Genomic DNA, 72089 nt, shown 5'->3' on the forward strand with positions numbered 1-72089 from the left:
TGACAGGTGCAAACAGGATAAAGTCTTCTAAAATAAAATATTAGTGATGTGGAACTACAGTTGATTAACAGCTGGACTGGGAAAGCTCAGTCTTTATATCCTAGGACTCCTGGACATCTGGTTTTCAACTCAAGGAAAGATTAAAGTAGTGGGATTTATGATGTGATGTTTGAGTCTTAAACCTCCCTGGTGACCCACGGGATCAATTTCTTTACAGCTGATTTGCAGCAGGTCCAACCCATTTGACAAGTGTGGCTTCATTATTTAAAGGGATTCCAAGAGGTTTTTTTGAGGAGCACTCCTTAAAAACATTTTTTGGCTAGACTAACCAAACAAAAAATAAAATAAGGTATGACTAATCTCAAGCGAAAAATAGATCCAAAGAATCATATCTCTTTCATTTTTTCAGACTTACTTTCCCTGAGTCTAGCATACCACAAGTATGCAGACTTACCTGTCAGATACTTATCGGTCAGTCTCAGCTGAAAGTCCTAGAAAATGAGCCTGATCAATCTGGCTCATAATGGAAACATTGTTATGGGTGGGGCCTGAAATTCTGTGACTGGCCTAACTGGGTAATATTGTCAAGGATAAAGAGCATTGTGATCAATAGTCTCTACCAGAATCCCATGATTTAAATGAGCAGAGAAGTATCTCTCCAAATGAAATGGTGCAAAGAGGATTCTGAGTGATAAAAGTCAATGACATTCTCTTCTATTGGTAACTTTCCTACAAATATCTCACTTTGGAAAATGTAGATCAAGCTGATACCTTCTCAAGTGTCTTTCTGTCTACAATTATTTAACAGAAATAATTAGTTTAAATTTCTTGATTCCACTTTTACAAAACTTTTTACTCTAAGGCATATTTCCCTGTCTTTTCATATACTGTTTGTGAAGCCAAATGATGTAGCGGAGGGAATGTATTTGGACTTTTATTGAAACTATTATTTTTCATAAAATCTCCCCAAATTGCTGCCACAGAAAGTGTTATTTTCCTCCAATATCCACTATACAAAATGCTGCCTGCTCAAGGATACAATGCCCCTTAATGAAGCAATTTTCCTGCCAAGGAGTTCCAAATATGGATCAGTAAGAGGGTCATTTAGTCCCTGTTAGGCAGTGAGACATAATTCCAGCTTGAAATAAGCTGAAGAGAGATGTGTTATTTCCTGGCACTAGGAATATCCTGTGTATAATAATTTGATACAGTTCTGGAAATGCTAATTCAGGAACACTTCTGTTTAATCACTTTATCTGCAAATTTGTGTGGACATCAGCGTAACATGAGTCTTTCTGACACCAGAGAAATCAAATACGTGGGGCTAAGGTTAATTCCCTCTCTAAGTATCTAGGAATAACGCTGTTCAAAAGGCTGCTTTTTCAAAATTGCTCCAAGCTTCTTCCCAGTCACACCACACAATAGATTAGGCCCCTGGCCATTCTATGTTGCTGTGATGAAGCAAAGCAGCATGATCCTACCACTACAAAGTGAGAAGTCCACCTAGGGCCACTTTTTTGGTTCAAGTCTTTTCAGTTACACAACGTAAAGCATTAGTCATTTCAGCCATTATATAGAGCTAGAAGCATCAAGCCTATCACCAAGGATAAACATTTGGAAAACAAATATATACCCTCCCCTGTGATTAAAAAGGGAATTTTTCTTTAAAAGTTACTAAAATACACTCCCCCCAAAATATATGAATCTATTAATGTTTGAAATACTTTACAAGAGTGCCTTTATATTTTACTTTTGAAACTTGTAAAAAGATAAACCATCTTGACAAAGAAAAATAAAGTAGAAAGAATCACTCTGATAGTAAGGTTTACTATATAGGTAAAACAATCAAGACAGTACACCAGAGCAGAGGATAGATTCATGTCAGCAGATCAGAATAGAGAACCCCAAAACAGAAAATTTCTGGAGGCTAGGACTAGGCAAAGTGTTCTTAGAACCGACACTGAAAACACATTCCAATGCAGGAAAATTGAAAAATTAGAGTTTCTCAAAATTAAAAGCTTTTGCATTGCAAAGACCCTGGCAAGAGGATAAAAAGATAAGCTATAGATTGTGAGACCTGCAAACACGTATCCAACAAGGAACTAATATCTAGAATATATAAAGAATTCTCAAAGTCATTTGTGAAAAAACAAACAGTACAATTACCAAATGAGCTAAAGACATAAAAAGTCATTTCACTGAAGAGGATATACAGATAACAAATAAACACACAAAAAGATGTTAATATTATTAGCCACAAGGAAATATAAATCAAAACCACAGAATGATCTCACTAAATACCTGACAGAATGGTTTTAAAAAATAGTGAAAACATCAAATCATGGAGAAACTGGATCACTCACACACTGCAGGTGAGGATGTATAATGGCAAAATGGCAAAGCCATTTTTGAAAATAATTTGTAATTGTTGTTAATAAGAAATATGCAACTGCCGTAAGACCCAGTGATTGCACTCCTCGGTATTTATCTGAGAAAAGTGAAGACTTACAGTCATACAAAAATGTATGCATAAATGTCTCTAGGTTTATCTATAATAGCCAAAAGCTAGAAACAACCCATATGCCCTCCAATAGAAGAATGGTTAAACAAAATAGTACTTTAATAACAATGGAGCTTGGACATCATTACCCTCATTCTCGCAACAAGGAAAGAAACAAATTGAACAAGGTGAAAATCAACAGCTCTTCTTAGTTCCATTTGGGGGTTCAGGTCATGGTGAAAACTGCTAGCTGTCCCCCAAGCTGAAGAGACAAACAGGCAGATACAAAGAATCATAAAGAACCCTTTCCTAAAATTCTACCTTACCAAAGTGTACAAAGAAACATGGGGAACTTCAAGTGTTAATAAACAAAGAGGATAACTGAAATTTCTTGACAATTGTAACAAAATCATTAGGTCTATAGATGACAGGTTATATTCCTAGAATAATGAATGTCTTCATCAGTTAAAAGAGATGGAAAAGCTCTGCAACTCCAAGATCACAAAGCTTTGACAGTGAAAAGGGCAGGCAAAGAATTCATGGTGCCCTCCTAGCAATGGTATATCTGCCACTGCAATAATTGAAAGGAAGAGGAGCATCCAGATTTTCCACCACCTTTGAAAGACTTAAATTAGTCAATAAGCAAGTTCAATGGCAGTTTTAGAAAATGATATCTTGGGACACTCTAAATAAATTATGTAGAATAATGATATCATTGCACTCTGTCAGTTCAGTTCAGTCACTCAGTGGTGTCTGACTCTTTGTGACCCCATGGACTGCAGCACACCAAGTCTCCCTGTCCATCATTAACTGCCAGAGTCCACCCAAACCCATGTCCATTGAGTTGGTGATGCCATCCAACCATCTCATCCTCGGTCGTCACCTTTTCCTTCTGCTCTCAATCTTTCCCAGCATCAGAGTCTTCAGATTAGTCAGATCTTCATATCAGGTGGCCAAAGTATTGGAGTTTCAGCTTCAACATCAGCCCTTCCAATGAACACCCAGGACTGATCTCCTTTAGGATGGACTGGTTGGATCACTTTGCAGTCCAAGGGACTCTCAAGAGTCTTCTCCAACACCACAGTTCAAAAGCATCAATTCTTCGATGCTCAGCTTTCTTTATAGTCCAACTCTCATATCCATACATGACTACTGAAAAAACCATAACCTCGACTAGATGGACCTTTGTTAGCAAAGTAATGTCTCTGCTTTTTAATATGCTGTCTAAGTTGGTCATAACTTTCCTTCCTAGGAGTAAGTGTCTTTTAATTTCATGGCTGCATCACCATCTGCAGGGATTTTGGAGCCCAGAAAATAAAGTCAGCCACTGTCTCCACCCTTTCCCCATCTCAAAAGTGGGTTAAATCATAATCCTAAAGATAATTTATAAAGCAGTGGTATATAATCAGGAAGAACAAAGTATTGGGTTGGCAAAAAAAGTTCATTTGGGTTTTTCATAGCAACTTACCGGAAAACCTGAACAATTTTTCTGGCCAAACTAAAAGCAAGAATCTTGTAAAAAGATCAGTCCAGTTCAATCATTCCAAAGCTGGAAAAGAGAGAACTATAATTTGGCTAAAATAATCCAAGCTTTAGGGCCTAAGAGATAAAAAAGAATTGAGAAAACGAAGCAAACATAAAAAGGAAGCCAAAAATCTTGTCTTGGGTTACTGAATCCTAGGGCACTGAGGGAAAGTATCAGGGAACTCACGTTTACCGAGGAATTAATATATGTCTACCATCATGTATAAACTGTCTTACAAATATCTAGAATACCTTAATGTATGAGACGAGCAATTTTTATTTCCGTTTCGCAGATAATGAATTTGATAGGATAACTAATGGTCAGAGTTATAAGTTATGTTTCAAAGTGGGAATTCAGCTAGTTCTCATTGTTCACTATAACAGCAAGGTGCTAATGCAAATGAGTTATATATCAATATTGCTTACATTTATAGAGTGGCTTACAAAAACTTATATTAACTATCTCATTCCTTCTTTAAGATAAAGCTGCGGGCTATGTAGATTTGATGCTACTATTTCCTCTTGTCAGACGGGAAGCCTAGGCCTCAGAGCAGCCCATGGCACCCTGAAGGCACAGCGGGGAGGATTTATTCTTTCCATTTAGGTCTGTCGGATTCCAAGTCACATGCTCTTCCTATTGCACACAGCACAGCTGTTGCTGTAGCTCCATCAGGACTGACTGTGGAAGCAGGACTGGAACGGATGATGGCAGAGCTGGCATTACAGTGCCTGGGAATTATAAAATAGGGCTAAACAGCATGGGCTCTGCAGCCACATTCCTGAGTTTGTAAAGCAGCGCTGCTTCTACTGGCAGTAAGCTCTGGTCAAGCCACATAATCTCCTCTGTTTTTCATTTTCCTCATATGAAAAGGGAGGAAATAATAGTATCTCAAGACATACCTGCTAAAGTTTCTGTAAATATGCCCTAGGATGTAAGTGTACAATAATAATAATGTGTATATATATATATATATATATATATATATATATAATTATTTGAAGTACCAAAGAACTGAACTTTTTAAAAGTGCATTTAAACTGTGGTGCTAAGAGAAGACTCCTTAGAGTCCCTTGGACAGCAAGGAGATCAAACCAGTCAAGCTTGAGGGAGATAAACCACGAATACTTGTGGAAGGACTGATGCTAAAGATGAAACTCCAGTATTTTGGTCATCGAATGTGAACAGTTGACTCATTGGAAAAGTCCCTGATGCTGAGAGAGATTGAGAGCGGGGGGAAAAGAGGGCGTCAGAGGATGAAATGGCTGGACAGCATCACTGATGCAATGGACATGAACTTGGGCAAACTTTGGGAGTTGCTGAGGGACTGAAAGGCCTGGAGTGCTACAGTCCATGGGGTTGCAAAGAGTCGGACATGACTGGGTGACTGAACAACAATAATGTATACATATATTATCAGTAGCAGTATATAAATATATGCATGAGTGCTAAGTTACTTCAGCCATGTCCAACTCTGTGTGACCCTATGGACTGTAGTCTACCAGGTCCCTCTAAATTAGTCACAGTAGTAATACCAATACTACTAGTAATAGTAATTATTTATGGATAGTAATTAGGAACACCCAAGAAGAGACAAATAAATTTAAAATGAGGTAGACAGTCAAACTTTAACCTGTTTGTTTTAAGATGTTCTTCCTGAATTAATTAACAAAGAAAAGGAAAACGCCTTTCACAATAATGATATGATATGTATTAATCTATCAATCTGTTATATATTGACAATAAAATTAAGGCAGAAATCGATATTTACATTAAAACTACAAGTGCTCCAAAAATTATGTATTAATTTGTATTTTGTTCTTTCTTAGAGCTCAAATATTTTTCAGATCCAACAATAAATATTCACCTTTAAATAACTGACTTAAGAGTTATTCTATTAAGTCAAAAATGGAACTTCAGATCATGGTTTTATTATGTAGTTGGATGGTATACTATCATTTATATTCAATTTTATAATTACAGTAGCCTGAAAAGAAAGAAACATTGTAACTATACATCATTTAAATATTCCAGTAGTCACAAAATTTCTATTTGATGCTATTTCAATCCCATTGATATTCATACTTGCTCTCTTACTTATATTCCACCAGGTGCAAAGTAACCATTCATATTTCCATATTCTCCTTGCCTTCTTTGTGTCATAATTTTCTGGGAAATTCCTACTTTTTTGTTGGCTATTAATTTATTAAGCAAAAACCTACTGAACTCAATATGTTGGAGAGTCCGTCATGGCTCTGAGAAAAGATAGCCCCTGCCCTAATAGGTTTATAGTCTAGTGAGAAAGACAACACTACAGAGATCACTATAAATAGTTAACTTAGAGTTAGAATTTCCATTCTATGCTGTAAAATACAGAATGCAATACAGAGCGCAATACAGGGCATATGATTGTTTACCTATTCTATTTCAGTAATCAATAAACAACTTTCATGAGAATCCCCCTGGAGAAGGGAACAGCCATCCACTCCAGTATTCTGGCCTGGATAATTTCACAGACTGTATAGTCTATTGGGTTGCAAAGAGTAGGTCACGTCTGAGTGACTTTCTCTCTCACTTCATGAGAATTAGCTATTAACTGAGAACTAAAATCTGAAAGAATAATAGATATTATCCAAGTGAATAGGTTCAAATGGAGAAGCTTGAGATTGTTTCAGAGAAAAGGAATAGGATGCATAAAAATTCTGAGTTGGTAAAAATATATAGCATGCTGAAGAATTCTGAAACTACTGCTAATTCTTAAAGAACAAGCTGGTGGATAGTGAGTAAGAAAGGGAAGTACAAGGATCCAATTGTACACCAATTTTTAGACAGATTAAAAGTTTGGATTTTTTCCTGTAGATAACTACAAATACTGAAAGTATTTTTAAGTGATATGGTAACATTAATAGCTATGCATTTTAAAGGATCATTGGAGCTGTATACAATACAGAAGTGAGGAGAGAATGCCACTGGAGTAATCAGGAGAGAGAGAAGGCAGAAACAGAACAGTAACAATGAGAGTTTGGAGAAGTACAAGGTCAGTTGGATGTGTAGGGGTGAAGAGCATAAGGAAAAAGAAGATGAAATCCACTTCTATCTCTTATCTTTCTAATTGAAGCAACTGAGTACACCATAAGATTAAATAAAAGGCAGCATACTGATGGAGTAGTTATGATATGGGGGAGGGGGGGACTGAACCAAGCAGGCTCTGCTCTTTTTTCAAAACTCAATCAGATAACTTCTTCTTTAATCAGAGAGTGATTGAGAGGTTAGAGAGGGGACAAGACTGCTATTCTAGAAGAAATTCACACATCTGGCACCTTGTGGGGAATGGATAGTTGGTCCAGATGGACAGATATTTTGCTTTTGAGTTTAAATTGTGGTCTAGAGAGATGACAGATGATAGAAAAAGGAATAGATAGATAGATAAACAGATACTTAATAAATATGTACACATATTTAAAGCTCAAAAAAAGGTATTAGAAATACATATTTATAGGCTTTGGTGAGCTCTGGTAATATATAAGAGGAAGAGTAAATTGAAAATTGAATTGAGGAAGAGGAAAGTCATGAGGAAATTCAATATTCAAAGATGGTACAGACCACTGGAAAGAATTGAGAAAGTAGGAAAAATACCTGGAGAAAGTAAAATAAAATTTGAAGAGAAGATAGTGTTTAAAAAGAGAGTGTTACTAATTCAGAAGGGTAGTGAGACGTTAAGCAAGAAGACTAAGGCATTGCCCCTGACTGCAGTGTCTTGGAAATCACTGATGCCATTTGCCAAGGTGGTTTCACATAAACTCTTAGGTGTACTGCATTTCGGACTCTTTTGTTGACCATGATGGCTACTCCATTTCTTCTAAGGGATTCCTGCCCACAGTAGCAGACATAATGGTCATCTGTGTTAAATTCACCCATTCCTGTCCATTTTAGTTCACTGGAGAACAAGGTTGATGTTCACTCTTGCCATCTCCTGTTTGACCACCTCCAATTTGCCTTAATTCATGGACATAATATTCCAGGTTCCTATGCCATATTGCACTTTACAGCATTGGACTTTACTTCCATCACCAGTCACATCCACAACTGGGTGTTGTTTTTGCTTTGGCTCCATGCCTTCATTCTTTCTGGAGTTATTTCTCCACTGATCTCCAGTAGCATTCTGGGCAAGAGTACCTTGGACAGCAAGGAGATCCAGCCAGTCCATCTTAAAGAAAATTGGTCCTGAATATTCATTGGAAAGACTGATGCTGAAGCTGAAACTCCAATACTTTGGCCACCTGATGCAAAGAACTGAAGCGTTTGAAAAGACCCTGATGTTGGGAAAGCTTGAAGGTAGGAAGAGAAGGGGATGACAGAGGACGAGACGGCTGGATGGCATCACCGACTTGATGGACATGAGATTGAGTGAACTCCGGGAGTTGGTGATGGACAGGGAGGCCTGGTGTGCTGCAGTCCATGGGGACGCAAAGAGTCGAACATGACTGAGCAACTGAACTAAACCCTTAGGTGTACGAATGAGAGACGATGAAATAGGAACAAAGATTTTAAAAACTTGTTTACAGAGTTAGACTGCAAAATGCAAAAACCAGAATTATAGCTAATTCTTTAAATGTCCCTTAAAAGGGGCATTTTCTGTTCATACGGGAGTGTTTCTAATGTGTGTAAATACATATGGACAAAGAAAACGCAGTTGAAAATCTGAAGATACTGACTCTAATGGGAAATAGAACAAAATTGTGTAAAGGCCAACTTTAAGATTGATTTAAGAAGGGAAGGATGACAACTGCAGGACTGTGGCAGAAAGAATAGGGAAAGGGTGGGAATTTATACTAGTTTGTAGTTTGGTGGTTAAGGGCTTCCCAGGTGACTCAGCAGCAAAGAACTCACTTGACAGTGCAGGAGACCTAAGAGACATAGTTGAATCCCTGTTTCGGGAAGATCCCCTGGAGGAGGACATGGCAACCCACACCAGTATTCTTGCTGGAGAATTCCATGGACAGAGGAGCCAGGCAGGCTAAAGTCCATGAGGTCATAAGCAGTTAGACACAACTGAAGCAACCTAGCATGCACACACAGATTAGTAGTTGGAATTTGAGATATTGATCAATTATTTTCTGTCTGAACAGAAAATTTAAATTTCTGCTGATGGGAGAAATGGGAAGTTTCATAAAGCTGAAAAATATTGGCATAAGTAATTGATTGCCCAAGCTGTCAAAAGCATCACTGATGCACAGAACTATAAATGATTAGTATTGTCACTGTCTAGTACTGAGGTGCCAATCCAAGGCTCAGCAACCCAAGAGCAGGCATGAAGAAAGCCACCATTACATTTTTCCAGGTTTTTGGTTTCACTGGAGAATTTAGGCCTGTAAATGGGAGGGATAGAATTCCCAGTGAGATACTGTGTTAGAAACCAAAATATACAGAGAACAGTTGCTGGAGTAATAAATGAGAAGGAAAATGAAAAACTGGAGGTTGCGTTGAGATGTTTGTTATGTTTTGGGGGTAGGGCAGTATCCAAAATTGGAGTTTTATGGTATGACTTTGGCCATAGGAAAAGTTGATGAAACTTAAAGCTATCAGAATAAAATTTCCCAGAGAATTAAAAGGCCAGGATTTTGAGCAATGTCTTTCATAGGGAATAGATTATGAACAAACTTGGGGTATAGAGGAAATGTATCACAGATAATTTATATAATAACCATGACCCAGTGTGGAAGCTTAGTGTAATTATTTCTAGTTAATACCACTAAGCTCCATCTCTCATTGAGAAAGCAAGGGAATTGTCAAAAAGCCTTTAGTTTTGCTTTGTTGACTACCCTAAAGCCTTTGACCGTGTGAATCACAGCAAACAAAAATTCTTAAAGACATGTGAGCACCAGACCACCTTACCTGTCTCCTGAGAAACTTGTGAGCAGGTCAGAAAGGAACAGTTAGAACTAGACGTGAAGCAACTGACTAGTTCAAAACTGGGAAAGGCTGTATATTGTCACCCTGCTTATTTAACTTATATGCAGAGTACATCATGTGAAATGCTGGGCTGGATGAATCACAACCTGGAATCAAGATTTCAGGGGGAAATATCAACGACCTCAGATATGCAGATGATACCACTCTGATGGCAAAAAAGGAAGAGTAACTAAAGAGCCTCTTGATGAGGGTAAAAGAGAAGAATGAAAAAGCTGGCTTGAAACCCAACATTACAAATCTAAGATCAGGGCATCTGGCCCCAACAGTTCACAGCACATAGAAGGGGAAAAAGTGGAAATGATGACAGATTTTATTGTCTTGGGCTCCCAAATCACTGCAGACAGTGACTACAGCCGTGAAATTAAAAGACACTTGGTCATTGGAAGGAAAGCCATGATAAACCATATTAAAAAGCAGAGACTTCACTTTGTTTACAAAGATCTGTATAGTCAATGCTATGTTTTTTTCAGTAGTCATGTATGGATGTGAGAGTTGCCCCATGAAAAAGGTGAGTGCCAATAGATGCTTCTGAACTGTGGTATTTGAGAGACTCTTGAGAGTCCCTTGGACAGCAAGATCAAACCAGTCAATTCTAAAGGAAATCAACCCTGAATATTCATTGAAAGGACTGATGCTGAACCTGAAGCTCCTATAATTCTTTGGTAGCCTGATGAGAATAGCCATACCGTTGGAAAAGACCCTGATGCTGGGAAAGACTGAAGGGAAAAGGAGAAGAAAGTGGCAGAGGATGGGATGGCTGGATAGCATCACCAACTCTATCAACATGAGCTTGAGCAAACTCTGGGAGATAGCAGAGGACACAGAGTCTGGCATGTTGCAGTCCCTGGGGTCACAAAGATTCAGACACTAGTTGTCCAGATTTAGCAACTGAACAACAGCAACAAGCTCCATTTTAACCTTCTGCCAGTGATCACCTGTTTAACCTAAATGAATTCTTTCTCATCTGACCAAAATTGCTTTTATGTAACTTCTAATTAACTGTATATGTGAAACAAAAAGCTAGACTGTTAGAAATTTAAAGCTGAAAATCTTTGAGACAATTCAGTCCAACAATTCATTGTATCAAAGAAAGAGACCAGAAATGTTTAAATGATTATTAAATTTCCAAGAAGAGTAATGGTTAGGGTAGGCTAGTTTTTTGTTTTGTTCTTTTTTTTTTTTTACTGTGCCTGTTGAGTTTCCATCCCAAAGGATTTAGCAAGAGAAAAAAAAAATTATTTAACAGAAAAAAAATATTGCTTCTAAATGAAGTAATGCAATATCTATAAAAAGGTACAATTTCTGCATAAGCATCTTTAGAAATTTGGCATGTGATTAATTGTAGTGCTCTATTATCAATCTCTAAAATTAAGATCAGTATTTGTTCTTAAGTAAATAACATCAGAGAAAGGTAAGTCAGAAACCAAGTGCTCAAAAAGCCTGCAAATAGACTTAATGACCTTAGATATCTGACCGTAAAAATAGTCATATAAGAGCCTTCCCTGGTGACTCCATGCTTGCAAAACAGGGTACGTGAGTTTGATCCCTGGTCAGGGAAATAATATCTCTTATGCTGCATGGTGTGGCCAAAAGATTTAAAAAATAGAAATAATCATATAAAAATTGTACCACTTAAAGGTCTATAGATGTCTGCCTGTTACTGATATTTAGTAAGTACAATTTATGGGAGCTAATGGGAGTCACAGATGAGAAAACAGATGTGAAATAACACGCATTTCAAAAGGCTGATGGAGGTGCCATATTTTTGTGTACTTATACCAAAAATGTTTTTGTGTACTTAAATTTAAGGAATATTATGTGCAAATTTCTGTTAAAATTTGTACTAATAAAAGATATCTTAGATATTTTTTCTTTTCAGGTTATTTTTCCTTATCTACCTTTTCTATGATCATCTTTGGGAAACAAAAAAGGAATATGGGGAAAATTGCTTATAAAATCAGCATCAAGAAAAATAGCTGAATTTTGACTGTATAATAATAAATATTTTCAGATAATATCATGAAAATATATAAAAATCAATTATTTATTTTCCATGTACTTTAAAATATTTTTAAAATTATACAATGATTGTAAGATTTAAAACAAAAATATCCAAATCATTGTTATAGATAGAATTGGAGGTAGGAAGTAGTAGAGAAGATTGTATTTTATAAAAGGGACAATTTTATCTCAAATTAGTTCTAATGGGTATTCTATACTTAAAAATTGGTAGTATTGATCCTCATGACTTCATAGTTTTTACTTAAGCTCAATAATTTAGATCAGATATTGAAAATTGAAAAATACTATTGCTTTCCTCTATGGCCAGTGACTACCTAATCAAAATGAATTCATCTACAAGACTGAGGTATATTTGTTTTAAGCAATATATAAAGTCCTGAATTTAATGTTGACAAAGTTTCAGAGAGAAATATTTTCAAATTTTGTATTAAAAGGAATAACAGCCAAGTGAAATGCTATATGGTAAAGAAAAAAAATTGACTGGCACAATTCTAGCTATAAAATATTTATTACTTAGTGTGATGTTATGTTAAATTCACAGCAAACTGTTTCCAACATACTATTAAAACTACTTTAAATGATCTTGTCGATTGCAAATACTACTTATTGAACAGTTTCTATCTTTTACTCTCCTTGGTGCTGAGGGAACAAAATGAAGTAAACATTTTTTGAGTAACATTCTTTGAAAGTCCTCAATTCATTATTTTTTTCTAATAAGATAACCACAACATTTAAAAGAAAGCAATACACTAGATAATGATGACATCTAAACTCACATTAACTTATTCATGTTTTAATAATTTCAATTTAATTAGAAAAGTTATTAATATCATAAAAATCAGAGTCATACAATAAACTTATTCTTCAAGATTCATAAATGTTACTCAAAATACAACTACTTTAGTCTTGATTGAGAGAAAATACATCCAGTTAACACATATAAACTAAGTTTTAACCTAGGATTTAAATAGAGTACAAGGTACATAGGATAATATTGCAGAAAGAGAAAAAAAATAGCATTGGAGAAATAGCCTTTACAGCCATCTCATTACAGAGGTGACTTCAAAAATATGGAATAAAGAAAATGGGAGAAACCAAATGACTTTGTTGCAATTTTTCTGCTTGCTAGGAGCAAGTAATGATGACTCCCACCAGGGAAAGCTAAATTGAGAGTTGAGAAATAGCAACAAATAGACATAAAAATGGAAGATACTGTGTTTTTAAACAAGGAAAAGTGCTTCCATTAGGCCATTTTATATAAAACATTTTCTATTTGTCCATTATATGCACCTCAATCATTATTACAGAAAAGGAAACTAAGACTTATATCTATCATATAGTTACTGAAATGGAAAAAACAATACAAAAATTTAATGCTGTGAAAGGAGTAATTTTCCAGTTATACTAGACCTGAAATGAATCAATAAAAGAAAAGAAGTAGCAGTTTGTGAACACGGGAGGAAAAGTTATGAATAAACACATTAGCCCAGAAAAATAATAAGAAGTGGATGGAATGGGAATTATACTATTAGACTCAGAGAGGATTCCTTTTTTTTTTTTTTTTTAATCTTATGGCCAGTTGATGTCCCAAAGCAATTAGAGAAATCTATAAAAGTATTAGCTGACCAGTCCTATCACAGTGCAGAGATGAGAGGTCTATTATTTACATTTGTCAAGAAAGCCCTAAAATAATGGTTCTGAGCAAATATAAAATAATATATTAAACAAATCACTGATCATGACCTTTCAATGCACCTGTAGCTTGAACTCCCTACCAAGACAGTATACGAACAGAGAAAAGATTGATTATACACTAGCTGAGATCAAATGGAAGACAGACTCCGTGTGAAAATTAATTGCAAAGTAAACTTGCAAGGAGAGTGCCTGTATATGAAATTTTCTATTTCTAGTTTGCTGAAAACAGGACTGTAAATGTCTATTTCCTTATGAAATATAGCTTTTTCCAATATGATTTTTAAATAGAGGTTCTTAATTGATTTAATTTTTGCCTGGCTAATGTTGAAGACGGAAAGACAAGCTTCCAATCAACATGGGATGAGAAGGACTGACATTCAGAGTATTGAGAAGAGTTCCCTGTGGAAGATAGTAGGTCCTTGTTGGTAACCTATTTTAAATATAGCATGTGTACAACCTAAATAGGAAAAGAATTTGAAAAACAGTAGATACATGTATATGTATAACAGAATCACTTTGCTAGACACTTAAAACTAACATGACATTAATAATCAACTATACTTCAATATGATATTTTTTTAATAAATAAGATTTTTTAAATGGAGGGACTGAATTTAACTTCCTATTATAAACAGAAAAAAAGACAAAATGTATAAGACATCTTTTGGTTACAACTGGCAGTGCAAGACCACGATCACTAGAAGAGAAGAAATAAGTGAAGTGGATCTGACAATTGCCTCAGAATTCTGTCTGGACAAGCCAGTGAGTAAGGAGAGGCTAAGCAGAGCATACTATCTTGTTTAATAGAGGAAACAGAGGCTGATTTCATGGATGCTGAATCAGCTAGAGGTTGTAGCACAGAATTCCAGAGAGAAAAGAATTGCAAAGAAAAAAGTTTCAGAAATTCCCATATGCCAGCCCCTTTAACATTTATTTATAGGTTATTCTATCAGTCAGATGTGTCCAGAAAATCAGAAACAATAGGAAATAGATGGTAGGTAGAAGGATGATAGATAGATAGATGATAGATAGATAGATGACATTTTTAAGGAATTAACAAATTGGCTTATGTGGTTCTGGGGGGAGGCAAGTCTGAAACTGTCGGCAGTCTGGTAGGCTGGAAACCAAAGCAGGAGTTGATGCTACAACTTTTAAGCAGAATTTATTTATCTCCAGAAAAACTATTTTTGCTCTTACGACTTCCAGTTAATAGGATGAGGCCCACCTACATTATCAATCTCTTTTACCTAAAGTCAACTAACTGTAAACATTAGCTGTGTGTGCTGTGTCTGCTTAGTCGCTCAACTGTGTCCGACTCTTGTGACCCCATGGACTGTAGCCTGCAGGCTTCCCTGTCCATGGGATTCTCCAGGCAAGAACGCTGGAGCGGGTTGCCACTTCCTACTCCAGGGGATTAGAGGAGGACTACAGTCCACAGGGTGGCACAGAGCTGGGCAGAACTGAAGCGACTTTAGCAACCACCCACACACAGCTTAACCAAGTTGACATAAAATTAACCATCACACCTACTAACACACACATGCATTGGGTGAACGTCTACAAGGTGAAGCAGCCAGAAGTGATGTGAGTTGATCTGGAGAGCACACAAGAAAACACTAACATTACAGTCTACCAGAGACAGAGACAGGTGTCCCTACTAACCATACGTATTCAGTAGAGACCACAGGAAAACCACCTAAGTAGTGGGACTAAATTGCTTACATAATAAAGGCTACCTGAGATTTACCAAATAAACATTAACAGTAAATCTCAAAAGAAATAAACAGTACCACTAGTAATTTAACTGCCTACTGTTAAAATTCAAAACCCAGAAACAGAGTTATACTGTTAAAATTGGAAAGAATGCTAGCTTGGGACTTCCCTGGCATTCCATTGGTTAAGACCTTGTCTTCCAGGGCAGAGGATGTGGTTTAGATCCCATGGGCCTTGCAGCCAAAAAACTAAAACATAAAAAGAAACAGAAGCAACAGTCTAACAAATTCAATAAAGACTTTAAAAATGGCCCATATCAAAACATCTTTTTTTTTTTTTAAATAAGGCAATGCTAAACCTAGCAAGAAGCAAGAAAATGATATGACAAGGAAAACCTGTCAATAAAACAGACCTAGAAAGAAGAGGGATAATAGCATTGACAGGCAAGAGCATTAAAATATCTGTGTAAAAGTATTTAAAAGAAAACATGAATATACTACCGAAAAGGAAAATGGAAGGTATAAAAGGACTAAATGCACTTTCTAGATATGGAAATGACAATATCAGAAGTGAAAATTCACTGAGTGAGCTTCAGGGCAGATTAGATAATGCAGAATGGAAGCGCTGTACATTAAGATATAGAAATAGAAAATACCCATGATGAAGCAGAGTGGGGAAAAGATGAACAAGGTCTCAGTAACCACCATAACAGTAATGTGTATTTCCTAGAAGAAATGTTAGCATACTAAAATATTAGAAGGCAAGAAGAGGTATAATCGTATTTTAAGTTTTCAAATCTCTTCGTTTTACACTGAATAAGCACATAGAAAATCAGCAAAACTGTAGAATATTTAAAGGACATTAAAATGATAATCAACCAAACTAATATTTCCAGAACATGTCACCCGGTAACAGCTGAACACAGCTGTTTCAAATGTTCAATTAAAAAACAAAAAAACTCAAATTATTCAAAGCATGTTCTTTGACTACAAAATTTAAACTAGAAAACAATACCTAAAAGTTATCCAGAAGTTACCAAACATATAGAAATTAAGTAAACATTCTATATAAAATTCTGAGATATTGTTAATTAATTCCAAGTAAAAGGAACAAAGATATACATATGAAACAAAAACTAAATAAACAGGAAAGTGGTAGATTAAATCTCAATCACATCAGTAATTATTTTAAATATAAATAGAGCTAACTGCTATAATTAAAGGACAAAAAGTGTCAAGTGTCAGACTCATTAAAAAAAACAAGTTTCAAACATATACTGTCAACTTTGTGTGCTTTAAATATAAAAACACAGGTAGGTTAAAAGTGAAATGTTGAAAAAGATATACCTAGTGATATACCTGATTACTAGGAACATAAAAATATATCTTATCCCTTCCTCCTCCTATTAATTGCTTCTATTTGCAAAATCTGAGCAGAATCTCCTTGCAATGGAAAGAAATGTTCATAATGGTGGAGCAAAGAACCACCTGAGTCACAACAAAGAACCAGAATTCCTCCATATTGTAAAATGAATGACATGGCAAAGTTTGAGTGTAGAGAATTAGAAGCAGCAAAGGACAGCAGTAAGGATGCTAATTTCCTCATTTTGTGAAGCAAAGATGAGAAAAAAAATTATATTTAAATTGTAGAATTAAAATATATGATAACGATTTGGAATAAAAATAGAGATTTAAGAATAAACAGAGGTTGGGATTGAAGATTGTTGTTAAGTGGCTAAATCTTGTCTGACTCTTTGTGACCCTGTGGACTGTAATCTTCCAGGCTCCTCCGTCCATGAGATTTCCCAGGCAGGAATACTGGAGTGAGTTGCCATTTCCTTCTCGAGGGTATATTCCCAACCCAGGGATCGAACCCACATCTCCTCCCACAGCAGGAGGTTATTTATGACAGAGCCACAAAGGCATTATGTTAAATGTCAGACACAGAAAGACAAGTACTGTATGGTATCACTTTCTATGTGGAATCTAAAAATACAGCAAACCAGAGAATATGACAAGAAAGAAGAAGACTCATTGATACAGAGAACAAATTAGTGGTTACCAGTAGGGAGAGGGGAGGTGGCAGGAGCAATACAGGGGTAGTGGTTAAAAGGTACAAACTGTAAAGTATAAAATAAGCCACAGCATATATTGTACAACACAGGTAATATAGCCAGCATTTTATAATACTATAAATGGATACAACCTTCCAAATTTGTGAATCATTATATTATATAGCTATAACATTTAAAATAAATAAATAGAGATAAACACTAGAGAAAGTTTTGAATTTAGTATCACCAGAAATAAAAACTTTGGGAAGTATATAGATGTACAATCTCCTATAGGGAAACGATTTTCCAAATCATAGAGACTGATGACCTAAAATACAGGTAAATGCATTTTAATTAGATTTGCTGCAACAGTCATAGAAACTAAAAACAAACAAAACATTAAAGGAGATGATTTCTGAAGATTAGGACTTAAAGTGGAGGAGGGGTAATGAGAAATACTAAAAGTCATCTGGCAACTTTATTTGCCTTGTGCTTTCACCATGGACCTTCTGCCAAAGGTATTACTGAAAGTGTATGGGGCGAACTACTATGTCCAGGAAGCCAAACTGGCTAAGATTCTAGGAGAAAGACATGGCTAACTACAGACTTCCCTGTGGAGCCTGTGGTGACAGAATCCCTAAGAAGCCCTGACAAAAATCAGGAAGACTAAGGAAACCTAAGGCTTCCCTGGTGGCTCAGCCGGTAAAGAATCTGCCTGCAATGTGGAAGATGTGGGCTTGATCCCTGGGTTGGAAGGATCCCCTGGAGGAGGGCACGGCAACCCACTCCATATTCTTGCCTGGAAAATCCCCATGGACAGAGGAGCCTGGGGGGTTACAGTCCATAGGCTCACAAAGTCTAGTACAACTGAGGCAACATAGTACACACACACTCGTAAGAGAGCCTACGTGGGAAAGCCACTCTCCATACACACACATGAAGTTAAAATGACCAAATCCTCAATTACCATCTCCAGGAAAAACAGAATGTAGTTCTTAAAAAGCACCTAGGAAACTATTGCATCAATTTTACAGATCTGGAAAATGAGACCCTAACCTAAAAAGTTAACTAAATAGTCAATTGGTTATTCTGAAACTTCAGTCAAAAATCCATAGGCTTCACAGACTTATTCTGCTTTCATCCTTCCGTGGTATATAGTACAGCCTCTAAAGCACTGCAGTATCTCTTTTCATTAAATATGCCCAACAAATGACTAAGCAGAAGGTAAAGTCAATAAATACAGCAACATAAATAACTTGGATTCAAAATTGTAAGATCTATTCTTGGCTTCTTTATCTTCATGTTTGATGTTCATTGGTAAGTCACTTAACCTCCTTGTACTTCAGTAAAAGTGAAGACAAAAAGCAAATCCACAGAGATATTGTGAGAGTCTATGACTAACAGTGCTAATTTTCTCAGAATGAATCAATATCCATGTGCAACTACCAAATAATGGCATTATAAGAGAGTCCTCACACAAAATATCCTTCATATACTAACAATTTGAAATGATTCTCATTAGGTGTTTAAATATTAATATGTAGGTTTTCTCTTTCCAGTAAAGTGTATCCAGACACAAGCTAGCCTGTTGCCAAGTAATTTTCAACAGAGTTGCAAGCTGTAAAATTTCTCCTATTGGGCATATATATAGAGTCCTTGAGGGTGCCTCCATGCATATAAAAATGCCTCTTCTTCTACCTTGCTTAATGTTCTCAGTGACTAAATGGAGTTACCAATTGAATGATAATTATTTAGGACTTCTGAAAGAAAATTTCATTTTATGTCAGTGGCTGAAGAAATTCATCAGTTATGAGTCCACAGACTATGTCCAACTCTGCTTTAAAATCTTATTATCATGATGATGATTATTATTATATCATGCCCTGGGGTGACCCTTAAATAATGGGATATGAAAATCAGAGGGTTAAAGTGGGATAAGATCAGTGACTAAAAAGTTTCGGACAGATTCTATATTATTTTGTGGAGAGCATGTCCTCAATAATGCAAACTTTATTGGCTTTTTCTTTTTCCTATATCCATCTCATGACTTATTTCTGCTTACAGGAAACATCTTCTAAATGAACTATACAAAACCAAGGTTTTCACTCATGCTACAGTTTAGGAGAAATTAAATTAAAAGAGCTATAACCATTGAATAGCTGCCTCTCATCTACCTTAGGATTTCACTCTGACTATTCTGCATTCCTACCCTTTTAGATCCTCAAAATTTTTTTCTCATTGATTTCTGAAAAATTATCATATATAAATACTGTAATATCTCCTATCATAGCAATGAACTTTCTTTTGATACATTTTTTCTCCAACTAATATGATCTTTTCCTCTATTCCGCTTCTCTACAAAACCACTAAAATGATTTACCTTGCTCTGTATTACCACAGCTTAATTTCCACTCTCAGTCTATGGTAAATAGGTTTTCTTCTCCACTACTCTATCCAAATTTCCTTCTACCACCAAAGAGCTCTCCAATGGTCAACAGTTATTCATTATCTCATGGGACCAGCATTTGAAAGAACTGATCAATCCTCTTTGAAATATTTCTTCCTCTTGACCTCTGGGACAACACATATTTTTGTTTTTTTTTCCCCTTCATTTTCTCCTCTTTTTGAGCTTTCTTCCTAGATGGCTATTTATATATATATATATATATATATAAATTTGTAATTAATTTATTTTAATTGGAGGCTAATTACTTTACAATATTGTAGTGTTTTTTGCCATATATTGACATGAATCAGCCATGGGTATACATGTGTCCCCCATCCTGAACCCCCCTCCCACCTCCCTCTCCATCCTATCCCTCTGGGTCATCCCAGTGCACCAGCCCTGAGCACCCTGTCTCATGCATCAAACCTGGACTGGTGATCTGTTTCACATATGATAATATACATGCTTCAATGCTATTCTTTAAAATCATCCCACCCTTGCCTTCTCCCACAGAGTCCAAAAATCTGTTCTTTATATCTGTGTCTCTTTTTCTGTCTCACATATAGGGTCATCATTATCATCTTTCTAAATTCCATATGTATGCGTTAATATACTGTATTGGTATTTTTCTTTCTGACTTACTTCACTCTGTATAATAGGCTCCAGTTTCATCCACCTCATTAGAACTGATTCAAATGAAATCTTTTTAATGGCTGAGTAATATTTCATTGTGTATATGTACCACAGCTTTCTCATCCATTCATCTGCTGATGGACATCTAGCTTGCTTCCATGTCCTGGCTATTGTAAACAGTGCTGCAATGAACATTGGGGTACACGTGCCTCTTTCATTTCTGCTTTCCTCGGTGTGTATGCCCAGCAGTGGAATTACTGGGTTATATGGCAGTTCTATTTCCAGTTTTTTAAGGAATCTGCATAGTGTTGTCCATATTAGCTGTACTAGTTTGTATTCCCACCAACAATGTAAGAGTGTTCCCTTTTCTCCACACCCTCTCCAGCATTTATTGTTTGTAGACTTTTTGATAGCAGCCATTCTGATATAATTTTTTACTTTTGAAGTTTGGAGAGCTCCAAAGGTCAATCTTTAGACCTCATCATTTGTAATTGTCATATTCTATTGGTGACTTAATCCTGTTCTATGCCTTTATCTATCAGTTGATGTCTTGCAATATTTTACCAGCCCCAGCGGTCCTCTAAACTAATACTATCACTTGGTTTTTGAATAAGCATTAATCCTGGGTGTCTGAACTCCAGCCACACTGACTTCTCTACAAGTGTCAGCTCTGCGCATATGTATTTCTTCTCTCTGCCTGGAATGCTCTCCTCCTACCCTCCTTATATCCTGGGAAGTTTTGCTTACCTTGCTTAGATTGCTTACTTCGCTTAGACTTTTGTGAGTAAAAAGAGCACTGGCTTTGGAATCATATAATCCTTAATCTTTGACCTACAGCTTATCTGATATGCTATCTTACACAAGATCCTTTGTTCTATCTCAAATTTAAAATGAAGATGGCAATATGTTGTCTGTTCAAACAGTGTTTAGACTGATATTTCAGTCTTTATAGAAAGTACCAAAAAAGTAAAAAATCCAAATAATCTAATTAGATTTTTGGAAAGTACATTTATAACTTAACAATATGATTATTCAATATCTTATGCCATACATAAAAATTAGAGCCAAATCATGTAATTAGAATTATTTTAGTAAACTTATATCTTCCTGCAATGCTGGAGACCTGGGTTCAGTCCCAGGGTTGAGAAGGTCCCCTGGTGAAGGGAACAGCTACCCAGTCTAGTATTCTGGCCTGGAGAATTCCATGGACTGTATAGTCCATGAGGTTGCAAAGAGTTGGACACAACTGAGTGACTTTCACTTCACTTCTGTTCAGTAAACTTGTAACTTAATTTCATTACTTAGCATTTTGCCCAGAAGTGAAAATTGGAGCTGCTTCTTCTGTCAATTGACAGCATTAAAAAATACATCGTGGGCTTTTCAATGTCCTTTTATTACAGTATAATTGACATATGATGGGCTTCCCTGTGGCTCGCCTGTGAAGAATCCACCTGCCAATACAGGAGGCATGGGTTCAATCCCTACTCAGGAAGATCCCCCGGAGAAGGGAACGTCAGCTCCAGTATTCTTGCCTGTAAAATCCCATGCACAGTGGGACCTGGCTGGCTACAGGTCATGCGGTGGCAAAAGAGCCAGACAAGACTTAGCAATTAAACAACAATTGGCATATGGCATATTAGTTTCAGCAGTACAACATAGTGATTCTCTCTATATATATACATATATATATATATATATATATATATATGAATAGATGAAATGATCACTGTAATAAGTCTGGTTAATATTGCTACCATACTATTACAGAAATTTTTTCCTGTGATTAGAACTTTTAAGATTTATTTTCTTCTCAGCTTTCAAATATGTGTGCAGTGTTAACTATAATTGTCATGCTGCACATTGCAAACTCTTGACATTTATTTTATAACTAGAATTTTGTACCTTCTGAGTCCTTTCACACATTTTGCCCACCCTCAGCCCCCACTTCTGTTAGCCACCAATCTGTTCTCTGTATTTATGAGCTTGGTTTTGAGGGGTATTTTTTCTTTTTATTCTCCACATATAAGTGAGATTATACAGTTCTGTCTTTGTTACCCTTAAGATCCATCCTTGTCACTGCAAATGGAAATATTTCATTCTTTTCATGGCTGAATAATACTCTATTGTATAGGTAGCACATTCATTCATCTGTCAATGAATGGACACGTGATTATTTTCAGGGCTGCATGTATCTTTTTGAGTTACTTTTTTGTTTGTTTCTTCAGATAAATCCCCTGAAGTGGAATTGCTGGGACATATGGTAGTTCTGTCTTTAATTTTCGAGGAAACTTCATATTATTTTCCATAGTGATTGTACTAGTTTACATTTTTACCAACAAGGCACAAGGGTTTCATTCTCTCTACATCCTTGCCCATATACTATTTCTTGTCTTTTTGGTGAAAGCCTTTGTGACAGCTGTGAGAAGAAAGCTCATTGTGGTTTTCATTTGCACTTCCCTGATGATTGACCATCCTTTTGTGCCTGTTGGCCCATCTGTTCTGTCTTCTTTGGAAAAATGTCTATTCAAGTCTTTGGGCCATTTTTTCATGGAGTAGTTTGCTCTTTTAGATGTTAAGTTTTATGAGTTTTTTTAAAATATGTTTTAAATTTTAACCCCTTATCTGATATATGGTTTGCAAGTATTTTCTTCCCTTCAGTAGGGTGCCTTTTCATTTTGTTAACAGTTTCCTTTGATAGGCAGAAGCTCTTAAGTTTGACGACGTCCCTCTTGTTTACTTTTGCCTTGGGTGTCAAATTCAAAAAATCATCACCAAGACCAATGGAGTTTACCATGCATGTTTTCATTTAGCAGTCTTATGATTTCATCCACTGAGTTGTTTTATGGTTGATTTGTTCACTTTCAACTCCTCCAGCCTCTCTGACAAAACAAATTTTTAAAACTCTAAGCCAATCTCTGCTTATTTCACTGGCTTCAAAATGTATCTCTTAAGAAAAGACCATCAGATTCTCTTAAGTCATTAGTACATATATATTTGCTTCTACACAAGTTTGTCTCTTTTTTTCTCACAACATAATATAACCTCACAATACATTGTGGTGTGAAGTCGCTCAGTCGTATCGACTCTTTGCAATCCCATGGACTGTAGCCTACCAGGCTCCTCCCTCCATGGGATTCTCCAGGCAAGAGTACTGGAGTGGGTTGCCATTTCCTTCTCCAGGGGATCTTCCTGAGCCAGGGATCAAACCCGGGTCTCCCGCAATACATTAGTTCCTAACATTTCTTGGATTCTAATTCTTCAGAGTCCATTATGCCACCTTGCTTTTTACTCATTCATTCTTTCATTTAGTCACTTCTATTAAGGGCCTGCCATGTGAAAGAGATTAAGCATTTTAGTTTCATATGTAAAAACATTTTTCATTCGTAAATCTGATACTCTTTGAATCAAAACTTACAAAATTCCCAACTTGTATGTTTCTCTTCAGCTTATATAAGCTTCAGAGATGACTAGAATAATTCACAATTACCTGAAAGTAAAGTGTACAGAATATCAGAAGCTTTGGAACAGAATGGCTATTTTACATTTTTTGCTTTTAATGCTAGCACAGATATTTAAAATTGGCTGCATAGAATTCAGGATTGTGATCCCACTTAAAGCATTATGCAGATTTAAAAGTACAAACAACCAGAAAAGTAAAAATAAAATTAGCCAAGAAGGTGAGAACTCATTCTTCTCTGGAGGAATACTGTATGAAGCAATCTGAACTATACCTTGAACCCCACATATATATATAGTACCCATTAGTTTTTTCAAAAGGAAAGCAAAGAAAACGGCTTTAGGATATTAAAAATCCTATACCAGCACTTTTCTTTCCACATGAGCCAAATGTTCCACTGCTCTGTTTCAATCCCACTATTTCCCACTATGAGAAAGAGGGATATTCTTTCTCATTTCCATTTATCACAGGACCTTCTAAACATGCCTCATTCAAAATCCTCTTTCCAAATCTGGATTTAACTGTGGCTATTTCAGGCTGTGGTCCTTTTCCTATATCCAACAAAATTTTTTTCTAGTAGTCATTTAGGACAAAAATGTATGCTCTCAATCATGACAGCCTTGGACCAGAGTTCTTGGATTTGTAAGAAAATAAACTAGCCTAGATAAAGTCAACAAAAGACATTTAAATTGTCCTTAGTAAATTTCTAATAAAATTTCCATTTAATTAATGTCTTATTTCTGAACTTAATTTTTTAAATAGATAATTTCAAATTTTAATAAAAGCAATTGAAATAACTACAGGTGGGTCTTACTCACTCAAATAGTTGAAGCTTAATAGTTCTTTCAAGTCCAGAGATAAATAGTGTATTCTAACACATATATTGGAGAAGGCAATGGCACCCCACTCCAGTACACTTGCTTGGAAAATCGCATTGATGGAGGAGCCTGGTAGGCTGCAGTCCATGAGGTTGCTGAGAGTCAGATATGGCTGAGCAACTTCACTTTCACTTTTCACTTTCACACATTGGAGAAGGAAATGGCAACCCACTCCAGTGTTCTTGCCTGGAGAATCCCAAGGACAGAGGAGCCTGGTAGGAGGCCGTCTATGGGATCGCACAGAGTCGGACACGACAGAAGCAACTTAGCAGCAGCAGCAACACATATATATACAGAATCTAGAAAAATGGTACTGAAGAATTTACTTACAGAGCAACAGTGGAGAAACAGACATAGAGAATAGATTTATGGACATGGGGAGAAGAGAGGAGAGGGTGAGATGTATGGAAAGGAAACTTACATTACCATACGTAAAAAAGATAGCCAACAGGAATTTGCTGTATGGCTCAGGAAACTCAAACAGAGGCTCTGTCTCAACCTAGGGGGATGGGATGGGGAGAATAACGGGAAGGAGATTCAAAAGGGAGGGGAATATGTATACCTACGGCTGATTCACGTTAAGCTTTGACAGAAAACAGCAAAATTCTGTAAAGCAATTATCCTTCAACAAAAAATTAGCTAATTAAAAAAATAGTTCTTTCAAGTCCATATATACTTGAGACTATTTCTGTAACCTGAGAGTTGGGTCTCAAATGACAGTTAAAAGCCTAACTTAAAAAAAATGCCATAAAAACATCAGAAATGTAGATATTACATTGCCCTCTTTACTTGTTAAGTGAGGCAAATATAGCCAAGGTGCATGCATGCATGCTAAGTCACTTCAGTTGTGTCCGACTCTTTGTGACCCTATGGACTGTAGCCTCACAGGTTTCTCTGTCCATGGGATTCTCCAGGCAAGACAACTGGAGTGGATTGCCATGTGCTTGTCCAGAGGATCTTCCCTACCCAGGGATAGAACCCTAGTCTCCTGGCAGGCAGATTCTTTATCACTAGCGCCACCTGGGAAGCCCATGGCCAAGGTACATTTCAGCATATTGCTAGCTACCAAAAGCTTTCCAAGAAATATTCTGCTGCTGTTAGCAAAATCACAAAGTTTTATAGAAAACAAAGATAATTAGACTATGAAAAATCTTGTCATTTTAATCACCTTAAACTTTCTCATTTCTATCTGAGTGAAAATAGTATTATTTCCAAAATGATTTTGGTGATAAAAAACATTTTCTTTAGTCAAATTAGCATCACCATTAAATAGTTCCATTCATTCTGAGGAATATATCTGAGTAGATTTAATTTTAGATCTCAATTTTTACTGATTAAAGTTCCTAACTTAAATAAGTCTCCCATGACTATTTAAAATGTATCAAAAATTGTGTATATTCTAACCAATAGTTTCTAAGAGCACACTGCATCTAACAGCTATTTTCCTTTAATTTTAACACATCACTTCAATTCATGAAAATTTTGTACACTTGAGGTTAAACTTTGACCAAATCTGGATAAGGAGCATATTTATAAATTTATTAAGAATATTTTCAACTCAGTAAATATATCTTCTCATCTAAACATTGTCTCAGTTCCCACTGGCCTATCCCATATAAAAATACATAAGAAATCAGTCAATTTGAAGCTAACTGATTTTCTCTGTTTCACCAGCCCCCTGGATTTCCTGTTCAGCTTCCATTTTGTGGCTAGAAGATTTATTACTTGTCCCTTCTCCAGAAATTGTGTGTGAGTGGAGGGGCAGGAGGTGATCCCTAGATAAATTTTTTGAGACAAAAGGGAAAAGGAGCAGCATACTAAATACAAAATACAAAAGTATTAAGAGTTAATTAATTAGATTACAATTCTTTTAATGCTGGAATTTACTGTTCATACAATCTCATAAGCTTTTCCCTTTATTATTAATAATGGCTCTTCAAAAAATATAGCCACTTTACTCCTGTAGTCAAAGCTATTGAATTCATGCACAAAATTCCTAATTCATGAAAAATTCTATTTTATAACATAAAGCAAATTAATCTTTGCACATATTATATAATGTCTAATATCAATTCAGGAACATGTGTCATATTGCACACACTAATAACTTTTATGATTAGCATAATTAATAATAATACTGTTGTTCAATTAATATTTATTGAATATTTACCATGTGTCTTACATTTCCATACCTTTAACTCATCTAAGTAGAACCTATTTTCCCAACAAAATAATTGAAATTATTTACTGAAGGATGTAAATATTTTTAAGTAACTATGTAGCTTTTAAAGACTCAAGAGAATTTATTTTGAAGTCAACATGACCATTTCAGAGCAACATTCTCTTATAGAGACAAAGCTCCCCACTTAATAAACTTGATTCTAGATTAGAAAGGAAAAGGAACTAAACATGAAAACCCCATGAATATCCTGACAGTAGCATTCTTCTCATCTTTTAAATTATTTGCCAACCTAGTACCATCATCCTCATTTTCTTTATGCAAAATGTGATTTTTTTCTATTTAATCACCACTGAAAATCTTAAGTTCTAAATATGCATTTTATTTTTGCTGTTTTATATCCTTATTTCATTCTGACTAACAGTAGTTCTCATTGGCAGCTTTCAATATCAGCCTTTTCTGATGGCAGATGAAAAGCCTACATTTACCTCACTCACTCCAGTACAAGCAATAGGATAGCCCCTTATCAGGTTAATCAGTAGATGGGTCTTACCTGGTGACTCAGCAGATAAGAATCTACCTACAATGCAGGAAATGCAGAGTCATTCCCTGGGTTGGGAAGATCCCCTGGAGGAGGACATGACAACCCACTCCAGTATTCTTGCCTGGAGAATGCCATGGATAGAGGAGCCTGGTAGGCTACATTTCATAAGATTGCAAAGAGTCAGACATGACTGAAATGATTGGGTATGTACACACAATCGATAGATAAACTTTAAAAAATTCAGCTTTGTTCAGTTGGTAGGAATATTATATTATCTGTTTTCTATTCATTAACAGCAACAATGAACAGCTGTCAGTCGCATAAATGAAGAAAAATGATATTTTTTGTTTCTTAGTTTTTAAAATGACTTTTAGTTATAACTAGACTAATAAATTTTATATTCCAAATAATCTGGACCATAAATTTGACAGATACTTTTAGACTCAAGATCACTCAAGTTTAGTTGTGCAAACTGTGGACTCAATTCAGCATATTCCAGTACTAGGACATTAACTATTTCTTATGCATGTCTTTTGAAACCCATAGGCCTCAAAATCCATCAGTTCAGTTCAGTTCAGCTGCTCAGTAGTGTCCGACTCTTTGCAACCCCATGAATCACAGCACGTCAGGACTACCTGTCCATCACCAACTCCCGGAGTTCACTCAAACGCATGTCCATCGAGTCGGTGATGCCATCCAGCCATTTCATCCTCTGTCATCCCCTTCTCCTCCTGCCCTCAGTCCTCCCAGCATCAGGGTCTTTTCCAATGAGTCAACTCTTCACATGAGGTGGCCAAAGTATTGGAGTTTCAGCTTTAGCAGCAGTCCTTCCAATGAACACCCAGGACTGATCTCATTTAGGATGGACTGGTTGGATCTTGCAGTCCAAGGGACTCTCAAGAGTCTTCTCCAAAAACACAGTTCAAAAGCATCAATTCTTAGACGTTCAGCTTTCTTCACATTCCAAATCTCACATCCATACATGAAAGTGAAAGGAAAGTGAAGTCGCTCAGTAGTGTCCGACTCTTTGCAACCCCAGGGACTGTAGCATACCAGGCTCCTCCTCCGTCCGTGGGATTCTCCAGGCAAGAGTACTGGAGTGGGTTGCCATTTCCTTCTCCAGGAGATCTTTCCATCTCAGGGATAGAACCCGGGTCTCCCGCATTGCAGGCAGATGCTTTACCATCTGAGCAACCAGGGAAGCTCATCCATACATGACCACTGGAAAAACCATAGCCTTGACTAGATCGACCTTAGTTGGCAAAGTAATGTCTCTGCTTTTGAATATGCTCTCTAGGTTGGTCATAACTTTTCTTCCAAGGAGTAACGTCTTTTAATTTCATGGCTGCAGTCACCATCTGCAGTGATTTTGGAGCCACCCCAAAATAGAGTCTGACACTGTTTCCACTGTTTCCCCATCTATTTCCCATGAAGTGATGGGACCAGATGCCATGATCTTCGTTTTCTGAATGTTGAGCTTTAAGCCAACTTTTTCACTCTCTTCTTTCTCTTTCATCAAGAGACGTTTTAGATACTCTTCACTTTCTGCCATAAAGGGGGTGTCATCTGCATATCTGAGGTTATTGGTATTTCTCCCAACAATCTTGATTCCAGCTTGTGCTTCTTCCAGCCCAGTGTTTCTCATGATGTACTCTGCATAAGTTAAATAAACAAGGTGACAATATACAGCCTTGATGTACTCCTTTTCCTATTTGGAACCAGTCTGTTGATCCATGTCCAGTTCTAACTGTTGCTTCCTGACCTGCATACAGGTTTCTCAAGAGGCAGGTCAGGTGGTCTGGTATTCCCATCTCTTTCAGAATTTCCCACAGTTTATTGTGATCCACACAATCAAAGGCTTTGGCTAGTCAATCAAGCAGAAATAGATGTTTTTCTGGAACTCTCTTGCTTTTTCCATGATTCAGCAGATGTTGGCAATTTGATCTCTGCTTCCTCTCCCTTTTCTAAAACCAGCTTGAACATCTGGAAGTTCACAGTTCAAGTATTGCTGAAGTCTGGCTTGGAGAATTTTGAGCATTACTTTACTAGCGTGTGAGATGAGTGCAATTGTGCAGTAGTTTGAGCATTCTTTGGCATTGCGTTTCTTTGGGATTGGAATGAAAACTGACCTTTCCCAGTCCTGTGGCCACTGCTGAGTTTTCCAAATGTGCTGGCATATTGAGGGCAGCAGTTTCACAGCATCATCTTTCAGGATTTGAAATAGCTCCACTGGAATTCCATCACCTCCACTAGCTTTGTTCATAATGATGTTTTTAAGGCCCACTTGACTTCACATTCCAGGATGTCTGGCTCTAGATGAGTGATCACACCATCATGATTATCTTGGTCATGAAGATCTTTTTTGTACAGTTCTTCTGTATATTCTTGCCACCTCTTCTTAATATCTTCTGCTTCTGTTAGGTCCAGACAATTTCTGTCCTTTATTTTGCCCAGCTTTGCATGAAATGTTGCCTTGGTATCTAATTTTCTTGAAGAGATCTCTAGTCTTTCCTATTCTGTTGTTTTCCTCTATTTCTTTGCATCGATTGCTGAGGAAGGCTTTCTTATCTCTTTTTGCTATTCTTTGGAACTCTGCATTCAGATGCTTATATCTTTCCTTTTCTCCTTTGCTTTTCACTTTTCTTTTCACAGCTATTTGTAAGGCCTCCCCAGACAGCCATTTTGCTTTTTTGCCTTTCTTTTCCATGGGGATTGTCTTGATCCCTGTCTCCTGTGCAATGTCACGAACCTCCGTCCATAGTTCATCAGGCACTCTATCTATCAGATCTAGACCCTAAAATCTATTTCTCACTTCCACTGCATAATCACAAGGAATTTGACTTAGGTTATACCTGAATGGTCTAGTGGTTTTCCCCACTTTCTTCAATTTAAGTCTGAATTTGTCAATAGGATTTCATGATCTCAGCCACAGTTAGCTCCTGGTCTTGTTTTTGCAGACTGTATAGAGCTTCTCCACCTTTGGCTGCAAGAATATAATCAACCTGATTTCAGTGTTGACCATCTGGTGATGTCCATGTGTAGTCTTCTCTTGTGTTGTTGGAAGAGGGTGTTTGCTATGACCAGTGCATTCCCTTGGCAAAACTCTATTAGCCTTTGCCCTGCTTCATTCTGTACTCCAAGGCCAAATTTGCCTGTTACTCCAGGTGTTTCTTGACTTCCTACTTTTGCACTCCAGTCCCCTATAGGTCTGAAATTATGCTTCTTATTTTCCTGTTTCCCATAGTTTCTGATATAGCATCCATGCACATAGACTTTTATTAAATGAATTAAAAATAAACTTATATTACTGTGCTTACTATGGATGAATAAAAATATCCAGATGTGGCCATGAAGAATAAGACAAAACTGAAAATCTCAAGCAACCATTACTTCTACCCCTCATTATACATCTAATCACTGCCCACATCTACCAGAGACTGCATCTTTGATTTTAGAAGTACTGTGATGGATAATTTTTTGTGTCAACTTGGCTGAGTTAAGCAATGATCAGATGTCTGGTGAAATGTTATTTCTGGATAAACCTATGGGGCTGTTGCTAAAAGAGAGAAGTTTTGAATCAGCAGATGAAGATCACCTTCACTAAATGTCGATAGGCATTATCTAATACTTTGAGGGCTTGAATGGAACAAAAAGGCCCCCAGCCTTTTGTAGAACCAACCTCCAAGCTGGCTCCAGGATCCAGGTGCCAGGCCAATTCCTGCAAATCAAGGCTTCTGCACTGCCTAACACCAGGCTGGCCTCCATGAACCTGGTCTCCAGGTACACCCCAGTGGTCACCAGTGCCTTGTCAGCCCCAACAGACCTGGGGTCCAGACCAGCCCATATAAACCTATGTGAAAGATCCATCACCACTAGTGCCAGGACCACCTTGGTGATCTCAGGCTCCAGGTCCATCCCTGTGGGCCCAAGTACCAAGCCTGTCACTTGCTGATCTGGCATCAGGATTGCCTGCCAGAGAACTCTAGCAGGAAGCTTACCCAATGGCAACATCAGACAGTCCACTTAGAAACTGGTGATGGGCTTTCCTTGCCAAAGTCAGTCTGTAAAGACTAGAAGAGGTCCTCAAATCAACAGGGGCCAGTGCAAGATGACAAGGATCAAGAGTAACAGAAACCAGCAAAGGAAACCAATAAAGCTACAATGACTGACCCTAAAAGTGGAGATCTGTTCACTCTCTGACTAGAGATCTGATGACTATAGTTAACAATGGAGTTTTCTAGGTGGCTCAGTGGTCAAGAATCCACTTGCCAATACAGGAGAAGCAAGACATGCAGGTTCAATCCCCAGTTGGGAAGATCCCCTGGAGGAAGGAATGGCAACCCACTCCAGTATTTTTGCCTGGAAAATTCCATGGAGAGAGCAGCCTGGCAGGATACAATCCATGGGATCACAAAGAGTTGGACACGACTGAGTGAGCACACACACATTGTTAAAAATACTATGCATGTGTGCTAAGTCATGTCCAACTCTTGGCAACTCTATGGACTGTACCCCACCAGGCTCCTCTGTCCATGGGATTTTACAGGCAAGAATACCGGAATGGGTTGTCATGCCCTCCTCTAGGGGATCTACTGACCCAGGGATGAAACCCTAGTCTCCTGCATCTCCTGCATTGCAGATGGATTCTTCACCTGCTCAGCCACTGGAGAAGCACATATATTATATATTATATATATATAATTAATATATTATTATATACATGTATATGATAATACATATATGCATACATATAATATGTAATACATTTATATATATATATATATATATATATATTTCCAATACTATATTACATACTTAAAATTTGCTAAGACAGTAGATCTTAAGTGTTCTCACATTTTACACCATAAATTAACATGATGTTATACCCCAATACAGCTAGGGGTGGGGAGAACAAAAATGCAGAGGAAAGAAATTTGCTCCCGCTCCTTGAGCTGGGACATCCGTCTTCTCTGCCCTCAGACATGGGCTCCCCTAGCTCTTAGGCCTTCAGGTTTGACCTAGAATTATATAACTAGCTTTCCTGGATTTTGAGGTAGCAGAAGGCAGATAGTGGTACTTCTTAGCCTTTATAATCATATAAGCCAAACCCTGGTAATATATCTCTTTCTATATGTCTATTTATATATTTTATTAATTTTATCTTTCTGGAGAACCTTGACTAACATGGATTTGGGCACTCAAAGCAATACTATATGAACAAAATTTAACAATTAAGCTCAGAGATTCCAAGAGGCTATTTCCTGCTTTTTCATTTTCTTGCCTATCCCTCAACAGTATGCATGTATCACTTAAACTTTTGAGTTATACTGAACTCTGTTTCAATTACACTATACAGAGAATGTTATGCTGAATTAAAATGTAAGTACATCTTGTGATAGTGCCACAATTTCTCTTCCAAGTACTAGGGGACTTATCATTTGCAATTAATCCACACCTTTAACTACAAAAAATGAAAAGCAAAGGAGAAAAGGAAAGATATAAGCATCTGAATGCAGAGTTCCAAAGAATAGCAAGAAGAGATAAGAAAGTCTTCCTCAGCAATCAATGCAAAGAAATAGAGGAAAACAACAGAATGGGAAAGACTAGAGATCTCTTCAAGAAAATTAGAGATAACAAGGGAACATTTCATGCAAAGATGGGCTCGATAAAGGAAAGAAATGGTACAGACCTAACAGAAGCAGAAGATAATAAGAGGAGATGGCAAGAATACAGAGAAGAACTGTACAAAAAAGATCTTCATGAGCAAGATAATCACGATGGTATGATCACTCACCTAGAGCCAGACATCCTGGAATGTGAAGTCAAGTGGGCCTTAAAAACACCATTATGAACAAAGCTAGTGGAGGTGATGGAATTCCAGTGGAGCTATTTCAAATCCTGAAAGATGATGCTGTGAAACTGCTGCCCTCAATATGCCAGCACATTTGGAAAACTCAGCAGTGGCCACAGGACTGGGAAAGGTCAGTTTTCATTCCAATCCCAAAGAAAGGCAATGCCAAAGAATGCTCAAACTACGACACAACTGCACTCATCTCACACGCTAGTAAAGTAATGCTCAAAATTCTCCAAGCCAGACTTCAGCAATACTTGAACTGTGAACTTCCAGATGTTCAAGCTGGTTTTAGAAAAGGGAGAGGAAGCAGAGATCAAATTGCCAACATCTGCTGAATCATGGAAAAAGCAAGAGAGTTCCAGAAAAACATCTATTTCTGCTTGATTGACTAGCCAAAGCCTTTGATTGTGTGGATCACAATAAACTGTGGGAAATTCTGAAAGAGATGGGAATACCAGACCACCTGACCTGCCTCTTGAGAAACCTGTATGCAGGTCAGGAAGCAACAGTTAGAACTGGACATGGATCAACAGACTGGTTCCAAATAGGAAAAGGAATATGTCAACGCTGTATATTGTCACCCTGCTTATTTAACTTCTATGCAGAGTATATCATGAGAAACGCTGGGCTGGAAAAAGCACAAGCTGGACTCAAGATCACTGGGAGAAATACCAATAACCTCAGATATGCAGATGACACCACCCTTATGGCAAAAAGTAAGAGGAACTAAAAAGTCTCTTGATGAAAGAGAAAGAGGAGAGTGAAAAAGTTGGCTTAAAGCTCAACATTCAGAAAACTAAGATCATGGCATTGGTCCAATCACTTCATGGAAAATAAATGGGGAAACAGTGGAAACAGTGTCAGACTTTATTTATTTGATCTCCAAAATTACTTCAGATGGTGATTGCAGCCATGAAATTAAAAGACACTTACTCCTTGGAAGGAAAGTTATGACCAACCTAGAGAGCATATTCAAAAACAGAGACATTCCTTTGCCAACAAAGGTCGATCTAGTCAAGGCTATAGTTTTTCCGGTGGTCATGTATGGATGTGAGAGTTGGACTGTGAAGAAAGCTGAGCACTGACTAATTGATGCTTTTTTTACTGTGGTGTTTGAGAAGACTCTAGAGAGTCCCTTGGACTGCAAGGATATCCAACTAGTCCATCCTAAAGGAGATCAGTCCTGGGATTTCTTTGAAAGGACTGATGCTAAAGCTGAAACTCCAATACTTTGGCCACCTCATGCAAAGAGTTAACTCATTGGAAAAGACCCTGATCCTGGGAGGGATTGGGGGCAGGAAGAGAAGGGGACGACAGAGGATGAGATGGCTGGATGGCATCACCGACTCGATGGGCATGAGTTTGAGTGAACTCCAGGAGTTGGTGATGGACAGGGAGGCCTGGCATGCTGTGATTAATGGGTGACAAAGAGTCGGACACAACTGAGCGAGTGAACGAAAATGAACTTTTACTACCAAAACATTCCTTGGCTGGGAATTGTGTACAAGGCTCCTTTGATGGCTGTTAAGCAAAAGACTTTCTATTAAAATCCATATTAGCTTACATCAATGCTGCTTGAAGAAAGGAGACATTTTCAGCTTTATGTTGGTGAATATGTTTAGTAATGTCTGAGTCTTTGCAACCCCACAGACTGTAGCCTGCCAGGCTCCTCAATCCATGGGATTTTCCAGACAAGAATATTGGAAAGGGTTTCCATTTCCTTCTCCAGAAGATCTTCCCAACCCAATGATCAAACCCACATCTCCTCTGTCTCCTGCATTGCAGGCAGACTTTTTACCCACTGAGCCATCAGGGAAGCGTTTGAGTGTCAATAAATCTCGTTTTCTGACTTAACTAACAGGAAGGACACAAATTAAATGACATAGTTCCAGTCTGAAATAGATAGACATGTATAACTTTTCTGCATTTTTTTTTATGTTTTTTGGCCATGCTGCATGGCATGTGAGAACATAGTTACCCAATCAGGAATCAAATCATGTCACCTACAGTCTTAGCTACTGGACCTTCAGGGAAGTCCCCATTCATAATTTTAGATTATGAAACACATTCACCTTTATATGGAGAAGTAACATTGCCTCAAAATTATCACTAATTTTCCATGGCATACAATGCCAAGTAATTATTTCATGTTGGGCACGAGGTAATCTCAGTTACATCTGGCTGGGGGATGGCTTTGCTTTAAGCCATGAATCTCCCTGAGCACAGTGGTTCTCCTCACTGAGATTTGATGTCATGTCTCCTTTATGTGTTTATTCAAATGTCAAGCCTGAGGAAACAGTTGTTACCAGAGGAAGCCCCTCCCCTCTTCTGGTGGCGGCAGAGATGCAAAGGAGCAAGTGGAAATACACATAGGGAATTAGGAATTGTCACTTCTCTTATGTTGGCCAATACAAAACACATGTTCGAACCTAAAGTCAAGCAGTACAAAAGTATATTCTGTACCATTTCCTAGAAGGAAATGCAAAGTTGCATGGCAAAGGTAATGAGAAAGAAGGGTGAAAAGTTAGGACCAGTTATTCAAATTATCACAAACAGAGAAACATTGTACACTGGGGATTCTTACACATCACTACAGAAATGGAATTTCAGAGCTATTATGCTTGACTGAATTATAAAATTTAAATTGATGCCCAAAGTTACAATAGACCTGATATCACATAATGGATGTTCAGGTTGTACTTTTTGAAAAGAAACCTGACAATAAATCTGTATGCTAAACTTTTTTAGGAATAAACAAAGAGAATCTATCAAATGTGGGGAAATGATAAAGTTTAGGAAAGTAAAAGTGGTACTATTGTTAAATATATGTCTACATTTATGTTTACAAATTTCTCTAAAATATATTTACTTTATTTACTTGGTCTCCCTCTTATCCACACACCCAAACTGCTTTAATATGAAATAAATGTTTTTATCTACATTTACTTGCAGGAGGGAATGTCCAGAAATATAGGTTTCTTCAATGTGGTTCAAACAAAACCCTCCACTTCTTGAAATTATACAATGATAATGTGTTAACCTGATCTTCACCCAGAATCCTAGTATTATGGCTTCATGTGTCATGCTAGCTGAGATTGAAATCTTTACAACCTATTGAAACTTCTTTATTTAGGCATTATGGAAAAAAAAAAATTTAAAGTATCAAAAGAGAAACACTTGTTCCTCTGCGTGGAGTATTTTAAAAAGACATGCAAGTGGCTCACGAGAAATGTACACAGAAGGCACTCAAAATACTCGTTTACCATATTCTCTTGGTCTTTATTTCTAACACCAGAATCATATAATTTATAGTGATTTCTTGACTGTTGTATCTGAGTCTAAGATGAAAAAATTTAGCTGAAGTGCCTCTTAATCACCAGTGATCAGGATCACCAAGGGGTTAGGATCTCCAGAAAAGAAAGTTTGAATCATTTTGCCAAGGAAAAATAGCATCCAGCAGAGATGCTGAGGACAAAGGGAATATGGAAGGGGTATTGTAGTAAGGAAATTATAAATGAGTCCTTATGCAACTAAATGTAGCCTTATGCATTGAACAGTGGGTGTTTTATTATTATATTCTATCTTGTTCTCTCTCCTGTGTACTTGTTCATATGTTTGTGTGTGTACCTAATATTAACCGATTACCCTTCCCTTTTTCCCCATTTCTATTTTCTATAAAGGGTTAATCGTTAATGTTAAAATATAACATAGACTTGCTGTTGCTACTGTTGTTTAGTTGCTAAGTTATGTCCAACTCTTTGCAACTGCATGGACTATAACCCACCAGGATCCTCGGTCCATGGAATTCTCCAGGCAAGAATACTGGAGTGGGTAAACATTCCCTTCTCCAGGAGATCTTCCCAACCCAGGGAACAAATCAGGGTATCCTGCATTGTAGGCAGATTCTTTACCATCTCAGCCATCAGGGAAGCCCATTATCTCCTGAAGTTTGCTCAAACTCATGTCTATTGAGTTGGTGATGGTATCTAACGATTTCGTCCTCTGCTGCCCCCTTCTCCTTTTGTTTTCAGTCTTTCCCAAAATCAGGGTCCTTTCTAGTGAGTTGTCTCTGCATCAGGTTGCCAAAGTATTGGAGCTTCAGCTTCAGCATCAGTCCTTCCAATTAATATTCAGGACTGATTTCCTTTAGGATTGACTGGTTTGATCTCCGTACAGTCCAAGGGACTCTCAAGAGTCTTCTCCAGCATCACAATTTGAAAGCATCAGTTCTTTGGCACTCAGCCTTCTTTAGGGTTCAACTCTCCCATCAATATGTGACTACCAGAAAAACCACAGCTTTGACTCTATGGACCTTTGTCGGCCAAGTGATATCTCTGCTTTTTAATATGCTTTGTCATAGCTTTCCTTATGAGGAGCAAACATCTTTTAACTTCATGGCTAATCACCATCTGTAGTGATTTTGGAGCCCAGGAAAATAAAATCTGTCACTGCTTCCACTTTCTCCCCTTCTAATTGCCATGAAGTGATAGGACTGGATTCCATGACCTTAGTTGTTTGAATGTTGAGTTTCAAGCCAGCTTTTTCACTCTTGTCTTTTACCCTCATCAAGAAGCTCTTTAATTCCTCTTTACTTTCTGCCACTAGAGTAGTATCTGCATATGTGAGGTTGATATTTCTCACAGCACTCTTGATTCCAGCTTGTGATTCATCCAGTCTGGCATTTCACATGATACACTCTGCATATAAGCTAAATAAGCAGGGTGACAATATATAGCTCTGCCATACTCCTTTCCCAAGTTTGAACCAGTCAGCTGTTTCTTGTCTGGTTCTAACTGGTGCTTTCTGACCCAAATACAGGTCTCTCAGGTGATGTGGTATTCTCTCTCTTTAGGAATTTCCCAGTTTGTTGTAATCCATACAGTCACGCTTTAGCATAGTTAATGAAGCAGAAGTTTTTCTGGAATGTGGAGGTTGCACCCAAGTACTGCATTTTGGACTCTTTTGTTGACTACAAGGGCTACTCCATTTCTTCTTTTAAAAGATTCTTGCTGCACTAGTAGATATAATGGTCATCTGAATTACATTTGCCCATTCCTTTCCATTTTAGTTCACTGATTCCTAAGATGTTGATATTCACTCTTGCCATCTCCTGCTTGACCATATCTGGTTTACTTTGATTCTAACATTTCAGATTCCTATGAAATATTATTCTTTACAGCATCAAACTTTATTTTCACCGCCAGAACCATCTACAACAGATTATCGTTTCCACTTTGGCCCAGCTGCTTCATTCTTTCTGGAGCTGTTAGTAATTGCCCTCCACTCTTTCCCAGCAGCATATTGGACACCTTCTGACCAGGGGGCTCACTTTCCAGGGCCATATCTTTTGGCCTTTTCATACTGTGCATGGAATTTTTCAGATAAGAATACTGGAGTAGTTTGCCATTTCCTTCTCCAATGGATCATGTTTTCTCAGAACACTTCATTAGGACTCAACTCTCTTGGGTGGCCCTGCAGGGCATGGCTCATAGTTTCATTGAGTTATACGAGCCCATTGGCCACCAAAAGGCTGTGATCCATGAAAGTGATAATGTAGGTTACAAAAAATAAACAGCACCTAGATGTTGAAAGAGTAAATAATGATATTTAGAGACTTTCAGTGTTGGAGAATAGTAAGCAGATTTTCATTTATACATAGGATTTGATACATTATGTATGAAACAGACATAATTTTGTATTTCTTTTTTTTTTTAATTTACACTTTTAAATTTGAATGGGAGGCCTATGAAAACTTACGTTCAGATTCGGTAGACTAGGTGTAGATACTGAGATTCTCATTCTGACATCAGTGGTACAGACAGTGGCAATGCTCTCACTCTAAAGACAACACTTTGAGCAGCAAGACTGTAAAAGCTACTTTCTTAGAAAAGCATTTAATAAACAAGCAACAAAATATACATTTTAAAGCAATTTATGGGTAGGGGCAAGGTCTAACTTTCTTTTAAATCTATTTTGAGCCCACCTTCTTTAATTTTTCAGTTTCAGAAATATGTATTTTTCTATGTTAGTTTAAGGTACGTTTTTTCCCCAGATGATTTTGTAATGATCCCTCAGAGTACATGAAGTTAAGAAAAATAGTGAAACTGATAGAAATCTTTATGAGCAGGCATATGACTGATAATTATAAATATAAATGTGTGTGTATTAGAACAACATTTCAATCAGCTGATAACAACCCTTAAAAAGGGTGGTGCATATTTTTATTTATTTTTTTAACTTTTTATTTTGTATTGGAATATAACCAATTAACAATGTTGTGATAGTTTCAGGTGAATGGCAAATGGACTCAGCCGTACATATACCTGTACCCATTCTCCCCCAAACTCCCCTCCCATCCATGCTAGGATGCAGCACATTTTTAATCACAGGTGAGCTGTAAGCTGTAAAGGTAAATATAAATTAAATAGGAAAAACTTAATAATCCCTGAAAAAGGGAAAGAATCCACACACATATACACTTTTTAAACAGCATTTACTTTAGAAAACTTGTAATTGTGAATCCTTTTTCTGCTCCCTTTGAAATGAATATAAATGTGTTTAAAGGTGAAATAAGCCTCTTGACAGTTTTACAACTCAGAAATGTTGCCTGAGGATATGAAATCATCTCTTTGAAGTGTAATCAATCAAGGAAGAGAGCATGTCCATCTCCCTCTTTCCTGGTATGATGGGGTCCCAATTTCAGCTAGTCCTGACTCCAAGTGGCAAACCTACTTCTGATCATAAAAGTGTAAGTTGTTTTTTTTTTTGGACAAAGGCAATTAGCAAACATAAGTGTATGCTCCAATTGACTAGTGATCTTAGGAAATGGACTATGTATGGCAAATGCTGATGTCAAGTCCCTTACTTGAAGATTAGCAATTATTTATTATGAGAATATGAATATAATGGGATATATGTGCTTGACAATATAAGAGGTGATATTTCTATCTTTGCAATTTCTTTCTTGAATTGCCTATAAACTGTGTTGCATCCTGCACTAATGTTTATTCAATAATAATTTTTGTAAATCTTCTAACTCTTGAATAGGTTTTCTGGATTTGGAGGAGTCTATTTTTAACCCTATGGCTGCCGATAATACTTAAAGGGATAATGGAAGGCAAGTCTGGCTTGCACCACTGCCTGGGACTTCTTCCAGTTTAACTCTTAAACTCCACAGAATGAGGATGGACTTTAAAGAGGACTACTTTTCTTCAAAAAGAAAAAAAAAAAAAAAAAAGCCAAATTGAGCAGAATAACCACAGACCAAAAGCCTACTCTGCTTGCCTTTCACCTAAATGCCCAAACTTAAAATCATAAAATGTTTGAACGCTAGTAATAGAAAAAATCAATCCTAAATACATCAGTAACAATAAAAAAAAAAAAAAAATGCAAGTTCCATCAGAGTATTTGTTATATACTAAAGTCAACAGACTTGAATTTCTTGCCCTTAGCCTGTCTGATGTCATATAGAGTTAGAAGAACATCCAAAGAAAGATTCTGAGATTTTCTTGATTTATTGAAATGAGAGAAGAGAGTAACTGGACTTTAAAGAACTTTTGGAATTTTCCTACATCCACCTCTGGAATTAGGTTATTTCAAACCAACATTATAAATGGAGCTATGAGGGGGGAGAATTGAGAAAAGAATGTGGAGTCTTGCTAGAATGACAAAAAAAGAGAAAAATGTGATAGTTTTCAAACAAAAAAGATATACAGAAGTCAGGCAATATAGGAACTATGAATGGGCATGGGAAAAGGAACACAGGATCCATGTAGTTGAAGAAATTGGAAAGGAAAGCAGGGTACCAAGTGCCAGGAAGCCCCTGATTTTAAGTATCTATTAATTATACCCATGAAAAAAATCTCCAGAAAATGTTCAGTTTCTAATGAATTAAACAATATGGCTTTTTACTATGGACTTTTTTCTCTGCCTGCAGATACCACTCCTTAGCACTTCACTTTGTTCAAGTGTTAAGGTGTCACCTCCTGTTTGGTCCTTGATTGACTCATAGCTATTACTGCATACAACACACTACACTTTAAAAAAAAAATAGACTATTTGGAATTATATATAGTATCTTGTAATGACCTATAGTGGAAAAGAATATGAAAAAGAATTTGAATATGAATCACTTTGCTGCACACCTGAAACTGCACACCATTTATATCTCAATTAAAACCTTTAATGCAAAAATTGTAACTCATTTGGTGCTAAGCAAAGGTATTCAATAAATGCCACTTTAAAAACTAGACAGAATGTAAATTGGGTAGTAAATTCATGTGTAACTATTTTTGCTATAGTTTTTTTTTAATCTTATGCTAATAAGATGTTGAAAGTAATAAATTCTCTTCAGGAAAAAAAAAGAACATGCTAATACATTTGTATGTACACCCACCTTTGAAGACAAGTGCTACAAATAGCAGGGTATCTCAGCATCAGCACTGCTGACATTCTTTGGTTCATCGAAGACTCTTTAGCTGCATTCTAAATCGTCTGTTTACTGGATTCCAGGAGCAATTCCCTCCCCTCCAATGACAATAAAAGTGGCTTCAGACATCACCAGATGTCTCCTCTGTGGCAAAACTGCCCCAACTTGAGAATTTCAAAAGATAACCTCACTGGACCACAACTAGGAAAGTCAGCATTGTACAAAAACTGATTTCAAAATAATACCACTTGGGGGTCCATTTCAATGAAGTATGACTGAGAAAGAAAAGAGATAACAAAAGGATAAAATGATTATGCATAAAAAGAAATTGATTAAACACAGGAGACATTGGGCAAATGTTAAACATACATTTATTGCAGTTGTTCTAGGATTCAGAGAAGTTTTTAGTTGCTAATATGATATAATAATTTGTTATTTGTTTCTACCCTGTATTTAATTTACAAATTAGAACTTCCAAAGTATATTTTTAAATTATTACTTAAAATATGCAATGACATTAAATTAGTACAGAAACTGCCTATTAAACCAGAAACACAACTTATAGAGCTCTTTGCTAGTTACTCAGTCACTGATCCACATTACAAAGTCCCTCCAAGATACATAAATATGCAAATGAACATTGAGCAGGCACCCTTATTTGTAGGGCACTTGGATCTACAAGGAAGTGCTATAAAGAGAAAGAAAGGCATGATCTTTGTTTTCAAATAAACCATTGTCCACTGATATTTTTAGGAACAGAGTTTAAAGCTTAGTTCTGGATCAATTTACTTTCTACCCAAAAATTGTGAGACAGACATCATGTGGACATCCCTGGTGGTCCAGTGGTTAGGCATCTGCCTTACACAGCAGGGGATGTGGGTTTGATCCCTTGTCCCATAACTAAGATACACACGCCACACTAAGACCAGACATAGCCAAATAAATAAACACACTTTAGTTTCAGGAGCTCTCTTATATTAAAGTTAAAGGGCTTGCTTGACTAGACTCAAGAATAGTTTAGTTCAGATGAAAGAAAAAGTGAAACATAATGTCTCTGTGCAGACAACCAACCAAATCACCTTTGCACTCTAGTTAGAACTGTAGACGCTGGAGGTGAGTAAGCTTGGATTGCAACTCTGTCCTTGTCCTGGTAAATTATACAGCATGAGAAAAATCAAATAAAACCCTTCAGTCCCAGTTTTCGAATAGTATAATAGAGATCATAGACATTTACTGAGACTATGTGCTGGGACCATAGCAATAGTCACCTAAATTACTTATCAGTAAAGTGTGTTAGTCGCCAAGTCGTGTCCAACTCTTTGTGACCCCATGGACTGTAGCTTGCCAGGCTCCTCTGTCCATGGGATTCTACAGGCAAGAATACTGGAGTGGGTTGCCATTTCCTTCTCCAAGTTATCAATAAAGGAACTAATATATATTGAAAACCTACCATGTGCAATCATTTTGCTGCTGTTGCTAAGTCGCTTCAGTCGTGTCTGACTCTGTGCGAACCCATAGACAGCAGCCCACCAGGCTCCCCCGTCCCTGGGATTCTCCAAGCAAGAACACTGGAGTGGGTTGCCATTTCCTTCTCCAAGTTATCAATAAAGGAACTATTGAAAACCTACCATGTGCAATCCTTTGGCTAGGACTAATAAATATAACAGCAATTAATTTTCCTTAAGTAACATAAATAATGCTAATTTTACTACTGAAGAAATTTACTTCTCTGTAAAAATAAGAAACATATGCTTTTATGTTTTCAGTGAGTAATAGATCCCTGATAAACCTGGTACTCAGCATGTCAATTGTATGGATCTCTCTTAATACACTATTACAAAACTAATGAGATACTGTTTCAGGCTTAAATATAAAATGTATAAATGATAAAGGAGACTTTTAGTTAGTGAAACAGATTTGGATATTTCTATGTGTTTGCCATATGTATACATTTTCAGTTTTATTAAGGAAGAAGTTCCTAAAGATTTCCCTGCCTCGTGTCCTGTGTTTTTGTTTCTTGTTCCTTTGAGGCCAAAGATGTGTGTTTTGTTTTTCTGTGTATCCCCCAGTGCATCCTGCACAATGCCCTTATCTGATTGATCTCAGAGAGTGGAGTTTAAGTGAGGTAAATTTAATTGAATTGCTTTAAACTGAAAGCTCCTTTCAAAACTGCTTATTCCTGTGGATTCCTGGAGGATGCTGGAGTTGAAACGCATCAGATAGCTATTTTTCATTACCGTATATAAAATCACTGAGAGGTTGGCACGAAGGAATGAAAATGTCTTGACACAAAGAGTTAATGCTATTGGCAGGCCTTGCGTTGTTAGGACAGGATGTCCATCTAAGGTATCTTGCTCAGTTCTAGAGCATTTGGTGTCATAGCCTGCTGCCTTCTTCGTATGGATAATTACGATTTTTAATTGAAGTATACACCAACTTTTATGTACTGGTTTGGCCACTGACATCACAGATGTGTGGTAACTCTTCGGATGACCCTGAATGGTCACTCTTAACCCCATAAATTAAGCTGCAAAATCACTTTTTAAAAACTTCTCTTGGCTGCCACCTTGTGCTGAGTTTTCAAAGTAACAAAATCCCATCTTGAAAGGAATAAAGGTTTTCAACCTTATTGAGGCTAGGAATTTACATATGAAGAGTAGATAATTTTGTGGTGAGATCAATAAAAACATAAAATAGCATTTGATCTAAAATTAGCACTTATAATTACTGTCTTTTTTCCCCATTATTTCTACAAGCAGTTTCTCACAATAAATGAGAAAAAATAAGAAAATTATTACCTCAAGTCCTACAAAATAAATGTGATACCATGACATTAGTTTAAAAACTTTCTCTTTTGCACTGATAACTTTCTGAAAACGTTGAAATTAGATTTGACTGTTGAACAAATACTACTGTAATAAGAAATTGCATTAAAAATTTCAGAAATCCTGCCTCAAATCTGTTTTCATACCTGAAGACACTTAAGACGCAATCCAACCCAAGCTTAAATGTAATTGTGAATTCAATCCTTATTGTCCTCAGTTTGGTGAAACCTGGCACACCAGGAAATTCCACATCTGGACAGATAATTAGCTATTTTCATTTTCTATTCATCAGGAAATAGCCATTGTTACAATCCAAACTCAGAAGGAAATTATATACGTTTTATCTTTCAGCAAAAAAAAAAAAAAAAAACAAAAACCTTAATGCAAAACTCTCACTGCAAAAATTTAATTTGAGGGCAAAAATTCCTAAGGAGACAACATCAAAAAGAGCAGCCTCAGGTAATATTTTTTCCAGTCCAATTCTATATCAATTGCTTGATGTCTACATCCTTATGGACACTCACAAGTATTCACATTTATTATGAATTCTGGGAATAATATTTTGTACCTACTATCATATAGGATAGGGATTCCCTGGTGGCTCATCTGGTAAAGAATCAGCCTGCAATGTAGGGGACCTGGGTTCAATCCCTGGTTTGGGAAGGTCCCCTGGAGGAGGGCAGGGTGACTCACTCCAGTATTCTTGCCTGGAGAATTCCCATGGACATGGACTATACAGTCCATGGGGTCACAAAGAGTGACTTTCACTTTCACATGACTGAGCGACTTTCACTTTTTCACTTTCATCATATAGAATAGTTTTCCATTACATTATTTTTTAAATCATTAGCTGTGTTATGGCCTTTGTCCTAAGGCCATAACAGATGGAAACAGTTCTAAGCAGTTGGAAAAGAATGCAAGCCCACATCATCTGAATTATATATTTTTTTTAATTTATTGAACATGTGTCTTTCATTTAGGTCTGGTCCAACTTTCTCAAGGTTTGTGCTTTAATGACTTTATGAAATCTTTTCCATTGTGCCTTTGAAGTGGTCCTGTTTTCTTAATGAAAAAATATATTTAAATTGAGAGCCATGTTTTTTCTCTTTGCTTGTTGCCCTAGGATATATGAGACTAGAAATCCTGTCAAGAATAGTCTTAATTTACTTGCTAGCATTCACTTTCCTGGTAAGAATAATTTTGATTAGGAGGGAAAGTGTTTTCTCATTGTCTTCTTTCACTGGCAAATAATACATTGCATTTGTGTCTTTCTTTACTGAGCCTAGAGCCTTTAGATTCATTATCCAATTAATCCTCCTAACATTGCTATAAAATAAGAATGAGGAGTAAATTCCCAATGTACATATAGGGAGATTAAATGTCTTATATTATGTCACCAAGCCAGTAAAAAAGCAAGGCTAAGAAAACTGCTTAAGGCTTGCCTTTATTGTGATATTGGGTCATTATTTCTCATATTACAAGAATCTCTGCTGAGATAACTGGAACTAAGAATTGAGAACTAAAAAAGTTTTCTTTTTATATTTATATTTAATTGTAACAATGTTCTTTAAAATGGCCTTTTGAAAGAAGAATTAGGAATATAAATGTGTTTATATTGGCAGAACATAGTACATGGTATTTTAATTATTTATGGAATAAAATCACTTTGGGTTTTCTAGTTATATACTCTAGTTAACATTCATTAATAAATAACTATTAATATTCACTAATAAGTGAGTGTGGGACTGAAAGCATTTTTACGTTCTCTCCTTCACTTATTATGAATGAATAAACTAGTTTAACCTGTCCTGTGTAACACATGAAGTTTATGCAGGTCAATCTCCTTTTATTTAGTTATTTTAGTCGTGTATTTTTGATAATCTTTATATTCCTACAGAAACAATTCAAGGAACACAATCATTTTGTTATTTATAAATTTAAAGAAGATTTAATTCAATCTGTAAAAAGACCGAAAAATCAAATACTAAATATTTTCCCTGTTTTTTCATTTCCCATCTTTCCTTGCTGCATAAGAAAGCTAACAAAATTACCATCTGCATGGTACTTTTGACTCTACTTTGACTATAACCCAAAAGTTGAAATGTAAGAAATCCCTGAAGCACAGGAAGAAATCCCTGCGAAGTTTCAAGCCCAAATCTGTAGGCTACGGCAGACCAGAGATTCAGATACCCTTCAGCGGCACAGTTGAACTTTAAACTCTTCAGAAGAACCCAAATTTGGATTCATTTGAGATTTTCTTTGTTTAAGTCAATGGCTAATAGATCTGAAGGAAATTTTTAAGATGTCTTTGAATTTCTTTCTTGCATAAAACAACTTTAAGAAAAATGAAAGCTGACGGTCCAAGGGCACTTGAATTATGATCAATGTTGTCTCTGCTCACTCTGGTAGATTGATGCCACCTTATGGAATTTGAGCTTCACTACATCACATGTTGAAAGCAGCAAAAACCTGAGTAGGGCTTACAATTGAATGTTATTCAATAGGAAAGCATTTCAGAGTTTAAATAAAAGGCAGGGGGTTAAAGACTAAATTCTATAATAACACTTTCATTAAAAGCTTGAAGATCTTATGTGTATACTGCATATTTCTTAATTAGATATGATTCATTTTCCACTGGCAATGTAAGAGTTATCTTTTAAAACTAATGTGCACTCATATTTCAGACATTTAAAAAAATTTAATTCCCATTATTCTGTTTCTTATTTGTGCCCTATCATTTTACCTTTAATTTCTTTGTTCTAAAATTTTAGATAGACTGCTAAGTTACTCAAATGTGGCTACAAGTAGAACAAACAAATCTATCTAATTTTTGAAAGTAGAAGTGTTAGTCACCCAGTCATATCCGACTCTTTGCAACCCCATGGACTGAGCCGGCCAGGCCACTCTGTCCATGGAATTCTCCAAGCAAGAATACTGGAGTGGGTAGTCATTCTTCAGCATTACAGGCAGGTTTGGTTTTTTGTTGTTTTTGTTTGTTTATTTGTTTGTTTTACCATTTCAGCCACCAGGGAAGCTCCAAGAATACCAGAGTGAGGGGCTATTCCCTCCTCCAGAGGATCTTCCCAACCCAGGGATCAAACTCAGGTGTCCCACATTGCAGGCAGATACTTTGCCTTCTGAATCACTAGGGAAGCTAATTTATGTTATAGTAATTGTGTTAATATTGAGACTAAGCAGAAAACTAAACCAAGGGATAATAATTTTATCACCTATTTGTGAGCTTGTATAATGAGGATGAAAACAGGGATAGGAACTTCTATTCATTCATACTAGGGAAGGAATGAGGAGGGATTAGGAAGACATTGTTTAGTTTAGTGTTTAGTTTACTTTTTGCTTGTTTGTTTTTTAATGCTCTCAGGTAAGATGAAGCCAGCTGAGATGTACCAGGGTCCAATATGTGAATAGGAAAAGGGAAGCTTAATGCAGATTTATGCTGTGACCCAACCCAGACTTCATGAACATTAGACATGGGTCTAAATAAGAGCTTTCTTCCAAATGAATTCAAAGAGTTTTAATTTTATCCTATTATGAAATATAAAACCCAGTTTCTTGGTAAGTTACAGATTATTTGAAGACTCTAAAACATGGACTCTTTCATTGGTCTGAACTCTTACGTTCAATGATTCTTAGACCTGGCTGGTCAACCAGAATCACTGAGCATGTTTTACATGATGTTTTTCTGATCAAGAAGTCTTTCTAAGATCTGTGTATGAGTGATACAGACAGGTGCCACACATTGGTGAAATACGTCTAGATTCCCAGCTCCAGGAATGAGGATATACATATCAATTTATTATCATCACAGGTCTTTGGATAGCTGAAAGAATTCATGGCACATCTTGGCCATATTTCATGACACTTCTTGTGAATGGTCTTCTTAGTCCTATTCTGCTGAAGCACTTGTCAGAAAATATTAACAGGAAGCACCTGTGAGTCTGCCACAACCAGGGTCAAGGTTGATGTTCTCAGGAATAATTTTCTTGCAGCTTCGCATAACCTTGATGCCATTCTTCTACTCCTTAATCTCAGTAGCCTCAAAGAGAGTCCATCAAGGGATTGCCAGCACATCCTCCATAACAGCTGACCCCACAGAGCAGCATGAGTGCCTTTCCCGCTCCTGCAATTCTCCAGCTGAATGTGCATTTTTCTTTGTGTCTACTGTCATTTGGGCTTGAGGTTCAGATGAACACAGTCTCTCTCAGTCCCTTCTCTCACATAGTTCTGACTAGTCTTTTCCATGCTGTTTTTCCTTGCCTTGCCATCCTCATCTTTATCTCTGCAGCCTGAGAAGCTAACTTACCATCTTCATTGCCACATTTCTTTCAATCCAATTGTCATGATTCATTTTTGCTGTTGTTCAGTTGCAAAGAGTCATCTCTGACTCTTTGTGACCCCATGGACTGCAGCATGCTAGGCTTCCCTGTCCTTCACCACCTCCTGGAGTTTGCTCAAACTCATGTCCATTGAGTCAGTGATACCATCCAGCCATCTCATCCTCTGTCACCCCCTTCTCCTCCAGCCCTTAATCTTTCCCAGTATCAGGGTCTTTTCCAATGAATTGGCTCTTTGCACCAAGCAGCCAAAGTATCACAGTTTCAGCATCAGTGCTCCAAATGAATATTCAGGGTTGATTTCCCTTGCGATTGATTGGTTTGATATCCTTGCAGTCCAAGAGACTCTCAAGAGTCTTCTCCAAAACCATAGTTCAAAAACATCAATTCTTCAGCACTCAGCCTTCTTTATGGTCCAACTCTCACATCTATACATGACTACTGGAAAAGCCATAACTTTAAATATACAGTTACAGACCTCTGTCCCAAATTGATGTCTCTGCTTTTTAATATGCTGTCTAGGTTTGTCATAGCTTTTCTTCCAAGGAGTGTCTTTTACTTCCACAGCTATAGTCACTGTCTGCAGTGATTTTGGAACCCAAGAAAATAAAGTCTTGTCACAGTTTTCATTGTTGCCCCATCTATTTGCCATGAAGTGATGGGACTGGATGTCATGATCTTATCTTTTTGAATGATGATTTCTAAGCCAGCTTTTTCACTTTCCTCATTTGTCTTCATCAACAGGTCCTTTAGTTCCTTTTTACTCCCTCATTTTTCTCCAGATGAAAGATAACCAGTTAACTATGCGTTAACTCTGCTCTTTCAGAGTAGCTATTCAAGTATTATTTCTGAGGTGTTTTTTTTTTCTTTTTCCAGTGAAAGTGCTGTTTTGATTTCTTACCAATGAATGCATTGTCACCAACTCAGATAGTGAAGAGATCTTGTAGGGAGGACTCTCAGGCAAAATTTTCATCACAAAGATGAGAATTGTGGTTGTAAACTGTTACCAAAAAAGTAATCTGAAAAGAAATAAATACAAAATTATCTAATTTAAAGATGTATGCCTTACTTTGCAGACCCTTCACAAAACATCTGAAGCCAGTCCTTGTAGTAGACTCCAGGCTATCAGCTTCCCAGGTGGCGCTAGTGGTAAAGAACCTGCCTACCAGTGCAGGAGATGTAAAAGACGCAGGTTCAATCCCTGGGTCAGGAAGATCCTCTGGAGAAGGAAATAGCAACCCACTCCAGTATTCTCACCTGGACAATCCCATCAGAGGAATCCAGCGGGCTACAGTCCATGGGATCAAATCAGACACGACTGAAATGACTGAGCAGGCCAGACTATCAGTTATTCTTGTCACCTTTATCTATAGTAGGGCCAGTAGCAATGATGCCTATGATGTTTACTCAATGCCCAGCTTAGAATGTATGTTACATTTCCATAATGGCTTCTAGAGCATCAAGTACTGTCTCCTCAAGGAAAGTTGATTTTGTGGATAAAAAAATAAATAACAAAAGGTCTCTCTCTGACTTCTTATAGGTTTGCTCTATAGGAGTATGGATGAGGCCAGAGCATGGGCAATTTCACTGGAAATGGAACTGCCATATGATCCAGCAATCCCACTGCTGGGCATACACACTGAGGAAACCAGAATTGAAAGAGACACGTGTACCCCAACGTTCATCGCAGCACTGTTTACAATAGCCAGGACATGGAAGCAACCTAAATGTCCATCAGCAGGTGAATGGGTAAGAAAGCTGTGGTACATATACGTAATGGAGTATTACTCAGCCATTAAAAAGAATACATCTGATCAGTTCTAGTGAGGTGGATAAAACTGGAGCCTATTATACAGAGTGAAACAAGCCAGACAGAAAAACACCAATACAGTATACCAATGCATATATATATGGAATTTAGAAAGATGGTAATGATAACCCTGTATGCAAGACAGCAAGAGACACAGATGTATAGAAGTCTTCTGGACTCTGTGGGAGAGGGCGAGGGTGGGATGATTTGGGAGAATGGCATTGAAACATGTATAATATCATATGTGAAATGAATTGCCAGTCCAGGTTCAGTGCATGATACAAGATGCTCTGGGCTGGTGCACTGGGATGACCCAGAGGGATGGTATGGGAAGGGAGGAAGGAGGGGGTTCAGGATGGGGAACCCATGTACACCTGGGGTGGATTCATGTTGATGTATGGCAAAACCAATACAGTATTGTAAAGTAATTAGCCTCCAATTAAAATAAATTTATATTAAAAAGTAAAGTGGGAAAGGAATGAGGAAAGTGTGCATGGCTATTACAAGAAGACTGGTCGTTTGGATTAGAGGTTGGCAAACGTCTTCTCGAAGAGCCAGAGAAGAACTGCCGATATTTTAGGTTTTGAGGATCACATGGTCTCTGCTGGAGCTGCTTAACTCTGCTCTCATCACATGAAAGCACCCACAGGTGGTGAGCAGAGCTCGTGTGCAAATGAGCATAGCTGTGTTCCAACAAACCCTATCAAAACAAGCAGCAAGCCTGATCTGGCAGATGGGCCATAATTTGCCAACCTTGTGTTAGATTATAGTTAATAGTTGGTAGTTATGATATAGAAAAGGAACAAGAGACATGAGTGGATGACCCATCTCTAACACTAGCTGTTAGTATGTAGAGAGAACTTTTTTTTTCCTAGCTAGCACTATTTTCAGATTTGTAAAATGAGGGTTAAACTTACCTTTTCTAAAGTTACTCTCTGCTCTAAAATTACATGAGTTACCTCATTTGTCTTTTTTTCTTATATTTAAGAAAAAATTAATTGTGTGTTTTTACAAAGACTAAATAAAAATCATTCAGAAAATGATGCTAAGCATTTAAAATTTTCAAAATGGTTAATTTGTCTGATAGAGAGAATGGAAGGAAGCTCCTATTCCAAATACATGGAATGTTATCATAGTTTTATTCTGTGTGCATTATCAGAATTTGTAATGGCTCCCTTAAGAAATTCTAACAGAGAATCAGGGCCCAGGAAGCCCTGAGGAATACAGGAATCAAGAATCATGTAGTTAAAGCTTTTTTTTTTTTTTTTCCTGACTAAATCTTCTCTGATTTTCAGGAAAGAACAGCCAAGTTTGCTGATACCAAGCCATTCTTTTCAACCCTCACTCCTGATTAAAATTATTATTTCTGGATCCCATTCCATGTATGTATTGACATCAAGTTTCTCCAGATGATCCCTTTTGTGGGTTTATGGAATGCATGGTATCTGTGTCTTGTCACCAAAAAAATAATGCAAGATTTTGAAAATTAAAAAAGAAAAAGCAAAGCTTATTCGGAGTCCTATGAATTGCAGTTCAGAAATTATCATACTAAGTGGAGTAAGTTATACAGAGAAAGACAATATTACATGATATCATTTATACGTGGAATCTAAAAAATAATAGTAATACAAAGAAAAAGATCTCCTGGAGAAGGAAATGGCACCCCACTCCAGTACTCTTGCCTGGAAAATCCCATGGACGAAGGAGCCTGGTGGGCTAAATGGGATCGCAAAGAGTCGTACACAACTGAGCGACTTCACTTCACTTCACTTCAATACAAATTAATTCATTTATGAAACAAAAAAGATTTGTAGACATAGAAAACAAACTTATGGTAACCAAAGGGGAAAGGGTGGGGAGCACTATATTAGAAGTATGGAACTGATACACTACTCTACATAAAATAAGGACTTCCCTGGTGGCTCAGATGGTAAAGCATCTGCCTACAATGTGGGTTCAATCCCTGGGTCGGGAAGATCTCCTGGAGAAGGAAATGGCAACCCACTCCGGTATTCTTGCCTGGAAAATCCCATGGACCGAGGAGCCTGGTAGGCTACAGTCCATCGGGTTGCAAAAAGTTGGACACAACTGAGCAACTTCACTTATACATAAAATAAACAACAAAGACTTACTGTATAGCATAGGAAACTATATTCTATATCTTGTGATGACCTATACTGAAAAGAACTTGAAAAATATATATTATGTATATTAATATATATTATATATATATTAATTACATGTATATACGTATACATGTAATTGAGTCAGTTTGCTGGACACCTGAAACTAACACAATATTGTCATTCAACTATACTTCAAATAAAAAAGGAATTGTAGTTCTGGAGACACAGATTCTGGTAAAACCTAAAGAGTGTTTTGAGGAAGAGAAAGAGTCCGGGGCTTATAAAGACAAAAAGCTATGATGTTATTAAAAGTTGCCTGGTGAGAACTGTGATTGACTGTGAGCTGAGTGAGAAAATATTTTTTCTTACGGAATCACAAGTTGTTTTAGTGTAGGCATCTGAAAGAAGGTAGACTGCGACCAGGTATTTTACAATAAGGGTCTGATAAGTATCTTGAGTTTCTAGCAGATATTCTGGATGTCTTCGTTAGGATAAGTGGCTAAGTGTTCAGATTCCATCCAGATCAAGACATACATAAGTTGTACTTCCTCAGTGGCCTCTCAGCTAAATTTTGGAGAACTTTCTTAGCAATACCAACTTCATTTTGATGTTTCTTTCACTGCTTTTATCAATCCCAACTTCTTTATTAATATTTATGTAGGCAATTCATGGCATGTTTGAATCAAATTCTTTGTACAAATAGAAAGGCGTAATTGTTCAAAATCCCTCCAGAAACTAATGTGACCCTGCTTTACTTGTGCATCACCAGAACCAGTCCTAGAGACCACAGTTAGCCTAGAATGATCAAAGTTCTCTGGTGCATGCATGCTAAGTCACTTCACTCATGTCTGACTCTTTGCAACTCTATGGACTGTAGACCACCAGCCACCTCCGTCCATGGGATTCTCTAGGCAAGAATACTGGAGTGGATTGCCATTTCCTGCTCGAGGGGATCTCCCTGACCCGTATTTAAGGGAAGGGGTTGACCCCATGTCTCTTACATTTCTTGCATTGGCAAGCAAGTTCTTTAACACTAGTGCCACTTGGGAAGCCCGATTTCTCTGGTAGGTCTAGCCATTCCCTTAACCTAATCTTCAGCTTGAATTTTACAAAACCAGAGCTATGCACGTATTAATCCTATGCTCAAAAGTTAAGCCACAGATGGTATGATGAAACAAAGACTCCCTGTATTCATTAAACATAATATTAATACATATTTTTTCCTGGCGTATTTTATGTTAGGCATTGAGCTAAGAAAAGGGATCCAGACATAACCATTTACCCTACAACTGAATCATCTCCTGAGGGTACTGACAACATTCACCGGAGCTTATGTTACTAACATGCAGTTACGTATACTTGGCAGCTACGTGGCGGCATTCATTCTAATCTTCACTGAGGACCTACATTCCAGCTGTTATTGAAGGATAAGTGACATATCATTCAACAATCAGAGAAAAAGTTGAGTTTAGATAGATGGGATAGATTAAGCCAAGGTAAGAAAGAATTAATGAGAATTTGGGGAGAAACAGCAAGCTCAGCATGCAAAGTATTGAGAAATATGACCTGAGGTCAAAGTGAAAATGCAGGTTGAAAATGAATTATAAAACCCTTGAATCCTTTACCGTGGAATTTGGATATTTTTATCCCCAAGGTGAAAGAGAAAACACTGAACATTTTTGAGAGGAGGACTAAAATAATCAGATTTAGAAAGTGAGCATAGTTGAAAACGTATAAGATGAGGAAAAATCTGTAAGCTAAAAGGCTGGATAGGAAGGTAAATTATGTCTCACAAATTTATAAAGGAGTTATTGAACTTAATCTGGGGTGTTGAAAATGGCAAGAGAAGAAAATGAGAAACTTTTCAAACAAAGCAGTGAAAACTTTAGGAGTTATGTAACACCCGGTGCCTTTGTTATTTCTATATTATACTACTAAATATGCCTTGTTCATAGAGATGGCTCATTTTAAAAACATGTTTACTGTGTATTGATTGTTTAAACTGAAGGCCAATAAGAACCAAATTTTGTTTAGCATATTAATATTTGAGCTTAGCTTATACATCACCTCTAATTTAATAACCTACTAGGCAATGGCACCCCACTCCAGTACTCTCGCCTGGAAAATCCCATGAACAGAGGAGCCTGGTAGGCTACAGTCCATGGGGTCGTGAAGAGTCAGACACGACTGAGCGACTTCACTTTCACTTTTCACTTTCATGCATTGGAGAAGGAAATGGCAACCCACTCCAGTGTTCTTGCCTGGAGAATCCCAGGGACAGGGGAGCCTGGTGGGCTGCCATCTATGGGGTCACACAGAGTCGGACATGACTGAAGTGACTTTTTTTTTTAACCTCATACATTAGCCTTAAAATGTTTATTTCATATTGTGATATTCTCTATTCCAAGGTCCCCTTTCCCACTTCATAGACCACATGTTCCAATGTCACAGAGTCTCTTGGTAGTACATTTTGAACACTCTGGGAATTAATATTAGCAGCTATTTTGATTCTTAAAAGAATAGCTTTAATAGAATAATGGCTTCCCAATCCATAGTTTATCAATAAGGAAATGTGGGAAGTTAAGGCTAGTGAGGTAAAATATTTAATTGTTACAGTAAGAGTAATGATGTGGTAATTTGTTAGAGAGAGTCAAAGGAAATATTTTGTCCTTTCTATATAAGGGTGATGGGCTTCCCTGGTGGTTCAGATGGTAGAGAATCCACCTGCAATGCAGGAGACCTGGATTTGATCCCTGGGTTGGGAAGATCTCCTGGAGAAAGGCATGGCAACCCACTCCAATATTCTTGACTGGAAAATCCCCATGGACAGAGGAGCCTGATGGGCTACAGTCCATCAGGGTCACAAAAAGTTGGATGAGAATAGATGAGGAAACAGTGGAAACAGTGTCAGACTTTATTTTGGGGGGCTCCAAAATCACTGCAGATGGTGATAGGAGCCATGAAATTAAAAGACGCTTACTCCTTGGAAGGAAAGTTATGACCAACCTAGATAGCATATTCAAAAGCAGAGACATTACTTTGCCAACAAAGGTCTGTCTAGTCAAGGCTATGGTTTTTCCAGTGGCCATGTATGGATGTGAGAGTTGGACTGTGAAGAAAGCTGAGCGCCAAAGAATTGATGCTTTTGAACTGTAGTGTTGGAGAAGACTCTTGAGCGTCCCTTGGACTGCAAGGAGATCCAACCAGTCCATTCTGAAGGAGATCAGCCCTGGCATTTCTTTGGAAGGAATGATGCTAAAGCTGAAACTCCAGTACTTTGGCCACTCATGCGAAGAGTTGACTCATTGGAAAAGACTCTGATGCTGGGAGGGATTGGGGCAGGAGGAGAAGGGGACGACAGAGGATGAGATGGCTGGAAGGCATCACGGACTCGATGGACGTTAGTTTGAGTGAACTCCAGGAGTTGGTGATGGACAGGGAGGCCTGGTGTGCCGCGATTCATGGGGTCGCACAGAGTCGGACACGACTGAGTGACTGAACTGAACTGAACTGAACTGAAGCACGTATAAGAGTGATATGACCTTTACATTTTTTTATTTCCTCATTATATTGTTGTTCTTTATAGGAACCTTTCATCACAGTATCATCTTTCTTTAACACAAAAAAGCAAGTTGAAGTGAAAATAATATCTCAGACTAGCAAACTCCTAAATATTGTATTTTTAATGTTTATTATTATTTTAATGATCATATATGAGCATTTTTTTTTACTTTTGCCATTTTATAAGTAATTCATGCTGTTTTAAATCAAAATGTATGAATGTTCTTCTGATTTTCATGCTTAAGTTTTGACTGTTTCAGACAATGCTTAGTTTTGTTTTGCTCCATTTTTTATCTATTTAGAGTGGCCATGGAGCTCAGTAAGAACCAGTTTCCTTGTCCTTGGAAACAGTCTTCATCCCCATATTCTTCAAATTCCTGAACCATCAGACCAACAAACATTTTTCCTCTACCAGATTATTTTCCAAATTCACCAGAGCAAAATCTTCAGCAGTTGGACAACCATCTTATGCTAGGCATGATTTCATATTCCACTCAAGATAGGGCCCCTCTGCCATTCCCCAAACACTGCTTTACTACCTATTTTATTGGGCATGATTTCACCCCATACTCCACACAAGATAGGGCCCCTCTGCCATTCCTCAAACACTATTTTGCTGTCTATTTTATTGGACCACTCCTGACAACACTTGTACCTGTTTCAGTCCTCTACAAACTGGACATAAAGATACCAGAAATTTATTGCGGGACATTGTGAAGAATAAAAGGATGGGAGCTGAAGTAGGCAAGGAGGGCTTTAGACCATGATTCACTTCTGGTAGATAAAAAAATAGAGAGGAAAGTAAAAATTGGATAAGAATCTCAGTCATAAACACTCATAAATGTATTTCCAGGCAAATAGCAGTATTTTCAAGTTATCTAAGACATAGACAATAAAAAATATGGAATTCAAAAAAATATGCAAATTGCATGTTATTTTCCTAAATCACCATTTAAAAACCCCTTTCCTGACCATTATTACAAGCAATCTATCAAAGACCCATCAAGAGTAAGAAGTTGTCTTCTTCTATGGAATACAATGGCACATTTTATTCTCAGTAGAACAGAGCTTCTGGGAACAATAACACTGACTGGGCTCTAGTTACTTGAAAGAATGGCATAAACAAAGCAGCATAAGGACTATTCATTTATTTAGAAACATTCAAAGTACAGACAAAAAAAAAAAAAAAAAAACACTATTGACATCACCAGAAATCAAAAAGCTCCATAAGAAACAAATCATAGAACGATTTCATGATATAATTTTTGTAGTCCTCTTTTATGTAGGCAGAAGTAGTTAGTCCCATTGAAAAATGCTTCTTTCTAGTGCTGCAAGGAACAACGTTATAAATTTCAGCATCTACCAAAGAATGTCTTTATTTTCAAGTTGAGAGCACATCATATATCATGATTTATGAAATTAAAGATAAAAGAACTGTTCTTTTATGAAAATGTTTCCAATTTCATAAGAAAATTGTTATTATTATAATTTATTTCCTAGTAGTTAAGATTGCTGTCACAAGTTAGTCAAGCACATTTTCCTTAAAGATGTTGTTGTTATCCTTTGGCATTTAGGAATATAAGATGTTCCTATAACCAAGACTTGAAGATGTTAGCAACACTGGCTATTAATTACATTGCCATTAATGTATGCTTAGAATTCAAACTCTGGAGAATGATGGACCAGGAGAGAATTAATGTTTACTGAAAGCTAACTTTAAGTCAGGAACTGTGATAAACATTCTATGTACAGCTTCCTATGAAATCTTTAGAGTGGGATGAAATATGCATTCTCCCTATGTTAAAGATGAGGAAACTAGTGACTCAGAGAGCCCGGGGAAGTGAGTCGTCCAATGGCTACTTACTGGCCAGGCTGGCACTGTGCCACATTCCAGGGTGCAATTTTGCACCAAAACATTGTTCACATTGTTACTCCAGATACTAATCATAAAATACTACTTCATCTTACTAAGTTAGACATTAATTGACAATACTACGCTTAAACGACTTCAGATAGTAAAGAAAATGCCTATAATATAATTCAATCCTTGGGTCGGGAAGATACCCTGGAGAAGTGAATGGCAACCCACTCCAGTATTTTTGCCTGGAGAATTCCATGGACAAGGAAGCCTGGGGCACTACAGTCCCTGGGGTTGCAAACTGTCAGACACGTCTGAGCAACTAACACTTCCACTTTCTTTCACACTTAAATATATGTTAGATAATGTTAGGACTATAAATAGGGTATACAGCAGGGCCCTTATCTTCAAAGAACATACTTCTTATATATCAATTCACAGTAGAGATAATTTGCAAAGTTGCTACCAAGAAGACCTCTGGATATATTTAAATTTGCAAGACCCTAAGCTATGCTGTCATAGGTAGTATTACTGATCCTACCTTGTATAGTTTTAGCTAAGTTTGTGCCTATAGACATGTAGAGATTCCTTGATAATTATATAGAAGAAAGCTCCGCCTCAGTTGTCATGTAAGCACAGAAGGGAGAAACACTAACAGAGAAACCAACAATCATGCAAAAGAAAATCCAGATAATAGTCTATGTTAATGCATTCACATGCCTGCCATGCATCTGTCAAAATAATGTCAACCTTTCATGTGCATCATTATACTGAGAGAAACAGTGCAAATCTTAATATCTTCATTATAGAGTGAAGTACCAAATGATCCAAAATTAAATAATTCACCTATCCAATCTTAATAGATTAGTAAAATTTATGGTAAACATATATACTCATACACATGTTTCCCACCCTCTCTCCCCAGAAAGTCTGTTTGTAAACATTTACCAGTACACCAATGATTTTAACTGTTGGAATTCTCTAGAGTTCCCATTTACGCCATTTCTTTCTTTTTGTATTCAATTTCTATTTGTAGTATAATCACTTCCCTGGACTCAGGAGATCCTGGGTTCGATCCCTAGGTTGGGAAGCTCCCCTGGAGAGCAGAGAAGCCTGGTGGGCTACAGTCCATGGGGTCACAAAGGGTGACACCGCTGAGCAACCATGCACACATGCACACACAATTTTTACCGAGTCTGGGCTTGCTGGTGGCTCAGTGGATAAGAATCCACCTGCCAGTGCAGGAGATACGGGTTCGATTCCTGGGTTAGGAAGATCCCCTGGAGAGAGAAATGGTAACCCACTCCACTGTCTTTGCCTGGGAAATCCCATGGACAGAGGAGCCTAGTGGGCTACAGTCCACGAGGCTGCAAAGAGTCGAACATGACTTACGGACTAAACAACAACAAATTTTTACTAAGATCTTCATCTTGACTATTCCAAAAATCAGAATATCCAATCCTTTCTTTCTTAAACTTAGGTGCATATGTGACTCACCACACTATTGTTCCATAAGACTGTCAGTCAGAAGTTCAAATTGCTAATTTATACACAACAGAACTGTTCTCCAAAGCTGAGCCTCTTCATATGTTCTCAATCTCAGCTGGTGACAGCATTGGTTAAAATCCAGTTGATCTTGTTAGTCTGCATGGGGCATGACACCATGTCTGAAATGGCTCCAGCTTCATCACTCAGCGAATTCAGTTGTGCTTCATTTTTGCAATGTAAGTTTTACAACAGAGAGTTGTTCTTTTCATTTTATTTTCATTCCCCATCCACTAGGTTTTCAATCAAATACTGATAACTTTACAAAATATGTTTTGAATCTACGCTGTCCTCTGGCTTCCTTTGCTCTAGTTAGACCCTCAGTCTCTGCCTTTGATTACAGGAAGACTTCCTCCCCACAGTTTCCACAAAGCTTCAGTCATCCACCTAGAACTATCTGACCCTATTACTTCCCCTTCTCATAAATTCTTCATTGTTACTTTATCCCCTGAACCAAATTAGAAGACACAGCTCATTTTGGTAAACAAGATCTTGCTTGATATGGTGTGAGCTTTATCCCTGTCTGCAGCTTGACTTGCATTTTATGCTCCAGACATGCTAAATTTTTTCCAGTTCCTCCATAAGTGATTCTTCATCTGGACTGTATTTTTGAGGCTGCCTCTTCTTTCTGGAATGTTCTGTCTTTCATCTTTTTGTAACTCCACCTTCAAAATTTTCATGAGGTATCGTCCTCTCCCCAGATTTGTTAGGGAAATCCCCAGTCACAGAACCTTTGTTTCCATGGACACTTTTTCTTACCGTTGTACTTAATACATGTACACTTGCACACTGCTTGTCATTATGTGTTTATGTCAAATATATCTCTCTCCAGAACTTAATATTTTTGAGGGTGAGGGTCTTTTTGTGTCCTGAAGTTTGTCACAATCGCTGGCTCTGCTTAGTACGCTTTATCTACCTGAAGGGCTTGAAGCAGACTATTTTCTACTTTTCTTAAAAATATTATTATTTGTCTTATATCTATGTTCATTTTTAATTAATATGTCCACTTGTTATAGGACATATTTGACCACATGAACTACTTGGAGGTTTTTTCTTATGTGTTATACATCATAGATCCCTCACTTCCACTTTCCTTTATCTTGCTAGCTTTTGTCTAATGATATCTGGCATTTTGTAATGATGAGATGAAAAAATATTATTATAGTTTTTAAAATATATTTGTGATTGTTTCTTTTAAATCTCACATTTTTAAAAGGTTGAGTTATATGTTTAAGATATTAAAGCATATGATTATCTCACATAAAATTGTCAACACAGTGAAAAAATTTTAAGTCCTTGAAAGATAATTAATGTCTTATCTATCAAAACAAAATACTCATGCTTCTTTAATCAGGTACTTAATATATTCAAATAAAACCATAAAAATTGTACTAAAACTCAGGTCTAGTAAACTTAAATTATTCCAGTATTTTGAGTCATGAACAGTCAGATTTAGATACCCTGTCCCAGAAGATCAGGTCTCAAAACACATAAACACTCACACACACACACACATATACACTGCTGTCAGGATTTTTTAATTGAAAAATCACTCAGAAAATTTTCTGATATTTCTCTCCCATACCTCTGAAATATTAGCTATTGACTACCCTCTATGGCTGGGAAAAAATAGCTAATTAAGTTTCAGTTTACAATGATAATATTAGAAAGAAAATTAGTTTCAATCTTAGGCTCTACTGACCCTGAAGCTACTTCTTTATACTAAATTTTGGTAAATATGTCAGCACTCAAATATAGTCATGTGGCCATACAAGGAAGTGTTTTCTGCAAAAGTTTGTAATTAATCACAATAATAAAAGCATCATGATGTCAGCAGTTACGGATTTGAAAAAGAAAGAAAATGAGACACAAAACATTTGAGAAGACATAAAATATAAATTGCCTGAGTAATCCGCAGGCTTCCCAGGTGACTCAGTGGTAGAGAATCCACCTGCCAATGCAAGAGACCCAAGAGACGCAGGTTTAATCCCTGGGTTGGGAAGATCCCCTGGAGAAGGAAATGGCAACCCACTCCAGTATTCTGGAAAATCTCATGGCCAGAGGAGCCTGGCAGGCTACAGTTCTTGGGGTCACAAAACAGTCAGACACAACTTAGTGACTAAACAACAACAAAAGTAATGAGCAGCAATAAAAGTGAAAAAGGCATCACTAAAATTCAAATTTAAATTTCCACTCTGATTTCATAAAAAATTAAGATGCATTTGATCTAGAGTATTTTTAAGTTCTTTCAGGATACAACTATAATGGATGATTCCAATTACACTACTGCTTCAAAAATTAATTATATACCTTACAAAAGACCAGAAATATTAGCCCTATTTTATTATTCCAGCTATCTGTTGCTGACTAACAAAGTGACACGGAAGTAATGGCATAAATAAATAGCTTTATTATATTCCAGACTTCATGGGTCAGGAATGTAGTCAGGCCACACAAGGAGTAGTTTGTCTCTAATTGCAGTGTTTGAAGTCTTAGGCAGAAAGACTCAAAAACTGGAGACAGGAGTCATCTGTATTAGTCATCACATACGTGCCTGCTGCCTGACACTGTCTGCTGGCTGGGATCTCCACTGAGGCTGATGACCAGAACAACTCCAGGTCCCTCTCCATGTGGTTAAGGCTTCATCTCAGTGTGATGACTGAGCTGCAGGAGCAAGTACCTCAAGATGACCAGGCAGCTGTTATATCATGTTAATGACCTTTCCTTGGTCACTGCCACTTTAGGCACAGGTTTACTCACATTCAAATCGGAACAATGCCAGCCGCACCTCTCATGCAAAGAGTGTCAGCATCTTATTGCAACAACTATGTCCAGGAAGACAGATCACGCTGTAAAGGCCTTGCGGAGAACACGCTTCTCTATTTGCCTGCAGAAGAAAAATCAAGGAAGCAAACAACGCACTTTCAGGTAGTTTTTCCAGGTCAATAAACGTGTATAAAGTGAACATTACATGGATTGCACTTTAAGATTTTTAAATTTTTAACTGATTAGTTTTAGAGATCAGTCCAAAATAAATAAATAAATAAATAAACCTATAATAAACTCTAGAGACAGTGGGGAAGGGCATGGACTCTGTTGCTGCCTTCTGGTCCAGGTGCAAACACTCACTATCTATGTTGCCTCAGGCTAGTTATCTTCTCTAGGTCTTTTTCCTCCTCAGTTGTGATAATGTCTGATAACTTGTTATGGGGATTCAATAAATTAATTGTGTATGGAATAGTGCCTGAAACATCATAAGCACTATCATCTAGAAAATTAAAGACTGTACCTTCAAATTCAGGCAGCAAAAATACTGACAAATTGTGTTTGTATTTTTAATCTCATGCACAAACTTCTTATTTTCTGCCTGCAAATCACTTTCCAGTAGAGCAAACAGGGCATCCTGATCTGGCAAAGATGTTATTTTAATAAATTCCACCAAGACCTTCTTAAAGCAGATGTATTGTAGCTAATGAGTTAGCTATAACAATTCCAGGGATAGAAAGCATAGAAATAGTTAAACAGAGTGCCGTTATGTCTAGCCTGATTCTCTGATAAAGTTCATAAGTATGCATGGAGAAGTAAGAGGAGACCATCTATTTATTCTCCTCTAAGGGAGTGACAAGAATTCCTCTACTGGTGAATTTGCAATTAAAATATTCTCTATCCCAGGCACAAATATCCAGCTTTATCTGCTGTCTGCACTCTGTCCATTACATAAACCTTGCAGAAATAAATAACATTCCCTTGTGCCGCCATTTCTACCACATAAATTGTCATTTTAAATGGCAAGAGATTAAGAAACCACTGAACAGTGAGTTTTCTGATATTTCCAGAGTAAAGAAATTGCAGTAAGAAAAATTAACTTCTTCTATCAAAGGAATGGTATCAGTAATCCTGCCTAAATTGAGAGCAATACCATCCATGGAACTACACTCAACTATTTTACATAATAGGTTCTAGATTCAAAATCCTCCCAACTAATATTTGGTGCAAACATTTATTGTCAAAGGAGAAAAGAAGGGGCTTCATCTCAATGATATATAAAAATGAAACTGAGACAGAGCCACAGGACAGAGCAGAATATTTTTGAAAAATTTTGTTCTTCATGGACTCAGACATGTAGCAATCAGTAAAAGGAAAATAGTTTTTAACAGAAGTGTTTATATACACTCTCAAAAAAGTCTCATCCTTTAAGCGATAAGTGAAGGATATATAATGAGCCAGGCACTAACAAGACATAGAAAATAATGAACAAAAATTGAAATGATCTCTACCCTCATGGAGCACATAGTTCAGTGAGAAAGTATTTTAAGTAATCAAATCATCACATAATGATCTCAAACCACAGGTGTAAATGGAAAAACACAAATATCATATGATATTGCTTATGTATGGAATCTTTTAAAAAGAGCTGCAAATTAGCTAAAAAAAAAAACCCAGAAAGAGAGTTACAGATATGGAAAATAAATTTATATTTACTAGGGGATACAGAGAGAATAAACTGAAAGTTAGCAATTGACATATACACACCGCTGCTGCTGCTGCTGCGAAGTCGCTTCAGTCGTGTCCGACTCTGTGTGACCCCATGGACGGCAGCCCACCAGTCTCCCCCATCCCTGGAATTCTCCAGGCAAGAACACTGGAGTGGGTTGCCATTCCCTTCTCCAGTGCATGAAAGTGAAAAGTGAAAGTGAAGCTGCTTAGTCATGCCCGACCCTCAGCGACCCCATGAACTGCAGCCCACCAGGCTCCTCCGTCCATGGGACTCTGCAGGCAGGAATACTGGAGTGGGTGCCATCGCCTTCTCTAATACACACTACTATCTATGAAATGAGTGGGTGTGCTTGTGTGCATGTGTGCTTAGTCGTGTCCTACTCTTTGCAACCCCATGGACTCTAACCCACCAGGCTCCTCTGTCCATGGAATTTTCCAGGCAAGAACACTGGAGTGGGTTGCCATTTCCTATTTCAGGGGATCTTCCTGACTCAGGGATAGAACCCACATCTCTTGTGTCTCCTGACTTGGCAGGTAGATTCTTTCCCACTGTGCCAAAATAAGAACTTACTGTAAAGCACAGGTAATTCTACTCAACACTCTGTAATGGCCTATATGGGAAAATAATCTAAAACAGAGTAGAGATATGTATAATTGAACCACTTTGCTCTATACCTGAAACTAACACAGCATTGAAAATCAACTCTACCCCAATAAAAATTATAAAATATAAATTAAAAAAATATTAATAGTGGGGTGTGCTCTAGTGAGGGACACTAGGGAAATAAATAAACCTTGAGCAATAGGATATGGAAACTTGGCTTGCTTCAACAGAGCAAAGGGCATGATCAAAAACCCCAGGAGTGGAGGCAGGTGAACGTGCTGAGGAGCCTGAATTGCCAGAGTGCGAGGACTTACTAGAAGGAGATGTGTTGGGCTGACTGAGATTGATGGGCAGCTAGAGTTAGAGTCTGCTGATAGTTGCTATTTACATAATTTTCATAATGTAACTAAATATCTCTTAGATGATAGTGAACTCTGCAATGCCTTTGACCTAACACAAGCAGAAGATATTAAGAAGAGGTGGCAAGAATACACAGAAGAACTATACATAAAAGATCTTCACGACCCAGATAATCATGATGGTGTGATCACTCACCTAGAGCCAGACATCCTGGAATGTGAAGTCAAGCGGGCCTTAAGAAGCATAACTACTAAGAAAGCTAGGGAGGTGATGGAATTCCAGTTGAGCTATTTCAAGTCATGAAAGATGACGCTGTGAAAGTGCTGCACTCAATATGCCAGCAAATTTGGAAAACTCAGCGGTAGCCACAGGACTGGAGAAAGTCCATTTTCATTCCAATCCCAAATAAAGGCAATGCCAAAGAATGCTCTAACTACCACACAACTGCACTATTTAACACACTAGCAAAGTAATGCTCAAAATTCTCCAAGCCAGGCTTCAACAGTATGTGAACCATGAATTTCCAGATGTTCAAGCTGGATTTAGAAAAGGCAGAGGAGTCAGAGATCAAATACCCAAGATCCACTGGATCATCAAAAAAGCAAGAGACTTCCAGAAAAACATCTACTTCTGCTGTATTGACTATGCCAAAGCCTTTGACTGTGTGGATCACAACAAACTGTGGAAAATTCTTCAAGAGATGGGAATACCAGACAACCTGACCTGCCTCCTGAGAAATCTGCATACAGGTCAAGAAACAACAGTTAGAACTGGACATGGAACAACAGACTGGTTCCAAATAGGAGAAGGAGTACATCAAGACTGTATATTGTCACCTTTCTTATTTAAGTGATATGCAGAGTACATCATGAGAAATGTTGGGCTGGAAGAAGCCCAAATTGAAATCAAGATTGCCTGGAGTAGTATCAATAACCTCAAATATGCAGATGACACCACCCTTATGGAAGAAAGCAAAGAAGAACTAAAGAGCCTCTTGATGAAAGTGAAAGAGAAGAGTGAAACTTTTGGCTTAAAACTCAACGTTCAGAACACTAAGATCATGGCATCTGGTCCCATCACTTCATGGCAAATAGATGGGGAAACAGTGACAGACTACCTTTGGGGGCTCCAAAATCACTGCAGATGGTGACTGCAACTATAAAATTAAAAGACAATTGCTCCTTAGAAGAAAAGTTATGACCAAACCAGACAGCATATTAAAAAGCAGAGATCTTACTTTTCCAACAAACGTCCGTCTATCCAATGCTATGGTTTTACCAGTAGTCATGTATGGATGTGAGAGTTGGACTGTTAAGAAAGCTGAGTGCTGAAGAATTGATACTTTTAAACTGCGGTGTTGAAGAAGACTCTTGAGCATCCCTTGGGCTTCAAGGAGATCCAACCAGTCCACCCTAAAGGAAATCAGTCCTGAGTATTCATTGGAAGGATTGATGCTGTAGCTGAAACTCCAATGCTTTGGCCACCTGATACGAAAAACTGACTCATTTGGAAAGACCCTTTGCTGGGAAAGATTGAAGGTGGGAAGAGAAGGGAATGACAGAGGAAGAAATGGTTGGATGGCATCACTGACTCAATGGAATGAGTTTGAGTAAACTCCAGGAGTTGGTATTGGTCAGGGAGGCCTGGTGTGCAGCAGTCCATCGGGTCACAAAGAGTCAGACATGACTGAGCGACAGAACTGACCTGCACTAAATGTTTCTTAGATGGTGAACTCTGCAATGCCTTTGAAACAGTGTTCTCTGGAATACAGTTATTTAACATGATTCTTTTTTATTCTCCTGAGGATAGTCGAAAGCTTCTAGTGTTTTAAGCAGAGTTTATGTTTTCAGCACTTGGATTTTGAAAATTCTTACTGGCCTTTAGGCAGCAGGGAATAAGAACAGATATGGGGAAATCAGTGATGATATTATTAGAATCCATGGAGGAACAAATTAGACCAGCTTGAGGGTGGTTGAGATATAAAGACATACATCCAGAATTATATTATCTCGCTCTAAAATTTTCCCTTAATATTACTGATATTCACCAGAGTACCAAAGAAAGCCAAAGTCCTAACAAATTCTGTCCTATCCCTCATTTCCTATGTCTGATGGCCTCTTAGTTCAGTTCAGTCTCTCAGTCATGTCCAACTCTTTGCAACCCCATGAACTGCAGCACGCCAGGCCTCCCTGCCCATCACCAACTCCCAGAGTCCACCCAAACCCATGTCCATTGAGTCGGTGATGCCATACAACCATCTCATCCTCTGCCATCCCCTTCTCCTCCTGCCCTCAATCTTTCCCAACATTAGGGTCTTTTCAAATGAGTCAGCTCTTCACATTAGGTGGCCAAAGTATTGGAGTTTCAGCTTCAACATCAGTCCTTCCAATGAACACCCAGGACTGATTTCCTTTAGGATGGACTGGTTGGATCTCCTTGTAGTCCTAGGGACTCTCAAGAGTCTTCTCCAATACCACAGTTCAAAAGCATTAGTTCTTCGATGCTCAGCTTTCTTTATAGTCCAACTCTCACATCCATACATGACCACTGGAAAAGCCATAGCCTTGACTAAACGGACCTTTGTTGACAAAGTAATGTCTCTGCTTTTTAATATGCTGTCTAAGTTGGTCATAACTTTCCTTCCAAGGAGTAAGCATCTTTTAATTTCACAAGTAGCTCTTAAACCACCTCTTTTTTTTTTACGTTCATCAGTTAATGATCTGACTTGCTGTGAATTTCTTCTAATTTTGTAACTTCAGACAAGAAAGAGGCTTGGGACAGGGAAATGGGATTTGCTAGACAGTTGAACAGTTCCTCAAATGACTTTACCGGTGAGAGCTTTGTATAGTAGGAGCAGTACTTCCCACCAATAGTTGCGGATCTGGGCTGAAGTGATCAATTCAAAGTGGTGTTACTAAATCCAAAAAAGAAAAAGAAATTAATAGCATAGAGATGGGAAACCCATCATGTTCTGAATGGAAGACATGAGGCAGTTTGGAGCTTTGATTGGAAAGTAAGTTTACAAGTCAGCACTCGTATGTCCAAGAAACTGAAATATAACTCAATCTGGCTTATTTAAGAAAAGAAATTTTCCTATATTGGAATGCATGACCATAACTAGATGGACTTCAGACATGATTCTAATGAGGGTGCAAAATTATATCTTCAAGAAATTATTTCTTCCATCTCTTTTCTCTGTTTCCTTCTATATTGGTTTTAATCTGAGAAAGTTCTCCCCCACAAAGTGTCTGAGACAGCTAACAATGAATTAAAACTTGCATTTTGTGATTTATTAACCTCAGAGAAAGTGAGCATGTTTTTTTTTCCTGAGAGTGGCATGCAAAACTCATAAGGCTAATTGTTCTTGGCGTGGGTTGGGTCACACGTTCATTCTTGAGTCAATTACTATGAATCTCATTAACCAGACTTGTCAGCTTGACCTGCAGAACACGAAGGAGTAGTGGATATTCAGTGAAAAAATTGAAGTGTTTTTATCAGTAAAAGAGAATTTGGAAAGCAAGGGCCAACCTGAGTTTGCTGCAAATAGGCATAAATTAATCCACTGGTAGTAGAACAATAACAGTCTTATTGTCCCCCTCCCCCAACCTCTAGTTATAAGTAAAGAGGTAACATGATCATTTTGAGGTAGTAAGTGATAGAAATAAAATGGACAGCTAACTAATCTCATCTAAGTTTATCTTTCTAAGAAATCTCCTCATACACAACTATAGTATAAAAGAAAGATTGATCATGTCCCTCCTGTACATAGTCTACTCCAATCACATGTAAGTTTTCTTATAAGCCAGTCTCAACCAGACCCTATCCCAAATGCTGGTCTAGCAAAAATGCATTTAGATTTCAAATAAATACTTTCTGTAAACAGTTATATACTATGCTATCTTTTACTTGAATTGTCCCTCTCTTTTCTACTTGGCTAGTCAACCTGAAGATTTATTTCAGTAATCATTGTTAATTTCTCACCCCAATGTAATTATGTTCAACCTACAATTGTAGGAACTTAATAGGAATGTTAAGAGTCTCTTAAACATTATGAAGTCAAGTGACTAAGTAGAGAATCTCTCTTTATAATAGCCTTATTCAAACTGATGCTCCTTTCTCTTGAGATAAGAGTGTTGGGTTTAATAAAGTAAATCTGAATCTAGGGAACACAACAGAATCTTCTAATCTATTTTATCAGTTCAGTTCAGTTTAGTCACTCAGTCGTGTCCGAATCTTTGCGACCCCATGAATTGCAGCACACCAGGCCTCCCTGTCCATCACCAACTCCCAGAGTTCACCCAAACTCATGTCCATAGAGTCGGTGATGCCATCCAGCCATCTCATCCTCTGTCATCCCTTTCTCCTCCTGCCCCCAATCCCTCTCAGCATCAGTCTTTTCCAATGAGTCACCTCTTCACATGAGGTGGCCAAAGTACTAGAGTTTCAGCTTTAGCATCATTCCTTCCAAAGAACACTCAGGACTGATCTCCTTTAGAATGGACCAGTTGGATCTCCTTGTAGCCCAAGGGACTCTCAAGTCTTCTCCAAAACTACAGTTCAAAAGCATCAATTCTTCACTGCTCAGCTTTCTTCACAGTCCAACTCTCACATCCATACATGACCACTGGAAAAACCATAGCCTTGATTAGACGGACCTTTGTTGGCAAAGTAATGTCTCTGCTTTTGAATATGCTATCTAGGTTGGTCATAACTTTCCTTCCAAGGAGTAAATGTCTTTTAATTTCATGGCTGCAATTACCATCTGCAGTGATTTTGGAGCCCCAAAAAATAAACTCTAACACTGTTTCCACTATTTGCTGGGACCAATTAATATTTGTCCCCTTCTCTTGAGAATGCATTTGTTTCTATGCCTTTCAAATCTCAAACCTAGGCCAGTGATTGAATAAGGTGGAATAATTGCCAAAAAGTTGGACTAAGTCTATGGTGCAATTTGTGCTATAAAATATCCCTCATGGATCAGATCAAAGCAAGTCTCCAAGAGAGTCATAGCCATGCTTGGATTTTTTCCCTGCTTTGACCTGATTGTTTGCCTTCTCTTCTTCTGAGAGCACTCCCACAAAAAGTCATTTGAACAAGACGTCCTTATGTCAGGTTCCATTTCTAGAGAACTGTCCTGAGATGGATGAACAGATAAATGAACAAATAAATGGATCGATAGACAGGAAAAAATGAATGAAGCAACACTTGGGGAGTTAGATGTGAGTATAGAAAAGACTATTAAGGTCAGGACTAAAAGAGCAGGATTGCATCATGAATACTGGAACTGGATCTGGAGCTGAATGATCTGTAACAACATTTGAGAAGCAAAGAAATCAAATGCAGACATAGAATCACCCTGGAACTACCCTTGAATCTTGGTAATCAAGTATGGTCTAGACCCAATAATAACTCTAATTCAGAAACACACAGCCAGGTAGGGCAAAGCTAGACAGCATTTTCACTATCAGCAAGACCCAGATGTCAGTCGAATCCAAGTAGATGGACTTCAGGCCCAGATATCTTGAAAATATTCCGTCCAGGTTAGAACACAATCTTTTTTTTTTTTTTTCTTATTCTGAAAGCAAGAACCAATCTCAACATGCAGTGCTGCAATACTTTACTTTAGTAGTTGTAGTTTTATGTACAAGAATCTTTAATACCTTTTTCAGTATCATAGTGTTGATCTGTAAATTTCTATATAACCAGCGAAACTTGATCAACAAACCCCTCTAGCTTAAAAACTAATGTGTTATGAAGTGAAAGGTAAATGTGATAGCATGTAGCAAATATGATCGTCAAGAGAGGATAGTCATAAAATATTATTTCATATATCTGGGTACTCTTTCCCCATAACAGAAGATAATTCTCATTGTCCATTGAATAAATTTCAATAACCTTCAATAATACAAAAGGATATAAGGACTAATGCATAGTATAAAAACAGGAGAAAGCCCAAGAATTTCAGTGGCAGAAGTGCAAGGAATTCCAGTGGAAAATGTTACTCAGTATGTTGTAGATTCATTTAAAACAAACCCTGACAAGATGGAGATCTGAATGCAGGAATTTAGGGGAAATGTGCTATCAAGAATACCACCTGTTGGGACTTCCCCAGGGGTCCAGTTAAGATTCTGCTGTCCCAATGCAGGGCTGCTTGGGTTGGATCCCTGGTCAAGGAACTAGATCCCACATGCTGCAATGAAGATCTATAATGCCGCAACTAAGACCTGGAGCAGCCAAATAAATTAAAAAACAAAAACCACCACCTGTGAAGGAGAGAAGAAACAGAATTGAGCAGATAGAGAAATTGAATTGCTGCTGGAACTGATACAGATGACTTGGGCAACCCCACTGGCACTCTGAGACAGGAAGGGTAGGAATAGCCCTGTAATGAATAGAGGGAAAGGAGTGGGACTTTGCATCCCAGCCTGGACTAATCAGCAGTAGGTAGGAGGGCTACTCCCAAGAGAAAAATTCTGACTAGGTGAGGCTACTCCCAGTTTCAAGAAGGGATGGGCTCTAAGCTGTTGGGTACCTATATCTTAGCATCTAGAGGATCTGGGAAGTGTACAACAATACTCACCACATCTGTGATGTGTGTGTGTGTGTGTGTGTGTGTGTGTGTGTGTTTGTAGAACCTGTGTATTCCACTGTTTC

The sequence above is a fragment of the Budorcas taxicolor genome, chromosome 5 (assembly GCF_023091745.1).
Source record: "Budorcas taxicolor isolate Tak-1 chromosome 5, Takin1.1, whole genome shotgun sequence".
In the NCBI taxonomy this organism is placed as follows: Eukaryota; Metazoa; Chordata; class Mammalia; order Artiodactyla; family Bovidae; genus Budorcas; species Budorcas taxicolor.